The sequence below is a fragment of the Myotis lucifugus genome, unplaced genomic scaffold, assembly GCF_000147115.1.
Source record: "Myotis lucifugus unplaced genomic scaffold, Myoluc2.0 scaffold_2, whole genome shotgun sequence".
Classification (NCBI taxonomy): Eukaryota; Metazoa; Chordata; class Mammalia; order Chiroptera; family Vespertilionidae; genus Myotis; species Myotis lucifugus.
In genome coordinates, this window is record NW_005871050.1 from 5,242,707 (window position 1) to 5,314,795 (window position 72,089).

Here is a 72,089-nt window from a genome sequence, read left to right on the forward strand (position 1 = left end):
TAAATAAAGCAGCACTATGTCTCCATAAGACTCTAATATATAAATATAAGATGGATTGGGTCCTGGCCAGGTGGCTCAATTGGTTGAGCTTTGACTCATGAGAGGTCACTGGTTCAATTCCCAGTCAGGGCACATGTCTGGGTTGGGAGCTGGATAGTCAGTAGAGGGCATACAGGAGGCAGCCAATAGATGTCTTGCTCATCGATGTTTCTCTCTCTCTCTAAAAATCAGTAAAACATGTTTTTAAAAAAAGATGTCCCAGCCGGCATGGTTGTGGTTGAGTGTTGACCTATGAACCTGGAGGTCACCATTTGATTCCTGGTCAGGGCACATGCCCAGGTTGTGGGCTTGATCCCCTAGGTGGGGCGTGCAGGAGGCAGTCGATCAATGAATCTCTCATCACTGATGTTTCTATCTCTCTCTCCATCTCCCTTCCTCTCTGAAAAAATTCAAAAAATAAAAAAATTAAAATAAAAATTTGAAAAAAAATGGATTGGGGTTTTCTCTTACAAAGACGAACTGGCCATTTGCTGGCTGTAGAATTCTCTTAGGAAATTCTACCAGATTTATGCTTTGGAATGTCCTCAGCAATTGCTGATGACTGCAGCTGAAAACCAAAACAAAGCAAAACACCAAACACAACAACCCAGTTGTCAGTAGTTTAAATTAGCTAAAGAAAACCACATACACCCCTTCTCCATAATTTTATAGTGGTAATTAAAATGAAACTAAATAATGGATTTTACACACACACACACACACACACACACACGCATGCACGCACGTGTGCGCAAACCACTATTAGGTAACATTTTCAGAAAAGCACACCATCAAATAGTTCCATCATTAATCAGAACCTACTGCTTGATATTATCCCCCCTCTTGAGTAGGAAGGCAGGTTGGGAATTGTGTGTATAGAATGAGCATATTCCACTAATTAAAACTTTGATTTCTGCCTGAATATGATCACCTCGATATATGAGTACGGTACTAGAAGCAAGCTGTCCATGGTAAAGGGAGTAAATTTAAATCTATAAAGTGAAATCCCTTCATGACAAAGATACTAATCCTGTACCCTTATTACCAATCTCATTAACTATATTAGGAATTTTGGGTTATTTTCAAAATCACCTTTTAACTAAGTTGTAGAAGGTGTGATTTAGGCCATAGGTTCTAGTATCTGAATCATCCTATCTAATAAAAGACAAAAAGGGTAATTGACCGTACCTTCGCTATACTTCCCATTGGCTAATCAGGGCGATATGCAAATTAACCGCCAGTAAAGATGGCGGTTAATTTGCATACGTAGGCTCCAAGCGGTGGAGCGAAGCCAAATGTACCCGAAGCCTCAGCGGAGCCGAGGCCTCACGGCCCCGGGATCAGCGGAGCCAATCTCTTCGTGCAACAGGCCTCTAGTATAATAATAAGAGAACTAAGATGTAATGCAGTTCTATTGTATTTGAAAGATTGCTGTCTCTCCATGATAAAACCTTTTATGTTGTGAAACTTTGAACTAAACTCAAATTCAATAAAGCAAGACTAAAAGGAACACAATACTATTGCTGTTACAAATAAGCTTCATTATACCCTTTCACAAAAAAGACATACATACGAACATGAAAGTCATAACTCATTTATTGAATGAATAGTATATGCAATACCAATAAAAGGAAGCTAGTACTACAAACTACAATTTTGAAAATAAAGCCAATATAACAGGAACAAAATATACATAACAAGAGAGGAATGTTTGATTTTGACCCCTAATGCATTCCTTATCTTTACAATTAACCTAAATGTCTGTTAGAACAAAACTGTATGCCTTGGTCTAACTTGAGCGCTTTTAAAAAAAAGCAACATTCTGGAAGAACACTTTTCTTTTGCTTTGAGATATTTAAGATTCATACATTTGTTCAAGTACATAGATTCTGATTCAACAGTAGATCTATATAGCTTGTTATTCTCTTAACATCTTGAGTAGCATGTACTCCTGAGCAAGTACTATCTGAAATTCTAAAATTGCTGACTTTCGAAATAAAATGTATCAGTTGTGGGTTTTTAATAAATTGAGATGAAAGTAAAATTCACTTCCCCCCCTCACCCCAGGAACAAAGAGTTCTTATTAAAGTATAGAAACTCAAGTCTATCTTTCTACTCTAAAGAACATTTCTTACTAACATTTCTGGTAAGGCAATAAATGCCCCAGAATAATCTTCAATATACGCTTGCAAAGATTACACTGTTTAATATCAATAACAAAAACAAAACAAAAATAGGAAAAAAAGAAAAAAGGAAAAAAGAAAAGTTGCTTTAAAATTTCAAGCTAAAATATGCGTAAAACACAGTCATGGCAGTATTTTTTGAAATGATGTAAATGTCATATACTTATCAAATAATGTCATGCTTATTAAAACTACAGTTAAGGACTTAAGAGATGAACAGTAAATACACTGCTGAGGTCCATTTTTCTAAATATTCATACCACAATGTACTACCCAGAAGATGATGATGCTACTTGGGAACATAAGTACTGTACAATTTTTACATTGTAAGGCACTTTTACTCAGCATGTGACAAATATGGATAGAAAATAAAAATATCGGAGGTTTACAATCAAAGTTGATTTTTTCATGTGACTTCAATTTACATTTCAACTTTTAATGAAAGACTATTTAGCCAATCACACCACAGTGAGAAAAATAGGTAGCCAGCCACTTACCTAGCCAACCAAAAGGTAAAGTGCTATTCTGGTTGCTAGTGGCAGAGAAAGGGTTGAACAAACTCATACAAAATCATACACTGGATTACATAACAAATCCATCAACTAACAGCTATAGTATTTGAAGTTCATTACATGATTATTGACTGGCCATTATTACCCCTGGCACCTTCCATTTTTCCTAAAAACATCATTACAGTAGTTGTCCAAAAATGAAGGTGCTCTATTGTTTCATGGGTAAATCGATGGCATACAATGTAAAAAGGATCTAGACACAGTGATTCAAAGATTTAAAATAATGAGTTTCAAGCTGCTGTAAGGAAATAAAGTACAGATCCTTTGGGAAAAGTCACATAGCTTGGTAAACAAACATCTTGATCTGTCGTTGCACTTCAAGTCATGGTGAATTTTGTAAATTCATCACATACACATAAAAAAATCCAATGGCATATTTAGAGCAAGAAGAGCAAAACATATAGGGAGAGCAACCCACTACTAAAGCTAATTTCTTTCTAAAAATAATAAAAAATGGTTAAAATAAAGCAATCATTGAGTCCCTTGATTTAAGTAAATGTGTGAATACACACCTGACAAATGTGTCTTTAAGGGACTAGCAGTTAAAAAAAAATCAGTCATTAAGCACAGTGTAATTTTCCACCTGTTATATCTTAAAAATGGTTTCCCATAAGATACAAAATATCTTGATGCACAGTCATGTTAACATGATTTTTTTGTTTGCTAATTTGCTTTAATGTGGTAGGTTAACTAACCATTCAGAAATCCCTACCCTTGATAATGAGGTGTTATGGTAATATTAGGCAGATCACAACTAAAGTTTTTGGTTTTGCCATAAAGAAATATATAAATGTGCTTCAGAAGATAAATGGAAGAAAGTATCACTAGCTAGAAATGCCAGTGTGAAAATCCTTTCTAAAAGGCTGGATTCTTAGGCTTTGAGAAACAATCCTGATGATCCATAAAACAACGCCGAGCCCTACTAGAGGAAAAGTAGGGCACAAAAGCCAATTTAATAGATAAGCAAAGCACTGAATGAAAACATTAAAAAAATATTAAATAAAGTTTCTAACATAGTGGTCACAAAATTAAAAAATAAATACTGTTTTATGCAAAGACTGTTTTTTACTCTTAGAGCACATGAGACCTCCTTACATACTTTGGGCCAATATATGAAGTGTTCCACACAACACGGCACTTGAAAGGAACGGGTTTCAGACATGGTGGCTAAAGTCCTTAGTGAGTGGTAACCCTTTAAATCTTAAAGAGGTTTAATTTGCTGTTGCCAAATGTTAGTTTAAACTTGAAAGGATCCAATAATTTTGCTAGAAGCTCTTTGTATAACATGAAAAAAGAAGAGGTTTACTGTGAAGAGGATTTTGGCATAAGCACTGGAGCTCATAGCTTATAATCACCAGTTGCTTGAGTCCATGCTGGTCAGTGAGAACAACTTTACAGGAACCAAATGAAATGCTTTAGCACACTTCTTGGAAGAAATATTTAGCAGTTGCTGTCAAAGCCAAGAGAAAAAGAAAGTTCTCTTCATTTCTAGCCTTCATTACTTGAGTGTGAAAAAAAATTCACAAATTCCCATGTGTTGCGACCAGAGGTGTGTTTGCACTGTAAAGTGAAATTTGCTTATGCTTTCCCTTGAGTATGAATCCACTAAACAAACTCAGACACTCTAAACAGAACTTTGTTCAGTACAGAAATATAGCTTACTTCATTGCAATATCTGCTTTAACTGTTGACACTATACACAGGGTTAATAGTGTTTCAATTGCTTCCCAGAAACTGCAAACTACAGCTATGTAATATCAACATGTCAAACTCTGCCATCTAGTGAGGAAGGCTCATAAAACAAACAAGACGTTTTTAGGCAGTTCAATGAAGGATCTAAGAGTTGGGCAGTAAAAAGTTACAAACCCTTTTTGATTTTAGAAAACAGTGAAAAGAGAATAGTAGTTATGGATGTCTTATTCATTCCCAGTTTTCTAACTCTGTCCCATGAACCTGTTTAAAAGATGATAAAAAAATGTAAAATATGATGCTTGAGGGGAACACAATAAATATAATGTTATTGAGGAGGGAGGATATTTTACTGACTTGACATTACAATTACATTTATTGATAAAGTAGATAGCTTGTTTTTACTGTTACAAAATCTGCTAGTTTAAAAAACTATGCAAGCTCACACAATCCTCAGCATTCTAGTGACATGCTCAACTAAACATAATAGCATTAAAAAAATCATACCGCACACCATTACTTCAACATGTTTTTATCAATGTGTATTGTATTCTGACAACAGATCCGATATAATTAACTTTCATACCTAGTTTCCATTAAGTTGCTGCTGAGTTAGTCGTTGCTGATCAATTTCTAATCTTCCCCGGCTTTTACTCTCTCGTTCCTCATCTTCTTCATCTCTTTCATCATTTCCACTATGATTTTTACAATATAGTCTACAATGATGAAGGATAAAAAATCTCAAATTGTTTTTCTTCTGTTCATGATAATATATTTATGTCATTAGTGGATTAGGTTGGTACCCATTTAAAATATAAGTTTCCTCATTCACCCTTAAAAACACTTCACAATTAGTTACATACAGGTCCATTTCTATCTAAAAGATAGGAAAGTACTCTATTAATGAGATATTAAAAGTTCCTCTGAAATAAAACCTTTGGTTTAGGATAAAAGCTATCAAATAAACCCAAATATAAAGCAATTTATCATTTTCCCCAATGAAATTAAAACCAAAGTTTTTGATATAAAATAATATTGCATGCCAACTGTAATTAAAAATAAAATTTTAAAAGAGTTTTAAGGCTAAAGAAATAAAAACAAAGTTTTGGCCAACTTGAAAATATCAATTTTAAGGTATAGAGATGAACACTCAAATTCTGTAATGTTTCATATTCATTATTTAAAAGCACATTCCAGGAAATTATATATAACTAGAATCCTGGAGCATGAATTCATGCATGGGTGGGGTCTGGCTGGCCCGCCTTGATGGAGGCTGATTGGGGCCAGCCAGAGAGAGGGGCTGCGGGCAGTTGGCCGGCCAACACATCCCTGATAGGGGTAGGGGGCCCGCCAGAGGGGAGGGGCTGTGGGCGGTTGGCCAGCCGGGATGAGGGGCTGTGGGAGGTTGTTGGGGGGGGGGGCAATTGGGGCCCCCATCGGGCTGGTTGGCCGCCGCAGTGCACATCATAGCGATTGGTCATTTGGTCGCTTGGCTTTTATATATATAGATTACTTTCTGTTCAAGATCTCATGTGACAATTTTATTCAAACTCTTCAAATGCCTTTTCATTATTAGTGTCCTGGTCTTCATTAGAATAACTTTATGGATCACCTGACAGTTTTCCAGGAACTGCATTTGGCTATGTCTCTTTTAATCTAGATTGGTTCCTCTAAAAAATTTCCCCCATGATACTCTTTTGAGAAGAGTTAGATTAGATACCTTGTCAGCTATACCACATTCTGGATTTGTCTAATCGTAGTACTGTTATTTGGTTCTCCCTCACACCATATTTCCTATAAACTGGAAATAAAGCCCAAGGGCTTGGTTAGCTTTAGATTCAACTTTTTGTATGCAATCCTGCTTACTTCAGGAGGCATGTAATTTCAGAATGTTCCATTTTAGTGATGCTGTTTGATCATTTGGTTAAGGTGGTGGTGACAGCCAGAGTGATCCATTGTAAAGATAGGTTTTCCCCTTTAAAATTAGTAAATAATCTCTGAAGTGATACTTTGACATCATGTAGTTCCAACAATCTTTTATTTGGACTCAGAAGACACAGTCTACCTGAAATTCTTTGTTTTTTTTTTTTATGAAAATAGCAATGCAGGCGATTTTGGACCAGGGTTTAGGCCACTTTAATGTATATGTACCAATATTTTTTTTTATAGCTAACCAACCCTACTATAATCAAAGAATGGGCTGATCTGAGCTCAGTTTTAGGTAAATTACAATTATGTGCTGCATAACAATGTTTAGGTCTATGACAGACCACATATAGGAAGGTGCTCCCATAAGATTATAATGTAGCTGAAAAATTCCTATCGCCTAGTGACATCATAGCCACCATAACATCATAATGCAACACATTCTTCACATTTGTGGTGATACTGGTGTAAATAAACTTACTGTGCCGCCAGCTGTATAAAAATATAGCACATAATTATGTACAGTACTTAACAATTGATAATAATAAAGGACTATTCTACTGGTTTTTGTATTTACTATACTATACTTTTTATTGTTAATTTAGACTATACTCTTTCCACTTATTAAAAGAATGTTTGCTGTAAAATAGTATGTTGTATTACGCAGGCAACTGCCTCATCATACATCTCATGTTTACAGTGTCTCCTGATTGCATCATTTTCTCTTGTATTGTTTTGTAGAGAAACATGCTGTACAGGCTTGTAGCCTAGGAGCAATAGGCCATATCATATAACCCAGGTGTGTAGTAGACTATACCATCTAGGTTTGTATAAGTGCAGTCTATGATTTTTGTACAATATGAAATTGCCTAGCCACCCGTTTCTCAGAACATATTCATGTCCTTAGTGGCGCATGACTGTACACAAGATGAGAAGACAGAATAATTCTTCAAAAATGTTCAGTGGATGCCCTCTTGTGGTCAGCAATGGATAAAAGATGATCATATAGGAATTCATCAGCCACAAATGATCTAGAACTGAGTTTAACATGAGAAGTTTCTAATATGTACATAGAATAAAAGATAGGCATGGGGTTGTGGGGGAACAACAATAACAACTGACTTCTGACCTAGTTTTGTTCATTACTCCTTTATTCTCAAAATTTTTCCAAAGAACTATGGAGAATTTGTACTCTTCAAACACTGCACATTGGGAATCATGAGTTCAAATATCAAGAGTGAGGTTCCTACACACTGCAGCTATGAAGTATCTTCCCCAAAGTATAACCTGAATATAATTAAACCTCTGAACCAACTTATAGTTTATCGGAAATATGGAGGGGTAGAGAAATGAGGTAATAGCCTCATTAAAAAAGCAAATAGAGCCCAATTGACCATGGCTCAATGGCTGAGTGTTGACCTATGAACTAGGAGGTCACAGGTTGATTCCCGGTCAGGGCACATGCCCGGGTTCGATCCCCAGTGTGGGGTGTGCAGGAGGCAGCCAATCAATGATATTCCCTCTTCACTGATGTTTCTCTCTCTCTCTCTCTCTCTCTCTCCTTCTCCCTTCCTCTCTGAAATCAATAAAAAAATATTTTTTTAAAAAGCAAATAGAAAAATCTAGAATGTAAGACTTTTAGAGGACAACTTATTGAGGTTCTTCAACAAGTAGGGGCAAAAGTTGACATGGAGCAGAGATTTCTCTAAATTAAGAGAGACTTAAGTGACACATCCATCAAATGCAATGTATGTATTGAGATTTGAGCAAAGCAAATCTAAAAAGATACTTTTAAGACAATTGGAGAAATGTGATCTGAATATGAGATGATGCGAAGAACTTATTTTAAAAAGTGTGACAATGGCATAGTGATTAAGTAAGGAACACCCATATTTTAAAGAGATGCATACTGAAGTATGTAGGGATAAAATGACGAAATCTGGGATTCTGCTTTAATATACCCCAGATCAGTGGTCGCTAACCTTTTGGACTTCACGGACCACCAGTGGTCCGCAGACCACTGGTTGGCGACTGCTGCCCCAGATAATATGCTTTAATCTGGGTATATTAAATCATAGATGAAACAACTATAACAATAACTTAGTACCCCTGAGATAGGGAGTTGATGTAGGATTCTATTTTTGTATCCTTTTGAAATTTTTATAATAGAGTTTTATCTAAAAGGATAAGTCCTTTGTTATTAGAACAAATTTTAATCTTTTTATGGGATTATTTTTCACTCAAGTACTATTTCCCATGGTCCCATTACACATCCTTCACCAATTTAGACATCAAGGCCACAGCTGTCGATTGGACAAACAAGATCAATGCTGTCACAGAACTTACTTTTTTACGGTGGGAGACTGACATTTAAAAAATACTTATTTAAATAGTTTAAAAATATAATAAAGATAATAAAATAGGATTAAAAACAATCATTATATATGAGGGGAAGCATGGGACTTGGTTGGAAGTCTGTAAGGAGGATTCTTCGAAAGGTTGGAGGCCTCTAGGGGAACCTTGCTGAAGGTGGCAGACCCTGCCTTGACTTTTCCAAACAAGTCTGAGCCCCTGGGTGCTTTACTGGAATCTTTATGTTTAGACTCCAGACATCCTTGCTTAAAGGACACTGCAGATGCATGTGTTTTCTCAACAATATTTACCCTGCTGATAGCATTTAGAAGTTAATTTTAGTTCAAGCTGTGCTACAGTAAAAGCCTACAGTAAAGGTGAACGTGGCTGTCTGGTTCCTTTAGTCAGGCAGTCTCTTAGCCCTCTCTTTCACAGAAACGTGTGTCAGAGTAATCATTCATCCAATCATTCATCCATTGCTCAGGGTCTGCTGGTCAGCCCTGGCAACTATATAATCTTCTCTTGCCCTTTAAATATAAATATATTCAGGATCCAGAAAAGGCTGGTAAAACAAGCCACATAGAATGAAGCCACTTCATTCAGAAATATTTCTCCTTGTATTTCCTATTTGTCTATGCTTCTTTCCCTAAAGTACTGTATACATATGGACTATCATTTGAACTCAATGGTCTCTATGATAAAATAATCTGCAATCCACATTATAAGTAGATTTTAGAAACAAATTTAAATGTAAAAAAAAAATAAAAAGAGCCATTCAAATCATCATGGATCCCAGTGCAAATATTTTTGTTTAGAGATGGTCACTGCAACATGGTTTTCTAATAGTTAAAAAGTAAAAACTATCTAAATGTCTAAGAAAGGAGTTGATTAAACAATCTGATATACCCATGCAATGGAATATCATGCAACCATTAAAATGGTGATGTCAAACTAATGTCACAGAAAAAATGTCTTGGGGATAGTAAGTGGAGAACAGATTATAAAACAGTATAATAAAATCTTGTTTTTATAAATATGCACACATTTATGATCACACAAATGTCTGAAGAAAGTATTCCAAGATTTAAAATTGTTATTTCTATTGACAGAATTAAAGTTGACATTAAGTGTTTTTCCTTATCTATTTTTTTCCAAAATAAAAACAGATAACTCTTATAATAAAAAATACCTAAATAAAATTAAAATATACAAATTCTCCATATATTGAATTTTAGATGTTTAAAATGGGTCTGTTATTTTAAAATATTAATGGCTACTTTAAATAATGATGTATTACTCATAAAACTATCCAAATACCACAGTATAAAAGAGACTATAAAATTGCCTCTTCACCTCCATCCCTCTGCAATGAATGAGAGGTAACAACTGTTTACTGAATAAACAGAAAATTTTTCTATGTATATGAAAATATACACATATATTGTACACATCTACAACTTATCCCCACCCCCTTACTCTATCACAGAAATACCTCTTCACAACTCTATACATGGAGCTACTTCATTCCTTAACTGCTGCATAGTATTCCACTAAATGCATGAACTAAAATTTATTAAGTCTCCTGATGAACATTCTGGTTTATTTTATTTTGCTATTGAGGGTAAAAGATTAACAAAAATCTTTTCCCTTTCTGCATGAGAATTTCACCTTTGGTTAACTCTCTGGCTCTGTTCCACTGGCAACTTTGAAAAATGGGTGTGTCAACTATTTCACTAAGCTATGTTACCCTCAAATTGGTAGACTCTATCTTCATTGGGAGAATTAAAAATATTCTGATAAGAAGCCATCTTTAGTCCTCTTTATAACCTGAAAACTACCTATCCCTACATAACTTATAAGAGGCACTGGCTATGATGGGGTATGAGGCTTTTAAGCCAAGGTGGTGGATTCCATGCCCACTCCATGTGGATCAGGTCTTATTAGTCCTGAGCTATACTGCTATTCTGACTACTGCAAGGACTCCCACGGAAGTGGAATATTTGATGTTACCCTGCTGGCATGCTACAGTTCCTGTCTTGAGTAGACTGATGCCACCTATGGTAACCTGGTCAGTCCTTAGTATAGTTGATTCTAAAATGCCCTAGTGCAGTGGTTGGCAAACTCTTTAGTCAACAAAGCCAAATATCAACAGTACAACAATTGAAATTTCTTTTGAGAGCCAAATTTTTTAAACTTAAACTATATAGGTAGGTACATTGTTATTAACTTAATTAGGGTACTCCTAAGGCTTAGGAAGAGCCACACTCAAGGGGCCAAAGAGCTGCATGTGGCTCTCGAGCCGCAGTTTGCCGACCACGGCCCTAGTGGATATGGCAGCAATCATTAACAATAATACAATGACACTCTTGCACATATATCTTTGTACTATATTATCTGCTCACTTCCCTGAGATAAATCCCTACAAATAGACTAGCAGCAAATGCATTATTTCAAGGTTTGGTCTTCAATGATAAACTGCTCTCCTAAAAAGTTGTACCAATTTACATTCTACCTGAACATCCCTTGAGAATGCCTGTGTCTCTAGAACCTAGCTAACAGTAGCTAATATGAATCCTACTAATCTTTGCTCATCTGATAGGCAAAAATTGCTAAGGTCTTGTCTTAATTTGCATTTCCTTAATTACTAATAAGGTTGAACAGTTTTTCACACGCTTATAACCAACCCATGGCTATTTCTTTTACATTTCTAACTAGTTTTTATTGCAATTGTTTTTAAAAATTCACCTCATATGCATTAACCTTACTGAGCAATTAAGTTTAATAAATTCAGAGTTGATTCCTTTGGATTTTCTTGGTAGACAATGGTATCAAAAACACCAACAGCTTTTTCCCTTCACAATATTTATTATACATTTTTCTTCCTATTCTTGTTACACTGGTTTAACACTCCAGAAGAACACTAAAAACAATGTTGGTAGTTGGCACCTTGTCTTGTTCCTGATTTGAATGTAAGTATGTTAGTATAGTGGTTTTCAATTAGAGATGAACATGAGAATCACCTGGGGAGTCACAAAAATACATAGTTTGGGTCTCTGCCTACTCAATTTAAATCTCTGAGGGTGGGGTTCAGGCAAAGAACATTTCTAAAAAGGGCCCTATCCACCCCCAGGTGATTCTGAGGCTCAGCCATGAATAAGGACCATTGTCCCTTTAACACTAAATAAGCTATTTGCTGTTCTTTTCTCATAAACATTCTATTAAGACTCCTAGCTTATCAAGAGCACTCTTGTTAAGTTTAAAATTCATGGATATTAAATGGTATCAGATGTTCTTTCACTATCCACCAGGAGGTGATAGGATTTTTCTTTATTAATTATAATGGACCACATTAATATACTGCCTAATTTTGAACAGTCTTTAAATTGTTAGAATACAGCACTTGATTTTATAATATTTTATTTAGGATTTTGGTATATAGATTTATAAAATGGTCTATTGTTTTTGTTTTGTTTTAAATGTTATTTTTTGTCAATTTTGGTGCCACACTTATTATGCAAGTTTCACAAAATGAACCAAGAGGTTTTCCATCTTTCGCTTTGTGCTCGGTGGACCTCTTTAAATAACACTGGAATTATTTGTTCCTTAAAGGCTTTATAAAACTCACTTGAAAATCATCTGTGCCTTTATTATTAAAGAAGGTTTTGCAAATTTTATAATACAGCATTAGCACCTCATGCAGAAACTCAAATGACACGGTGACTGTTTATGTAAACTGTTTTGTACACAAAAGAGTAAACCCTGAGTCACTGGTTCATTGCATACTGAGAATGTGAGAGTAAGGAAGTGCTTTATAATTTGCACAGGCAAATAAAAAATTCAGGGATCCCTACCAACTTATTCTCCATTCAATTAAATACATGGAACCATTATAGATGCACATTGATAACAATAGCCCAATGCAGCACATGGAAGACCCATAAAAAAGAGGGTAGCTTATAATCTCAAACCGTCAAAGTTTATTCTTTCATCATTCTTCTATGAGTATCTTTTGACTTGTATCTTCATAACCCTATCCTATTCTAAGCTCCCAACAATTGTCACCTGGACCCTCAGCAGTAGCCTCCTAACTCACTTCCCCATTTGTACTCTTGCTTCTGCCTACAACACTTTCCCAACACCCCCACATTCATTTTCACCCTTCATATCTCAGTTCAAGCACTATGTCCTTAAGGAAATTCCTAAACACTCTCCCACTATGGACTAGGTTAGGTCCTCCTTGTCATGTGTTCTCACAGGGCTTGGTAATGTATCCTTTATAGTACTTATGTAGTTTGTAATTGTGTACTCAGTTATGTGGCCAATGAATTAATATGTCTCTCACTAGACTGTAAGCTTCATGAAGGCACAATCCATGTCTGTTTTGATCATTATTGTATGCTCAAATCCTGGTACAATGCCTGGCACATACTAAGCATAATAAATACAAGTTGAATGAATACTAATTCAGGGATGTGTAGTTAGAGGAAAATGCTATTTGCAGTACTCATTTCTTATACAGAGTCCTCAGTATTCTATACTTTGCTAAATACCACCTAAAAATAGTGATTAAGTAAACTAATGCCATCTATTTAAGGGCAGTTACTTACTGACAATGGAAAATGGACAATTGTTCTCTTACTTGTAAATTCCTCGTGACATATTTTCAATGTATTTAGCTTTGTCTTGTACTCCACAGTGGTAATGGTAAGTCTTAACACAGGCTTTTATTTCACATCCAATAGTAGCACCGGGCTGACTGCAAAGTGTACATTTCTGTTTAAGGGAAGAGAAAGAATAATCATAAGCAGTATTTCAAAGTCTATGCAATCTCATTTTTTTCTATTTTAGCCATATTTCAGCCAAACATTCCAGCTTACAAAGAAAACAGCCAATTTTCTATTAAAAAGTAATGCACTGAACTTATATAGCAATATATCAAATAATGCAGCAATTTCAACCATACTTTGATAGACTTTCTAATATTAAGTCATCCCCTGTTAGAGATATGACATATAGACATAAATTAGACACTTCTTAATACTGCCAAACACAAAAAGAATGGTATTCTATATTTTAGTGGTCGGCTTCTTTTCTTCCCTGAGATCAGTTCCTTTCCTATTATGGAATGAGAAGATAGGGAAGCAATTCCCCCAGAGAGGGATTGCTACCAAGTAGGCAAAAGGGCAGAGGGACACTGAAGGAGCTGAAATATTTTCAAGACCTCGATCTGGCCTAGATCAGCTTTGCCTTAAGAATGTTAGAGATTAAAAGGTGACTGATGACAAAAGGATGTCATAGTCAAAGAAATTTGAGAAATGTTAGTTTTAAACAGATTGTTCCATGGAAGGACTTCTCACAATGTTTTCTCCAGGAAGGAGGGTACAGTAAACAGTTCCCAAGTTTACTGAACTCCAGATACTCTTATTTTTGGAGGGCTGGGGGAGCATCTTGATGGGCTAATTTCCTTTGGAGCACACTTGGGGAAATGCTAGGTTATTGCTTGCCTTAACATTCAATAGTGCAGAGGTAAATAAGTTGGTCAAAAGAACTGAATTATTATCCCTATTTGGACTTTAGCTATATGATACAACAACATTGCTCTGTATGATATGATGAAATGGTTCCCCCTTTTTTAGTCTATACATTGTTTTAAAGAAGTTTCATTTTTAAAAGTGTAATCGAAGTATAAATAAACTGAAATGGATTTAAATGGAAGAGAGAACATCAACAGTCTTCACACCTTCAAAAGTGTGAATTAAACTTCAAAAGTGTAATTCCCCAAACAAATGGTCATTCCTAATGGATTCAGACAAAGATCATCAATGTTTGAAACCACTAGATGAAAGACTGAAGGGGAATTTCAAAATAGAGGGATCAGACTCACTGCCTGAATCCAAAGATCAGACATTATGAGTTGTCTGATGTGATAAAATATGGATGATATAGTACCACCTGTAAAGTAGTTCTTACCCCCCAAAATGCTGAAACTGAATCTAATCAAGACTTTACATCTAACTTCATTTTAAAAGAAAATCTAGCACAAGTTAAATGGCATCATGAAAAAGCAAACAGCAAACAGACAAATAAAAGCATGTGGGATAGTCTACAAGACAATTAAGTTTCTTCAACAAGTCAATGGCATACAACAAAACCAAACCAGAAACAACAAAGACAGGGAAGAGGGTGTGCCCTGGATCACTGAAGGAATGTATAAAACCACATGTAATGTATGAGCCTCCTTTGGGTTCTGATTAACGCAAATGAATTTTAAAAAGATAGTTTTGAGACAACTGGGGAAATACAAATACAAACTGGGTATTAAATGACACTGAGGACTCATTGTTAATTTATAAAGAATAATGACATTGTGGTTAGGTAAGAAAATGTCCAACTTTTAAGAGATACATACTGAAATATGTAGAGGTGAAATGATATCAAGTCTCAGCTCTGCTTTGAAATACTTCAAGCAACAAGATTAAAAGGCATAGATGAAACGAGTGCCGCAAATTCTTGATAACTGATGAGTCAAGGTGATGGATAGACGTGTGTTACTAATCTTTCTAATTTTGATATGTTTGAAAATTTTCACAATTAAAAAAATTTCAAAAATTAAAGTCATTTCTAGAGGTAATTGCTTTCTTAAAGAAAAGATTTTGCATTCCATTGATATTTTATAATATTCATAAACTGTAAAGGAATGATGAATAAAGATGCCGATATTACTTAAAGCTATTTATTAGTAATTCAGTATACTTAAAAACATGAGACTCAGGCACATTTTAAAGAAAACTTTAAGGTTTTGATAAACATTTTAAGAAACATACTATGTATGTGAACTTTAACTAAACAGAAGGCTCTGAAAAAACCTCTTCCTTTTATAAAAAAAAAAAAGAATTACAACATGGGGAGGTTCTCAATGCTCTATTGGGGTTTTGGAATTTTTCTTTAGGCAAGCTTAAACAATATTAACATTTTAAACTTAATAAGTAGCATTACATTCACATCACTTTTTATTAAAAGACTCTCAAATACCCTGAAAAATAAATCTCATTATAATTCTCTTAAGTAATGAAGTTACATAGAAAAAGGAATAAGTTTCAGTAACATCATCATCCTTTATTATATTACAAATAAGTCAAATAGATACTGTGCTTTAACTACTTTATATTAAATTTTTTGACGGCTGGATAAATTTAGAAGTGTTCTATATTTAAAGCAGAACATCAGAAGAGAAACGTTGCATAGCATAAATATAAAACCACAGACCATTCTCTTTCCTCGCTTAATCTCCTGCAGAACAGTTTTAATATCAAAATCTCCAAATTCTGCTCTTGATGTTGTTGTGAGCTGGACTGTGCCAGAAGAAAATAACTAGAGAAGAAAAAATGAAAGAACATTTAATATTCAGAATCCTTTTTAGAAAAAGACTAAACATAGTAAGAATGTATTACAGTATTTCAATGTCCTGAGAAAGAGGACTTTTCCTTAATAATCAATTACTGATTCAAATATTTTTAATATATTACTATGTCTGATTGAAATATAACCCAAAATAAAAAGAATGAAATAAAACTAATGTTGCCAGTATGGAGCCAAGATCAAATACTTTATTAAACAATGTAGATTTCAACAGTGTCACACTGTCATCTCAACTGTTACATTTAGACAAAGTTTTAAGAAATAGTTTCAATTGGCAAATTTCACCCATTGATGCAGATCAGTATTACCTGAGGATTTCTTTTCCCCAAATAAGACATGTTTGGGATCTACTCCAGAGATACATATTTTGGAAAAAACTCCCCAGGTAAATCTAATATGCATCTCAAGTTAAGAACTTCTAGTATAAATAATATATATTTTAGAACCTAATCATAAATGGGATGAGTAATTCAACACAATCTATCTAAATAATAAACATTTATGTGTATTTATATTTCAGACCTATAACTAAGGATGCAACGATAAGATATAGTTCTTATCCACAAAGAATTTAAGAGTCTATTAGGGAAGAGAGGTTCATAAATAGCTGCAATACAGTGTATGAGGTATAATAAGAAAGGCATTTACTTGGTTATAGTGGAGAATGAATATATCTTTCATAACAAGTTTATAAAGCTGAAAGTTTTACAGTTTTGAGTTAATTATAGATTATCTAGAATATGATAAGTATAATCAGAATTGATTTAAATCCTACTAAATTATAGAGGCTACATATTTTTAAAAAGCTGATTTATGAAGATGTGGGACTACAGGATATCCTATGTAATAAAACCCTAATATGCAAATTGACCAAACAGCGGAACGACCAGTCACTATGATGCGCACTGACCACCAGGGGGCCGATGCTCAATGCAGGAGCTGCCCCCTGGTGGTCAGTGCACTCCCACAGGGAAAGCGCCGCTCAGCCAGAAGCCAGGTTCACGTCAAGGAGCAGCGAGCCTGGCTTCTGGCTGGCAAGCACAGTGGCGATGGCGGGGAGCGGGCCTAAGCTGGCAGGCGGACATCCTCTGAGGGGTCCTGAACTGCAAGAGGGTGCAGGCTGGGCTGAGGGATTCCCCCCCTGCTGCCAGGGCACAAATGTCGTGCACCAGGCCTCTAGTACTATTCATAATTATAAAATACTAACGCTGGGGGGAAAGTGCCATACTTGATTACTAGCTAAATGCTTTTCAAAAAACTTGGGTTTAAAAGCACATAAAAGAAACTATGCTTACCATACACTTATAATGCGCAGCTGCCTTCTTGGCATTAAATATATGCAGCTTTCCTCTTGCTTCATTTTCTTCCTCCCCTACATGACAAAATCCACATTTAGGCCTGGTGTCACTAGGGCTGCTTCTGTGTGGAGACCTATCTCTCTGCAAATGTAAAAGAGAAAGAAACTTTTTAAAAAATCCATGAAAATATGCTATTAGTAACCTCAAGCTTAGTTAACATTTCAAATGAGGAATTTTACCTATAAACACAGTTTAAATGAAATATTCATAGTGCAACAAAAAGAATAAAGCATTTTTCTACTTACATAGGAACTACTTTCCATTTCATCTGTTCCATGGGAGGATGTGGACCTGGTATCTTCTGATAGCCCTTTAAAATTAGTTTTTCGTGGCCTTCCTTTGCGACTTTTCTTTTTACTTTTAGGTGATGAGGGCTCCAGTTCATGTTCATTAAAACTTTCTTCTAAATCAGCTGTTTAAAAATGAACAAAAACTTTACATGGACCAATCTTAAAACGAGCATTAGTTCATGAGCATTAGATCATAGGTTTCTCCTTAGAATAAAACTGCCTTTGGAAATAAGGAGAAATGGTCTGTGATATGTTCAATATAGCAACCTAAAGTTTCACATAAATGCAAAAAAATCAAACAAAAATACTTTTATTATAATAATTGAAAATTATTTCATTGAACTTATAATTCTATAAAAATGGGTTTTGTGATCTTGTCTACATAATTCAGTAAACATCTCTAAACTCTAATAAATTAATTTTTAGAATTAGCTCATTTTTTTTACCATAGGTTTCAGAGTCTTACCTCACACTGTTGGTGAAATCAGAACTTACCTAGAAAATAAACTTAGAACAACTTGGAAAACTAAATGAACATAAAGTAGGTATATCTGTGCTGTATAATATAGTAGCTACTAGCAACATGAGACTTTCTAAAATTTAAGTCATTTATAATTAAGTAGAATTAAACCTTCAGTTTCTCAATTGCCTTGACAACATGTGGCAAGGTGTGTCTCTAATGGACAACACAGGAGGCGGCTGATCGATGTTTCTCTATCATTGATGTTTCTGACTCTCTATCTCTCTCCCTTCCTCTCTGTAAAAAATCAATAAAATATATTAAAAAAAATATATATAGTAGCTACTAGCAACATGAGACTTTTTAAAATTTAAGTCATTTATAATTAAGTAGAATTAAACCTTCAGTTTCTCAATTGCCTTGACAACATGTGGCAAGGTGTGTCTCTAATGGACAACACACACAATGTTTCTATCACAGAAAAGTCTACTGGACAGTACTGCTCTAGACAGCTAGTTCTGTAAACTATCATGAAAATGAAATGATCAAATTTAACAAGGAAATCATCTACAAATGAACTAACTGAACAAGTAATTAAACAAGTATCCTATCTAATAAAGAGGTAATATGCAAATTGACCACCACTCCAGCACACAAGATGGCCACCACAAGATGGTCTGCAGGGGAGGGTAGTTGGGGGCGACCAGGCCAGCAGGGGAGGGCAGTTGGGAGGGACCAGGCCTGCAGGGGAGGGCAGTTGAGGGGAACCAGGCCTGCAGGGGAGGGCAGTTGGGGGGAACCAGGCCTGCAGGGGAGGGCAGTTGGGGGTGACTAAGGCCTACAGGGGAGGGCAGTTGGGGGGGACCAGGCCTGCAGGGAAGGGCAGTTGGGGGCAACCAGGCCTGCAGGGGAGGGCAGTTGGGGGTGACTAAGGCCTGCAGGGGAGGGCAGTTGGGGGCAACCAGGCCAGCAAGGGAGGGAAATTAGGGGTGACCAGGCCAGCAGGGGAGTAGTTAGGCGTCGATCAGGCTGGCAGGGGAGTGGTTAGGGGGTGAGTGCAGCAGCAGCGCTAAGGATGTCCAACTGCCATCAGTCAGACATCCCCGAGGGCTTCCGGACTGCAAGAGGGCACAGGCCAGGCTGAGGGACCCCACCAAGTGCACGAATTTCATGCACTGGGCCTCTAGTATGCATATATATATATAAAAGATTGTACACATGTAAGATTGTACACATATAAAAAAGGCTCTGGGAAGATATACACCAAACTGTTATTACTAGAGAATGTGATTTCTGGGTGAAGAGAGTAGCTTCTTAAACTACTTTAATTTTAACAGTACTATTTTTTTAAATTTTACTTATTTTTAAATTTATTTTTATTGCTGAGAGTATTACAGATGTTTCCTAATTTCCATTCTCCACCCAGATTTCATCCTACCCCAGGCCTTCACTGCACTGTTATCTGTGTCCTTGGGCTATGTATATATGCATAATTATTCTTTGATTAATCTAATTTTTCAAAACAATGGGAAATTTACTACCTTTGTAATTAAAAGAATTTATAATATCCAATGTGATGAAAGGAAGGGGGTAAAGTCATTCACTGCTGATGGGAATATAATCTAGCACAATCTTTCTAGAAAGCAGTATGGGAACCTTAAAAAGATTGAATCCTTTGACCCAGTGATTTTACTTTTGGGAACTTATCCTTTAAAAAAATTAATTAAAAATGCACATGAAAATGTGAGTACAAAGCTAGTCACAGAACCTTTGTTTAAATTTTTCATGGTTACTTATTGGCTTTCTTTTCCCAATTCAAACTTGTAAAAATGTTTTAACCTTTTATAAAATACTAGAGGCCCAGTGCACGAATTCGTGCACCAGTGGGGTCCCTCAGCCTGGCCTGCGGGATCAGGCCGAAACTGGCTCTCCGACATCTCCCAAGGGGTTCCAGATTGTGAGAGGGCACAGGCCAGACTGAGGGACCCTACCGGTGCACGATCGGGGCCGGGGAGAGATGCAGGAGGTTGGCCAGCTGGGGAGGGACCGCAGGAGGGTTACAGGGTGTGTCCAGCCAGTCTCGCTCAAGTCCCGATCAGCCAGACCCCAGCAGCAAGCTAACCTACCAGTGGAGTGTCTACCCCCTGGTGGTCAGTGCACACCATAGCGAGCAGTTGAGTGGCCTTAGCATATCAGTAGCATATTATGCTTTGATTGGTTGAACAGATGACCAGACACTTAGCACATTAGGCTTTTATTATATAGAATTTTTTTTCTTTCATTATAAAAGATCTGCATAAAAGAAGTAAAAAAATCTTCCTTTCCACCTTCCAATTCCACCTGTTCTGCACTCCCAGCTGACACCCTAGCTTTCTTGCTTCCCTTTCTTTTTACAAACTCTCTTCCCTCCCTCTTAAGGTAACCACTGTTACTGCTTCCTTTCTCAGTCTCAAGGGTTGAACCTGGTTTTGAATCCTGTATCTGTCATAGACTTTGTGTCCTTAGACGTGAGACCTACCTCAGAGGACTCTTGAGTTAAATGAGTTAGTAGTTCATGGAAAGTACTTAATTCAGAACAGAGCCTGGCATATAGAATGCTATCAATAAATGTCAGCTACTATTTTCTCTGTGTGTGCAAATGTGTTTTTAAAAGGATGTACAGCCCTAGCTGGTTTGTTTCAGTGGATAGAGTGTCAGACTGCAGACTGAAGGGTCTCAGGTTCGATTCCCGGTCAGGGCACATGCCCAGGTTTCGGTCCCATGCAGGAGGCAGCCGATCAATGATTCTCTCTCATCATTGATGTTTCTAGTGCGCTCTCTCGCTCTCTCTCTCTCTCTCTCTTCCTCTATGAAATCAATAGAAATATATTTTTAAAAAATTTTTAAAAAGTATGTACAGACAAATGGCATTCTAAGAATACTGTTCTGTATCTTGCCCCTTTCCACTTCAGATATGAATTGGAAATACTCAGAGTTTTGAATATACCATATATGCTATGCAGTCTGCATGCTTTATCTCATTTGAGCCTCACAACAACCCCATAAGGTTGTATCAGTCACCATACCCATCCCCCACTTTATAGATAAGGAAATAAATTCAGAAAGGTTAAATAATTTTGCCCAAGGTCACAAAGCTAGGGAATGGCAGAGCTGGGACAAATATATGTCAGTGAGTTACTACATGCTGTTAAAGTGGTAATACCCATTGTCATAGAAATACACATTTCAAGTTAGAAAAAGAATAGTTACACATGCTTAGGTATGCACAGAATTGCTCTAAAAGGATATATAAGAATCTGATAGTAGTGGCTGATTTTAGCAAAGGAATTTGGAAACTGAGATGCAAGGGCAAGGATGGGAGAAAAGCTTACTTACAGTGTACTGCTAATTTTTGTACACTGTTCCTATACCTATTCAAACAAATTAATTTGATAAAAAATAAAACCTTACCTTGCATTCACAGCTGCAAACTCTAAAAATCCAGGTTGATAAGGTAGGTGACAAAAGAATATTGTCCTCCTTCTATGCCACACCAATCCTCCCAATCTTTATGAGCACAGCCCCCAGATGTTTGTCACTTCAGAATGGCCAGGTTAGCCTTCTGATTGCCCCTATGAGGCACAGGAGTGACCAATTTACCAGGAAACCAACTCTCCTCCTAGTATTATAAAATCCTATCTGTCCCTTTACCAATTCATTTCTCCTTCCTAATCAGTATTTTGCTCATCTTCTACCTCCTTGGTTTAAGCTATATTTCCCTACCCATCCTAAATTCTCACATCAGTTAAGAGTATGAAGAAGAAGGAACCCCTGGACAGAAAGTCAGAAAACTGCCACTTACTGGGTCTTAACTTGGTAAAGTTACTTAACATTCTCAGGGCAAAGCCTTGCGGTATATCAAATGGCAATAATTATTAACATCTTCCTGAAAAGGCTGCTTTAAGACAATGTTTGTGAAAAAAATGCTTTGTAAACTATAAAATTCAATTCAACTGTTAATTTTTACTCTTCTTATATCTCAAGTAGATCGTAAGCTCCTTGTCCACGGGAACTACTTTTCTAAATTCCCTAATGTGCCCACACCTAGCAGGCACTCAATAAATGTTTGTTGGATTTTTTTAAGAGAAAAAAAACGCCAAACATTAACACCACCTCTGCTTTGAATCTTTAGGGCTCCTACAAAAGGAAGACTGAGGTCACTTGCCCTGTCTTCTCCAGTGGAAATGTTATGTGCATTTGCTCTGCATTCTCTATGTCACTAGTAAACTCTGAATTCTGCTTTTTCAGTAAAGATATCAGATAATTTTTTTCTTTTATGCATATATATATGCATATAAATACATAGCACAGTAAGGACGCTAAAATGAAATATGATGTTTGGCATTTAATTCAAAATAATACAGATGGAGGAAGTGGGTGGGGAGTATAGATGAAACAAGATTGGCCGTGAATGATGGGCTTTGTTTCAAACACACTCTTGCATATGTTTGAAACTTCTTACAATGAAAGTTTGTGAAGTGTGCTAAATCAAAGATGAGCATAAATAATGCCTGGCACAGCACTTTGCACTGTACATGGGTAGTCAATAAATCTGGTGAATCAATGAAAGAATATGGAGTCAAATCTAATAAAGAGCACAACATGAATACATTACTAAAATTTTCCAAGTTAAATCACAAATACAATTTAAATGCTATTATCTTCCAAGGAAGAACACATGAAAAAAATGATTGGCAATAAAGGTGGGTAGTTTTCAAGGAGTAATAGCATAGAACATAGTATTTACTGAGCAGTCACTATATGCCAGGAACAGTGCTCAGAACTTTATATGCATTACTTCATTTAATCCTTATAATAATCCTATGAGGTATTTTTATAATCACCACCTGAGGATATGTTTATTGAATTTTTTTAGAGAAAGGAAGACGGGAGGCAGAGAGAGTGTAAGAGGAAGGGAGTTGGAGGGAGGGAGGGAGTGGAAGGGAGAGTGAGAGAAATATCAGTGTGAGAAGGTTGCCTCCCATATGTGCCCTGACTGGGGATCGAACCCGCAACCTAGGATTGTGCCCTGACCCAGAGTCAAACCCACCACCTTTTGGTGTATCGGACAACGCTCAACCAACTGAACCACCCAGCCAGGACTGAGATGGGCTTTTTTCCCCATTTTACAGATATAGTATCTATGGTTCTAAGGGATACTAAATAACTTGCTCAAGATCATGTAAATAGTAAGTGGCAGAGAAAAGATTCAAATACAGTGGGGCCTTGACTTACGAGTGTCCCGACTAACGAGTTTTTCGAGATATGAGCAGTCTCTCGGCCAATTTTTTGCTTTGAGTTGCGAGCTAAAATTCGGGTTATGAGCCGGCTTCAGATACCCCACCGCTAGTTGGCGCAGCGAACGTCACAGTGAACACCACAACATCAGCCCAGCATCACGTGTCTCACTCGTTCACTTCTTGATTTGACATACGAGTAATTTGAGTTACGAGCTCCGTCACGGAACGAATTAAACTCGTAAGTCAAGGCCCCACTGTAGAGATCTGATTTCAAAGCCCATATTCAACCAGTGTATGAAACTGCCTTTCTAGTACTTCATAAATCTATTTAGTGCTACCTAATTTAAAAGGTTTTGAAAGACTTTGACACCACATTAAAATTTCCCCTAAACTTCCACATAGTAAAAGTAGTGAAGATTTGAAGTTGTAGCATATTCTAGAGAAAATGAACAAGGGAAAGAAAATACTAAGGAAATATTAAAGTAGGCAAAGGCTTTGAATTACACAAATGATAACATACTTTCAACATACTTCTAACAAGGTTTCTGAATTGTCTTAGGGCAGTGGTTCTCAACCTTCTGGCCCTTTAAATATAGTTCCTCATGTTGTGACCCAACCATGACATTATTTTCGTTGCTACTTCATAACTGTAATGCTGCTACTGTTATGAATCGTAATGTAAATATCTGATATGCAGGATGGTCTTAGACGACCCCTGTGAAAGGGTCGTTCGACCGCCAAAGGGGTCACGACCCACAGGTTGAGAACCGCTGTCTTAGGGCATCCACCAGGTCTCTAAAAATCAAGGCCACAGTCTCCAAGGTTAGACAGAAAAGATTCCTTTACATTCTCTCAGAACACGTGGGATTTTATGGTCACTGTAATTGTGGCACTTATCACTTACAATACCTTTTTAGGTAATTTCATACTTATTAAAATTTGTAAAAAAAATTTTCTATATATCCTTTACCCAAATGTTAATATCTTACCACATTTGCTTTAGCATTCATTCTCTCTAAAACTTCATATACTTTTTTTCTGAAAGATTTAAGAGTAAGAAGCAAATGCGATACCCCTTTACCTCTCTAAGTACTTCAATGTGTTACCACTGTAGTGTAATCAGTTGGTCACATATCTGTCACTAAATTGTGTCCACCCCATCCTCAAAAAACTGAAACCCTGTTTTATTTATTCATCTTGTTCTACTAACACTCAGTGCAAAAGAAGTTATAGGACAACCAATTATCACCCCAAATAAGTGACATGTTAAATACCGTGCTTAGATTTAAGCCAAAGAAAATAAAGAGGTTACAAACATTTCTTGAACACTCATCCCATGCAAAACATTCTATATTAGGTAATTAAAAAAAAAGAATAAAGCACAAGTTTGGCTCTTTACAATTTCAAGAACCTACACTGAGCTTAGGTTACATTTGTGACCATGATAAATCCTATAAGTAGGTCCTCGGGTTACGTCGGAGATCCATTTCTACGGCGCAACATATTCGCCATAAGTCAGAACCCAACTACATAAGCACCTACGTAACTCACCTGGAGCACATACAGAGCAGTAATGAAGTGAAACAGTAAAAAAAATTTAAAAGAAAGATAACAATTCCTGACCTTCACTTGTGGTAAATTAATAATAAAAAACATAAAGCACATATGTACATATGTCAAAATGACGGAAGTTTTTTTTAATAAATAAATGGGAGATGGCGACGTAACCACGAAACGATGTACGTAGAGTCCTCCGTAACACAAGGACTGCCTGTACATTATTACTGTGAATGACTAACACTCAGCATCTATTCTAGATACCACTTTCTATCTCAGCACAGATTACTTTGCTCAATATAAATTATTAAAGACAAAGGCCTTAACCCCTTAATGAAAATGTTTTTAAAAGAACCACTATTCAGCCCTGGCTCAGTTGGTTGGGAGCCATCCCATGCACTGAAATGTTACTGGTTTTATTCCCGATTCCTGGGTTAGGGCACATGCCCCGGGTGTAGGCTTGATCCCTGGTGGTGGGGTGACAGGGTGGCGGGGTTGGGGAGGGGGGTGGACTGCAGGAGGCAGCAGATCAATGTTGCACTTTTCACATCAAGGTTTCTATCTCTCCCTTTCCCTTCCTCTCTCTCTCTGAAAATCAATAAACTATTCTTTAAAAGAAAGAAAAAAACTATTATTCATGTCATCACAGTTTCTTGTAGGAACTCAAATACTTAGTGATGACAAGCTATCATATTAAAACACTTCTATAAAACAGACACTAGCATCAGTTACAAGCTAGAGCTATTTGCTATTATCAATGTTTGACATTTTTGAAATATTGCTTTAAAAAAGGCAAAGAATATACCTATTATCTAAACACAGGACAACAAAAGAAAAACATAAGGTGTAGGATTTAATTCTGGTTATTCCTGTCCATTTTAATTTTGGCTATTCCTGGTCCACAGACTATGCTATCTTCTTCCCCTTCTTGTTGCTAACAATTACCAACTCCCAGTCATTCTGCCTCACCAATCAGACTTACTTTCTTTTTAAAAAAATATATTTTTATTGATTTCAGAGAGTAAAGGAGAGGGAGTGAGAAACAGAAACATCAATGATGTGAGAGAGAATTACTGATTGGCTGCCTCAAAACCCAGGCATGTGTCCTGACGGGGAATCAAACCATGACCTCTTGGTTCATAGGTTGACACTCAACCAACTGAACCACACTGGCCCGGTGCCATTTTGTTTTAATTTCCTCAGGTCAATGTTAGTTAAATTTCCCAAGACCTCTCCATTCTTCCTTCAAAATGCATCTGTCAAGTCCCGTTTTTTTCTATCACCATTGCTACTGCCTGGAGTCAGGGTCATATTTCCTCATATCTGTATCAGGGCAACATCTTTCTAAATGATTTCCTCTCCCTGCCATACCGGCAGTGCACCAATCAAACTTTCTTTAGCACACAATTCACAGCCCTTTTCTCCATCTCAACCCCTGTCATCATCCCGGTTGATTTCAACTGTCCAAATGGACAACCCCAGCAACACCTAACCAGTCAATTCTTTGATCTTCAATAATGTCCATTAACCTCCCAATCCATATAATCATACCTTATAATCATCCAAAACAATTCTGCCTCTGAAATAACTCTATCACACACTGGGACCATAAAAGCTTGCTTTCCCAAGTACTTTCATTCTCATTGCTCTTCAACTTTGTCAGACCTCCAGGCTATAATTCCTTCCTGTTTTTCTTCTTTTCTTGCCTTCACATCCCTATCTTAGATTTCTCTCTTGCAAATACCCTAAATTCCCTCACCTCTTTATTTCTTTGTTGAGCCCACTAAGCAAAATCAGGATTCTAAATTAAACAAATAGCCACTTTCTCTATGCTACACCCAGGATCCTGAATTGCTGGAGGAAAGCCACACAAACTGACTGATGATATCACTACGTAAAGTCATGGTTACCAACCTCAAATGGGCCTTCAACAGTCTAGAAACCTTACATTTCTCTAGGCAAACTTCCTCTCCCGGTCTTCACAACTATTCTTTCAAAGCTTTCTCCTTGGGGGGATAAGGACAAATGTAATACCTTAATCAATAAAGAAAAAAATAAACAAACAAACCAACAAAAAAACCTTTTCCTTCAACTTCCAAACATCATTCTTCTTTCTACATTCTCCCTCAGAGTGAAAATAGACTGGTAGGAACTGCCTATCCTCTTCCTTAATTCCTATTACAATGTAAATATCCTCCTATTATAGGACAATTGATCTGCTTACACAATGAATCCTCCTTCCTGTACCTCCAATCTCTTCTTGTCTATAGGATCTTTTCTCATAAGTATTTATGTATCAATTAACCACCCCCTCTCAAAAAGGCCAATTAAATGAAAGAATCCAATCTGAAAAGGCTATATACTGTACGATTCTAACTATATCACTTTCTGGAAAAGTAAAAACTATGGGAAGAATAATGAGATTCTTAAATTTAATATTTCAAAACACAGTTCATGTTATGTCAAACTAACATGATAGACTGAATTATAGAGTATTTATCATTTTAAGTATAGTGGGGCCTTGATTTACGAGTTTAATTCGTTCCGTGATGGAGCTCGTAACTCAAATTACTCGTATGTCAAATCAAGAAGTGAACGAGTGAGACACGTGATGCTGGGCTGATGTTGTGGGGTTCACTGTGACGTTCGCTGCGCCAACTAGCGGTGGGGTATCTGAAGCTGGCTCGTAACCCGAATTTTAGCTCGCAACTCAAAGCAAAAAATTGGCCAAGAGACGGCTCGTATCTCGAAAAACTTGTTAGTTGGGACACTCGTATGTCAAGGCCCCACTGTATTAGCAAAGTAGGTATTGAGCCACAGATGGCAAATGATGAAAATGCCACAGGTACCAATTCCTCTTTGCTGTACAGACTAGTACAGTACAATTTTCAAACAAAGACAGTCCCTAAAATTCAATCTTATAAACCCCCATCATAAATTACAATCATAAATTAGAACACGTTTCCCATTAGAACAATGAAATAATGGGAAGTTCTGCTTTTGACAAAAAGCAAATAAATATAATAACACTAGAGGCCCGGTGCACAAAAATTTGTGCACTCGGGGGTAGGGGAAGTCCCTCAGCCCGGCCTGTGCCCTCTCGCAGTCTGGGACCCCTCAGGGGATGACCACCAGCTGGCTTAGGCCTGCTCCCCAGGCGAATGGGCCTAAGCTGGCAGTCAGACATCCCTCTGGCAGCCCGGGAGCCCTCAGGGGATGTCCACTTGCCAGCGGGGAGCAGGCCTAAGCTGCAAACATCCTTAGCGCTGCTGAAGAGGCGGGAGAGGCTCCCACCACCACTGCTGTACTGGCAGCCTTCAGCCTGGCTTGTGGCTGAGCAGAGCTCCCCCTGTGGGAGTGCACTGACCACCAGGGGACAGCTCCTGCATTAAGCATCTGCCCCCTGGTGGTCAGTGTGTGTCATAGTGACCAGTCATTCCCAGTCTTTCTGCTGTTAGGGTCAATTTGCATATTACCCTTTTATTATATAGGATAGAGGCCTGATGCATGGGTGGGGGCCAGCTGGTTTGCCCTGAAGAATGTCCCGGATCAGGGTAGGGGTCCCACTGGGGTGCCTGGCCAACCTGGGTGAGGGGCTGATGGCCGTTTTTAGGCTGGCCACACCCCCTTTAGGTGGGGGGTCCTGCTGGGGTGCCTGGCCAGTCTGGGTGAGGGGCTGATGGCTGTTTGCAGGCTGGCCACAGCCCCCATTGGGGACCCTCACCCCATGAGGGTGTGGCCATCCTAGGTGAGGGGCTGATGGCTGTTTGCAGGCTGGCCATGGCCCCCAGCTACCCAAGCTCCCAGTGGAGGCTGGCTGGAAGCAGGTATCTGGGATTTATTTAGCTTATATAATTGAAACTTTGTTGCCTTTTGCAGAGGCCACAGCCAGCCAGAGCAGGCGGGAAGCTTGGCTTCCTCCATCGCCAGGGCAACCAAGCCTCCTGCTTGCTCCAGCTCCATGGCTGCCGGCTGCCATCTTGGTTGGGTTAATTTGCATATAGTCGCTCTGATTGGCTGGTGGGCATGGCTTGGGGTGTAGTGAAGGTACGGTCAATTTGCATGTTTCTCTTTTATTAGATATTCAACATAGATGAATGTTATAAAAATCAAAGTTCAATAAATATGAACTCTGTAATGCTTTACTTTTTTTAGTGTGCTTGCTTTTTTTGTTGTTGTTAATCTGAAAAGGAAAACGGCAGGGGCAGTGGTCTTGCAACCTAGTTCAGTATCTGGTTAAAACTGTAGTTTTAACTTCCCCACTCTGACTGACTTGGGCGGAGCTGCAGAACCTAACCCCAATCCCCCACCAAGACTGACTTGGGCCAAGCTGTGAGTTGCGGGGACCCCCAGGGGCCTGCCACAGGAGGAGATAGGTCAGAGCCTCCCCACAAGTTCAGTTCAGGCTTTGGATCCGGAATTCCCCTGGACTAGCAGATCTGTGAAATAAAGGTTAAACTTTCCTCTCCCAGAGTGCTGGCTGAGCATTCTCCCATGCATTCTGCAACAACAAATCCTCACCTGAGGATATTTTTCCATTGGTTTTTAGAAGTATTGGAAGGGAGGGGGAGAGACACAGAAAGAGAAACATCCATGTGAGAGAGACACATTGGTTGGTTGCCTCCTGCAGGAGCTCTGACTGGGACCAGGGATTGAGCCTGCAACTGAAGTACATACCCTTGACCAGAATCAAACCCGAGACCCTTAAGTCTGCAGGCCAATGCTCTATCCACTGAGTGAAGCTGGCTAGGGCTGTAATACTTTTAAATTGTAAAATTATGCTTCAAGTTCTACAATTTGAGTATAAACACAATGTGTATAAAAGTACACAAAACTCAAAAATCGAATCAATTGTATCAAAAATTTGAATTGTAGTAACCTTGCCAGTTACATTAAAAGAAAATTTATCTTGAAAAGTATGTATTTAGATAGTTCTCATTAATATGTTTCTCAAAGCATAAAGTGGTCAAAATTATTCAACTTTACATAGTCTGCAGTGACTTTCCTTCACCACTAGATGGTACTATCAGCTTCAGAAATCTAAAGAATAAAAGGGGAGATGTCTAAATCTTTTGCTGCCATCCTCAAATTTCCTGCCTCAGTATGCTCATATACTTGTGTTCATCAGGTCATAAGTCTCAATCCTTGGCTTGCCATATATGGTCACTACAATCTTAAAGGGAATCAAATAAATACACTGTTAAAATCTGAAGTAGAAGGTGGGAAAGCTTACTCTTAACTTTTCACAAAAGGTTTTCAATTCAATTCTAGAATTAAGTAAGGAAGAAACTGAAGAAAAGCACTATAAAAGTTGCCCTTGCTGGTTTGGTTCAGTGAACAGGACATCAGCCTATGGATTGAAGGGTCCTGGATTCGATTCCGATCAAGGGCACTTGCCCAGGTTGCAGGCTCGATCCCCAATAGGGGAAGTGCAGGAGGCAGGCAATCAGTGATTCTCATCATTGATGTTTTTTTCTCTCTCTTCCTCTCCCTTCCTCTCAGAAATCAATAAAAATATATTTAAAAACAAAACAAAACACTATAAAGGTTTATCAGTTGCACTTTAGCACTTAAAAAACTTTGCTATTGTTTTTCTAATCTGTTTATCTTAAAAACAAGTTTTTGCTAACGACTGTATTTTTAACCAGCACTTTTATTTTTTAAAAATATTTTTAATTATTTCAGAGAGGAAGGGAGAGGGAGAAAGAGAAAAACATCAGTGATGAGAGAATCATTGACCAGCTGCCTCCTGCACACCCCCTATTGGGGATCGAGCCCACAACCCGGGCATGTACCCTTGACCGGAATCGAACCCAGGACCTTTCAGTCCACAGGCCAATGCTCTATCCATGGAGCCAAACTGGCGAGGGCTAACCAGCACTTTTAAAGTATTTGGACTAATCTGGAGTCCAGAATAGAAGTAATACCAGTTTGTATTATAAAATCAAGTTTTAAGAGATCAAAAAAGACCACAAATATCCTAACACTGATAATTAGGTAATTCTTTTCTTTAAAAAATATGTTTTATTGATTTCAGAGAGGAAGGGAGAGGGAGGAAGAGAGAGATAGAAACATCAATGATGAGAGAGAATCATTGGTTGGCTGCCTCCTGCTCGCCTCACACAGGGGATCAAGCTTGCAACCCAGGCATGTGCCCTGACCAGGAATTGAACCTGTGACCTCTTGGTTCATATGTTGTGTGCTCAACCACTGAGCCATGCCAGCTGGGCTGGGTAATTCTTTATAAAGAAACAACTTCCTAAAACAACAGGCTCAAACTATTCTAATTCTAAGCAACACATTCTAGGAAACTTAAAAAAAAAAAACACTTTAAAGATCATTAATCTAAATGGAAGGATAGAACAATATGAGATGAAATTTAAGCCTTTTTATATTACACTAGAGGCCTGGTGCATGAATTCATGCATGGGTAGGGTCCGGCCGGCCCACCGTGATTAGGGCAGATCGGCTGGGCGGGCCGGGGGGAGGGGACATGGGAGGTTGGCTGGCCGGCCCCACCCCCTGGTCGAACTCCTGGTCGAGGAGACAATTTGCATATTAGCCTTTTATTATATAGGATGTAAAAGTGTCAAAATCACCTGTTTGAAAAGTTTAAAACAAGTGAGAATTCAATATGAGAACTTTCCTATACCTTTTAAAAACCAAGTATAACTTGGCTAACTTTACATAAAAATAATTAACCCGGTCCTGCATAAATTTAAATAAAAAGAAACTATAAAGTAATTTTAGGTTTATATTTAAAACTTAATTACTTCTTATGAACATGTCTGTATTAAAAAAAAAAAAAGTACTACAATGTAAATAAAAATTTAACAGAAAGCCCGGTGATGACAAAATGTACTAGTATCCTCAGTTCACATTTCTATATTAGACAGTAGGCCAATTATTAACTCTATAATCCACTAAAACATTTATATAAACACAGAAATCCCTAACCATTAGCATCATTTGATTAACTCTTTACAAAAACTTTGAGATAAAGTTTTTAAAAAAATTCAGATCTTTTTCACTATTGTACATTAGTTTATCCTAATGCTTTTCTTAATTCTTCAAAATGTATTCAATATTGAGGTACATCCAATGGTAAAAGTTAATATAGTATAATTTACTCATATTTTACTCAAATTTCTTCTTGAAATTGACAATTGACTGAATGACGTACCTTCAGAGTTATGTGCAGTTTTCTTGTGTTTCCTGCAATAAACCCTATAAAAATGAAGAAATTAAAAATTATCAAGTAAACAAACTAAACCCATTTTTCAAATTTAAAAAATGAGGAATACACTTTACCCCAATTACAAGCTAGATTCCCAAAACCTTACTATTAAACTTTATATGCCATTTCACTAAGCATTAAATTATTTACCGAAAACACTCTTTACGATGATGAAATATTTTGAAATGGGGAAATTTTTTTAAAAAGCTTAAAGAAAGTATGACTGTTAAAAAAATTTAAAGAGAAGTTGAATAATTACATGTAAATTCCTTGTGAAGGTTTTTCTCGTATTTGAGCTTTATCATGCAATGCACAGTGGTAGTGGTACGTCCTGTGACATGTTTTCACATCACAACCAATTGTTGCTCCAGGACAATGGCACAAAGAACACATCTACAGCAAAACAATAAAATATTATTAGTGTGTGATTTTGCTAAGGCAGTGATATCAGGTTAGAGGCATATTAATCTCTGTCAAGGAAAACAAATTGGTTAATGAAAAGTTGTGTAACTTAATGCTATTTTTCTTGGGTTCATGCCAAGAAGTAATTCGAATACAATTCTACCAGGGGTGCTTTTTTCCCATGTTAAACAATAACAAAATTAATGGAATATTAATGTCTATTGTTTCACTGCGGTCAAGAGAAAATTTGAAATGTTGCAGATAAGGGATGTAAACTGTATAGAATTAAGAACTATTCACAATCCAGATCTTCCTAGAAATGTAAATTATAACTGGTGAAAATGCCTCATACCAGAAAAAATTTTCCTTTATATTTCCACATAATCAATGAGAATCTTTGGGAAAAAACAACCTTCACATACTATTTGGGAACCTGGTAGAATCAATTTTAAGTGAGGGAAGGAAAGAAAACAAAAAGAATTAGGTAGATTCTAAATACCTTAAACTCTAAAAATATTTTGTGATGTAATTTGTTACTTACCTCTTGCATTATGAATTCAGACAAATAGATAAAAGAACAGACTCTTTCAACATATTTTAATATACCTTACCTTATGACTTTATTGAATAACTAATATTATTTAACTAGCTCATGATCTAAAATTAGGAAAAATTATTTTTAAAAAGTAGCATAACAATTATGTAACAATGATTGTTAGTGGTTTGATTAACATATCACAATATATTGTGCAGAGTGGTCTTTTAATAAGGCTATCTTCTAAGCCATAAATGCCATGCCAAAATAAACTCATAATAAGGTAAATCTTAAAAACTGCTCATTTGTTTTTAAATTGCTAGATACCTCATTAAAAACTGTTCTTATTCTTCTTTATTCACTTTAACATAAATAACATTTACCATCCTAATTTTAGATTACTTGGCCCAAAGCAATTTGATTTACCAAGAGGCTAATATAGATTCCAATAAATTTTCTTGTATTGCTCTAAGCAAGTCAAACACTCAAAATATTTTTCAAGCTATCATTCAAAAAATACTCATATAAGTCAGAAACAGAAACATTCTCAATACAGGTACTTCCAAGAAAACATCAGGGCCAGTGTCAATTATTAATACTAGTGAAATACTCCACTTCCTTAAATATAGAAACTTTTAGTAAATTACATTTCCTTTTTTAAAATATATTTTTATTGATCTCAGGAAAGGAGAGGGAGAGTTAGATAGGAACATCAATGATGACAGAGAATCATTGATGGGCTGCCTCCTGCATGCCCCCCACTGGGAGTCGAGCCTGCAACCCAGGCATGTGCCTTGACCAGGAATCAAACTGTGACCTCCTGATTTATAGATCAGTGCTCAAACACTGAGCCATGCCAGTGGGGCAAGTAAATTACATTGCTAATCAAAACACATAGACTTATTATAGAAATTTTGGAAAACACAAAAGAGCACACACAAAAATTTAAAAATCACTCATACCAATCAAGCAGAGATGCTCTTTAAGTGTTGAATGCTTATGTGAAAGTATTTTCCATGTAATTTTGTATGTACCATTTTGCGACCTGTTTTTTTTTCCTTTTTTTTTCAACCTGTTTGTTTTTAACTTAATAAATCGAACATTACCCCATTTCATTAAAAACTCTACTGCAAACAGTTCATCTTGAAATTACATCTAAAATGAGTTTGCATAAGTACATTTTGAAAAAATGTATTAAATTCAATTAGCAGGCAAAAATGAAAGGGGAGATATTATTAAAACCTAGAGGCCCAATGCACAAAATTAGTGCAAGGAGCTCAGCCCCAGCCATCGAGGCAGCTGCCTTTGCCTCAACCCCCACTGTCGTGGCTTCATCTGGAAGGTCATCCAGAAGGATGTCCGGTCTAATTAGCATATAACACTTTTATTATCATAGATAGTACTAGGGGCCCGGTGCACAAAATTCGTGCACTGGAGGGGGGGGGGGCCCTCAGCCCAGCCTGCCCCCTCTCACATTCTGGGAGCCCTCAGGGGATGGCACCAGCCCCATCACCCCGCTGCTGCAGCCACTGCCAGTCACCGCAGCCACCAAGGTGTTTTTATCAACACGGACTCCAGTCCCTTTGCTATGAAAAAATGACAACTTTCTTTAGGCATTTTCAAGATGTGTCTTTCATAGGATATGACATTTCTTTCTTTATTATTTTTTTTATCCTCACCTGAGGATATGTTTCCATTGATTTTTAGAGAATGTGGAAGAAAAAGGGAAAGACAGAGAGAAACATCAAAGTGAGAGGAACACTTTGATTGGTTGCCTCCTGCATGAGCTCTGACCTGGGCCCCAGCCAGAGAGAAGCCTGCAACCTAGGTACATGCCCTTGGTCAGAATTGAACCCAGACCTTGCGGTTGGCAGGCAGAGGCATTATCCACTGAGCCAAACCAGCTAGGGCAGGATATGACATTTTCAAGATGTGTCTTTCATAGGATATGACATTCCAGCAGCGGACCTTCATTTTTTTCTCCAGAAGTGTGGTGGAAAGACCCTAGATCACCTTTTTGGATTCTTATTACCCAAGTTACTAAGAATATTACCGGTGGCATACAGGGAGCTTAGCCAATGAGCTGTCAGAAAAGGTGTTTCCTCTGTAGTTCACTCTGATCGCCGACTCCACCCCTGCCCAGGTCTACAGCCTCTGGCTGAGGCTTCAGGCCTGGGCAGGGGACCCCCAGCTCCCTCTGATCGTGGGCTCTGCCCCTGCCCAGGCCTAACGCCTCTGGCTGAAGCGTTAGGCCTGGGCAGGGGACCCTCAGCTCCCTCCGATCGCCGGCTCTGCCCCTGCCCAAGCCTAAGGCCTCTGGCGGAGGCGTTAGGCCTGGGCAGGGGCCCCCTCGGCTCTGATCGCAGGCTCAGGCCCTGCCCAGGAGCCCCCTGGCTCAGGCCCTTCCTAGGCTGCTCAGGGCCCACACGTGGCCTACCTCGGAGTGACCTGGGTGCCCGATGATGTTCCCAGGACCCAGGCCGCTGGGCGCCTATGTATGCAAATTAACTGCCATCTTTGTTGGGCTAATTTGCATACTCTCCTGATTGGCTGGTAAGCATAGTGGAGGGACAGTCAATTTACATGTTTGTCTATTATTATAGACTAGAGGCCCGTTGCACGAAGAGATTTGTGCAATAGGCCTTCCCTTCCCCTAGCTGCAAGCTCCAGCCGGAGCCTTCAGTCTTTGCTGCTCCAGCCGGAGCCTTCAGTCTTCGCTCCGCCGCTTTGCGCCTACGTATGCAAATTAACCGCCATCTTTGTTGGGTTAATTTGCACACTCTCCTGATTGGCTGGTGAGCGTAGTGGAGGGACGGTCAATTTACATGTTTGTCTATTATTAGGTAAGACAGTATACTGTGATCTGGATTAAAAATGGTGGCAAAGTAGAAGGATGCTGCAGGGACATGCTCCCAGGAACAAGCTGGAATTACAACTGAAATACGGAAAGGCTTCCTGATTAATCAATGGAAAACTCACAGGAGAGAACCCTGATACCCAAGGACTGAAGGTGGAGACCACATAGAGACTGGTAGGAGGGGCGGAGGCGCGAAAGGGCTGGCTGGGCACCCACAGACAGCAACTGAAGTCCTGGAGAGTTATCTCAGTTGTGGGGGTTGCCACTGAGATCTAATCCCTAAGCTGGGTTCCTCAGTAGAGAGCACCAAGCTGAGGAGGGTACTCACATAACATCTAGCTGTGAAAAGCTGTGGAGTGCTGTCTGCCAGGGAGTGGCAGCTGAAAGTTTGGGCACCCTCTTAAAGGGCCAATGCACAAAAATTCCCAGTGGAGGCACCCACCTTGTGCTCTGGCAGAGGGAGGGTGAAGTGGACTGGAGCTGTGAGGGCAGAACCCAGGACTGGGAACTCGGAGGATAGAGCTCAGAAGGCAGATACCCCAAGATTCCTGGGCCGAGTCATTCCCTCACACAGTGGAGGACATCTTTCCCACAAAGACATCTGCCTTGCCTGGGGGAAGGGCAGTCAATACACCCTATTGGAAAACACCTTGTCCTGAGGCCACTTAACAGAGTAAAAGTAACAATTAGCCTCCAGGCAGAAGCAACTGCCCCACCCTGTTGAAAAACCTCTTGCCACACCTGGGGACTACTGCCTGGGGGCAATTCAAGTCAGAATCCTATTAGTCTGTAGGCAGAGGAGATCTCTGGAGGCTGAGTCTTAGCCTGATCCAATTAGTCAGAAACAGCCTTTAACACTGTCCTGCACTAGAGATTGAGAGGTGTAGAGGAACTACCTAAAACATAGTCACAAACCCAAACAGACAACCAAAATGAGGAAACAAAGAAACAACCCCCAAATGAAAGAACTAGAGAATTCTCCAGAAGAAGAGATAAATGAAGCAGAGATAAGAAATTTATCTGAAACAGAGTTCAGAGTAATGATCTTAAAAATGCTGAACAGTATGAAAAAAGATATAGTAACTATAAAAAAGAACAGTCTGCGATAAAGAATGACATAACACAAATAAAGAACACATTGGAAGGAATACACAGCAGATTAGGGGAAGCTGAGGATCAAATCAGTGAATTAGAAGACAGAGTTGAAAATATCACTCAATTAGAGAACCAAAAAGAAAAAAACAATTAAAAAACAGAGGACAGCTTAAGGGAGCTGTGGGACAATGTGAAACATAACAATATTAGAATAGTAGGTGTGCCAGAAGAGGCAGAAAGGGAGAAAGGAATAGAGAAGGTGTTTGAAGAAATAATGGTAGGAAACTTCCCTAACCTGGTAAAGGAAAAAGTCACACAATTTCAGGAGGCACAGAGAACCCCAAACAAGAAGAACTTAAACAGACTCATGCCCAGACACATAATAATTAAAATGACAAAAATTAAAGACAAAGAGAGAATCTTAAAGGCAGCAAGAGAAAAGAAAACTGTTACCTACAAAGGAGTTCCCATAAGGCTGAAACCTGATTTCTCATCACAAACTCTACAGGCCAGAAGGGAATGGCATGAAGTACTCAAGGTAATGGAAAGCAAGGATCTGAGACCAAGATTACAATATCCAGCAAGGCTATCATTCAAAATAGACAGTCAAATAAAGAGCTTCCCAGTTAAAAAAAAAAGGCTAAAGGAGTTCATCTGCCCAAAGTATAACCAGTTAACTACAGCAACTTAGGAATGATACTTTTTTATTTTATTTATTTTATTTTTTTACAGAGAGGAAGGAAGAGAGAGAGAGAGTTAGAAACATCGATGAGAGAGAAACATCGATCAGCTGCCTCCTGCACATCTCCTACTGGGGAGGTGCCCGCAACCCAGGTACATGCCCTTGACCGGAATCGAACCTGGGACCTTTCAGTCCGCAGGCCGACGCTCTATCCACTGAGCCAAACCGGTTTCGGCGGAATGATACTTTTTTTAACTGAGAAGAAGATTGCCACTTTTGTCAGTTTCTCTCAAGGAAGAAAAGAGGAAGACATACCAATAAAAATGTTTTCAAAGAGTGAAAATTCTTTTCAAGTTTAGGAGCAGGAATTTTTCTCAATTAGAATTTATAGGATCTATTTTATACAACATTCATAAATAAATACCTTCTTGCATATGAAATTCTGGCAAGGTACTAACAAAATAGCAAAAAGTATCCACAATAAAACTAAATATAAATTTTAAATCTGCTTGTGTACCTATGAATACAAAATGGGAACATAATTATTACCTATAAGTCTACTATGTTATATTCCAACCCCTGAAATAATTTTTCCCCCAAACTCCTATGGGACTTAAGATACAGTATTCATTTTGGCTCTTATCATTTTACTTCCACATATAGCTTATTATCTTTATAAATATATAGATTTCTTCCATTAATTGTGTCTAGACTGAATTTTTTGGAAGACTAACACTGTACCTTACAAAATAGTTAATTTTAAGCTTACTCTGTTATTGAAGATTTTAATACCTTAAGGCAAATCTTTTCTCATTCACATTTCTAATACCTGCAGATTTGGCATAATTAATTATCTTCAGGTATGCCTGCAAATATTTAAACAGTCTGATCTAGGATTTGGAGAAGAACAATCAGTTGAAGCAGCAGAGAATGAGTAGAGGCAAGAATATTTGGAGGGAAAGATTAGCTCTGTTAATAAACAAGGTCAAGAATAAGGAAGAGATAAAGATGTTGGGAAACCAGATATGTGGAACATTATGGAAAATACAAAAAAAGGACTTCATTTGAATAATAGGAAAACGGGACCCTCCACCACAGCAAGGCAGCAGTTGGTGGGACCTGAGTAATGTTATCCTGTATTCCACTTTACATAAAACATTTGCCCTCCAATTTGTCACAGTCCCTGCTGAGCCCTCAGCAGAATGACTGTTGGTTGCCATTTAATGTCATGCTTGCACTTTACCCATGGCTCTCTCAAATGTGGAAAAAGGAAAGTTAACCTGACAGAAACATGTTTTTCAAAAACAATGGTGGACCCTTTCCTTCCTGAGAAAAGGTCTGTCCCACATACCTAATATTTGCTGAGGGCTAATTTCCTGTCCCCAATATAGGTATGTCAATTCTTAGCTTATCCTGCTTGTATCCTCAATTTTAAGTTCTTGATTTAAATAGAGGTAAAAATTTCTTTGTTGATAATTTGTTTTACTCCTCTATTCAGTTTGCTATCTAGTAGACCTAGTAAATCTCAGTAATCAATTACCTCTTCCAACATGGGGAGAGTGTAAGAAAAGGTCCCATTCTATTTCAGATGTTTGAATGTCATCTTTATATTATGGTTAGAAGCTATACTATCTTTATTTTTAAATAAAATTATATATATTTAAGGTATACAACATGATGTTCTTTTTGGGTGCTTTAGTTTGGTTAATCCTCATCTGAGGATATTTTTCCATTGATTTTTAGAGAGAGTGGAAGGGAGGGGAAGAGACACAGAGAGAGAAGCATAGATGTGAGAGGCACATCAATTGGTTGCCTCCCACATGTGCCTGGAACCAGGGCAGGGTTTGAGCCTACAACCAAGGTACGTGCATGCTCTTGACCAGAATCAAACCCAGGACCCTTTAGTCCAAGGGCTGACACTCTATCCACTGATCCAAACAGGCTAGGGCACAACATGATGTTTTACTATACATATACATAGTTGAAATGATTATTACAGCCGAGCTAATTAATGTCCATTTCTTTATATAGCTACCATTTCTTGGTGCATGTGGTGAAAGCACCAGAAAATCTACTCTCAGCAAATTTCCAGTATATAATATAGTATTATTAACTACTGTCATCATGCTCTACATCAGTGGTTCCCAAACTTATTTGGCCTACCGCCCCCTTTCCAGAAAAAATATTACTCAGCCCCTGGAAATTAATTTTTTTTAAATTTTAATAGCAGTTACTCATCGCCCCCAAATGCACCTGTGGCCATCACCACCCCCCTGGATCACTGCAGCGCCCACCGGGGGGCGGTAGCGCCCACTTTGGGAATCACTGCTCTACATGAAACCTCTAGACTTATTCATCCTACATAATAGCAACTTTATAGCCCTTGACCAACATCTCCCTAGGTTCCTCATCTCCCCACCCCTGGTAAACACTGTTCTGATGTCTGAGAAGCTGTACTATGTTAAGATTAGGTTATGCCACATAACCAGAGTCTTAACCCTACCAGACCGCTGTACCGATTTTTCGGTAATTTCCACACAAACGTGGAATATTGGCGCTAGATGAAAGGTAGACCTATTTTCTACAATGTCTTCAAGTTCCATCTTATTCTAACCACTTGTTTGCATGTAACTAACATTTTTCTATATCATGTTGATTTTTTCTCTTTAATGCTCAGGAGCCCAGGTATAGGGGACAGTTAGGTTCAGGGCCTCAGGTCTGGTAGGATTAAGGAGCTGAGCCACTCATGAAAGAGGAACCAAGTCACGCATGAGAGGAGATAACAGAAACTGAAAGGACCATGACTTAGCTAAAAGTCCCACAGGGGCCAAAGGCTGGGACATACCTGCTCCTCAGTCAATTGAACCAGGCCAGAATTGAAATTCAGTTTGCAAAAGGAAGAAGTCTTAAGGAATAAAAGGAAAAATACTGCTTTCTCAGTAGCTAAGGAAAACTCATCTAAGACTACAGATAGATATAAATAAAGTAAAACTAAAATAAGATCAATATCTTCTAGAATAGGGGAAAAGAGAAGGCTCTTGGGGAAAAGCCGAAATCTGATGGCTAGATAGAGTCCAGGGAGAGAGGGCTCTCTAAGATTTAGATTTGCCCTGTTTAACTGCTGTATATCTATGATATACATCAGTAACTGACCACAGTGTATAGATATAAATTCTCATAGCTAAGTAGTTACTGCTCTCAAGACACCTGCGCCAAGAAAATGGCTACAAATGTTCAGAGAATGTTCTTGAATCTGAAGGCAAAAAAAAAATACCAAAAGTGCTTGGAGTTGGAAACAGGGTACATAGGATATTTTTATAGGAAACGAGACAAAAAGTGAGAGCAGTTAACCTTACACTGGTGTTTGTTTTTAATAAAAGCAGCACAGTGTAGTTGGGGCAAGTTTTCAGAGCTGCCTAAAAATGCTCTTAACTCCGGGTTTATTGCTTTATTTATAGTAACACCTCACATATCCAACACAGAAAACAGAGTAAGTTCTGAATTATCTAGTTAACTGACAGTTATCCCATTTATTTGTTAAAATTTTCTAAAAGTAATACCATTTCATGGGAGGGTAGAACATGATCTTATAACCATTTCTGGTTTATCATTATAGCTACAATACTATCTAATAATAGACAAACATGGTAATTGACCGTACCTTCACTACGCCTCCCATGGGCTAATCAGCGTGATATGCAAATTAACCACCAACAAAGATGGCGGCTAATTTGCATACTGCAGGCAGGGCGGGACAGCGCCATCCCGCCTGCCCTGCCGCCATCTGGGCCTGCTATCTGCGACCCGGGGCAGCGGGCATCCCGTGTGCGACCCGACCCGGGGAGGCTGGGCGGGGCAGCGAAGGCTTGAAGGCGGCTCCGGCTGGAGTAAAACTGGTGCCGGCAGCCAGGGGAAGGGAAGGCCTATTGCACGAATCTTTTCGTGCAACAGGCCTCTAGTATATAATAATTAAGTCTAAATATAAAGCTAGAAAGCAAAAATAAAATCTGAAAGCTGTCAAAGTCATTGAAAAATGAAAAACCTGATAGGTTAGGACCTTAAATTCCAAGTGCTTCTAAAATAGAGAACTTCTAAAAATTACTTATTTTACTAGAGTAACAGACTAAATCCAAGCAGTTACTGAATAAATCTTTTCAAAAGTCTTTTGGAAATTGGAGGGTAATGAACTAAGTCTATCAAGTTCTTACTTAAACTAGTCTCCTGACCTTGCTCTGAATATCACATACTCCTATTCCATCCATATTTATGAATCATCATTGACAAGAAGTAAATTCCCTTATTGGAGCTTTTCAAGATTCTTTTTTCATCTGAAAGATCAGACAGACTTTTTCTGAGCTCAGATCATTAGGTTTAGGTTCTTTCTAAGGTGTAAGTCTTTCATGCTAAAATGTACGCTAAACTGTGATGCTGTTGCTATACTTCATTTGTGAAGAACCCCAAATATTCATTCATGCTTAAGTACCGAGTCACCCCCCCAAAACCAGACATGGACTATTTTTTATTATTGGTTTGCATTCTCCTCCATTAGCACAAATAAATAAGAAGTAATTATATAATGAAATAAATTGACAGTATTCCAAATTACAAAGAAGTATTAAATGAAGGCAAAGAAAAAAATGTTTGAGTTAAAAAAAAAATTTAGCTGATTCAGTAATAGTTGAAGACCTGATTTTCTCCATCATTAGACTTGAAGTTTCTCTTTGGACTTCATTCATTCTCAATTACTTCCAAAGTAAAGCAAAATTGATTTTAATATAAACAATGTAAAATACCTGCACACATTAAGTTAATCTGCATGTCATAATGAGAGCTTTTTTAAAAAATTCATATTTATATGAATACATTCATGATTCATGTACACTTAGTTACATAGAAAATTTACCTGTTTCCTTGCAAAATACCTCAAGGTGGAGTCCTGCAAACCCAATCCAGACCACCACCTGTTTTTATAAAGTTTTATCAGAACACAGACATGCTCATTTTTTTGTGTATTGTCTGTGCCTATGACTGAGACCATATGGCTGGCAAAGCCTTAAATATTTATCTGGTCCTTTACACAAAGTTTGCCAACCCCTGTCCCAAGGCAATGGTCCATGCCCAAGAGTGTTCATTAAAAGTCACTTGGGAACCTTTTGCAAAAGATACCTGTCTGTAATCCCCTATCTCCCCTTTCTGATTTCATAGTTGGCTAGGTACCACTGTTGGTTAGTAACACTATTATTCACCTTCTGCTCCTTTGTATGCAGTTAGCAGTGCTAGCATTTTTACACTGTGGGTGCTCCATTTTGTCCTTCATTAATGCTAAATGAGCCACACACTGTAAATAGCACTGCCATTCAATACTTACTTAATACTTTAACCACCTCCTCCTCCTTGAAACTCTTCTCCCTTTGACTTCTACAGCATCACTTTCTCAGTGGAACACATTTCAAATGTCACTTTTTATGAAGCCTCTGCCTTCTCAGGTAGAATTAATAATGGCCCTCTTTCCCAACTCTCCTGTGGCATTCTTCAGATACTCCTAAAGCTAAACTATATTCATTCACGGTTGCACCCAAAGTGTTTCCATTTGTGCACAGTACAAAGTAGACACTCAATGAAGTATCTAACAAATGAACAGATACATGAATTCTAGACTTTAGATGCAGGTCTTGACAAATAATATAATTCCTATGTAAACAAAAATAACACCATACTGGATGAGTGAAAGCTGAAGAAACAAACAAACAAAACTCCTGTTTGAAGCATACACTGCTCTCTACCATCCTGAACAAATAACCAACCTGATTTTTCCCTCTAGATTTCTCTCCTTCCTTTTCAAACTGCTGGAGCTGCAAACAACACTAAAACACAGATTAACCAAAACAGGAATTTTAGGCTATACCATTACTTCCCTGGTCAATTTACACCTAGCTCATTATTAAGGCTTCACACTATTATCCAATTGAAGCTCTCTCTTTCAAATTCAACCAACAATTAATAAGTGGCCATTATTTATTAGAACACTATTGAGCACAACTGAGATTTCAAGCACTGTGCTAAGTGTTTTCCATGCATTATCCTCACTTAATCCTATGCTAAGCAAGCAGAATAGTTTCTATTCCCCCAGAGTTCACAGAAGAGTGGGGAAGAAAGGCTTGAGAACGTGTAACAGATACAGTGCATAGTGTTAAACTTTATGACAGAGGTAAAGGCTCAGTAGGACTCAAAAACAGATAAAACTGATCGAGGAGATGAGTAACATCAGCACATATGCAGCAGTAGAGACAAGCAGAGGATGATTGGGAAACTGAGAGGAAAGGGAATGAGTTAAGGAATGGAAAAGGTGACTTAAGATATGACTTCTGAAGGGTACGGTGAGGCCTCTGGATATTGTTTTCTATACAGTAAGGAATCAGGAAGATTTTTACTCAGAGAGTGACATTAGGTTTTAAAAGTAGAGATCAAATAATTACCAGTAGTATGTTGGAAGGGTGGGAAGAGGAAGACTGCATTTAGGAGGCCATTAAAAAAGAAAAGAAGGCAGAGACAACCCAGAAATAGAACCAAGTGACCGATGTGGAAGTATAAAGAGTTGAAGGTAAAGAATTTGGAAAGAGAATCAGGTTTCAGGGTGGGGAGTTAACGAATATTGGTTTAGACAGGTTGAGTTTAAGATGCCTGCATGACAACTATGTATACCAGACAAATATGCAGCCATTATCTTTCATTCTCCACAGTGACTACTGTATATCACTTATATCCTGAAAAATAATGCATTGTCCTTCCCCATCCCCTCCAATCCAGCTGAAATTCCTTTTTAATATTTAAAGACCCTGCCCTAGCCAGTTTGGCTTAGTGGATAGAGCATCAGCCTGCGGATTGAAGGGTACCAGGTTTGATTCTGGTCAAGGGCACATATCTTGGTTGCAGACTCCTCCCTGGCCCCGGCCCTGGTCGGGGCTCGTGCAGGAGGCAATCAATCGATGTGTTTCTCTCACATTGATGTTTCTCTCTGTCTTTGCCTCTCTCTTCCACTGTCTCTTAAAATCAATGGAAAAATCCTCAGGTGGGGATTAAAAAAAATTTAAAGACCCTGCAATCATCCCACATTACTCAATTCCAATCCACTACTGCCAGTCTCAATGACCCATTCTAATATACCTAATCTGTTTCCTGGACTTATCCCTTTTTCTTAACCTTACTATCTCTAGGAAGCAGTTTTAACTACCTAAATAGGCAAGAATCCTCACCCACAGGAAAATTTAAAAAGTGTATACTATAAATTGTCATATATGCAGATTCATGACATGCCCAATATCTAGATCATAAACTCTTGAAAATCATACATACTTTTTCTCTGAGGTGCAAAGCACTCCATTGGTACTGAATAAATAACAAAGTAGTGGGAGTGCAGGAGGCAACTGAAAGTTTCTCTCTCATCAATGTTTTTCTCTCTATTTGGCTTTTTATTTTCAGGGGCTACAAAAAATATCTTGAGTGTAACACAGAATCAGAATATTCTTATACAGTATGTGTATACAGGATTTTTGCCCTAAAAACAGTAAGTTAATGCTAATAACAGAATATATTAATATGAATCTGATTATGTCCTAAATGAGGTACTATGTCCATCTCTGTTAGAAAACTACTAAGCTCTAATCATGACATTTTTAAATGTGATTTTTTGTTAGGTAGCTTAAAATGCAGGCTAGTATAATCTAATGATTAAGAATTCTGACTTTGTAGTTAACTGGCCCTGGATTCAAATTCCAGCTCTGCCACTTACTAGCTATATAACCACTGTCAAGTTACTTAATTTCTCGAAGCCTCAGTTTCCTCATCTGTAAAGTGAGAATGAATACCTTCCTATCTCACTGTATGATTATGGGATTAAATAGGATCATATATTTAAAGTACTTATCTCAGTCCTTAACACATTTAGTGTTCAATAAATGTTAGCTGTTTCTACTATTGAAAAAAGCAGGAGAATATTCAGAGGATTTCTTAATACATGTGAGTAAAATTTAGTTTGAAAAGGGGAAAGTTTAGGAGTGACCTGAGGATAGTCATGAGATACATGAGGAATTTTTCATTAAAAAAAAATGTTTTTATTGATTTTTTAGAGAGACAGAGAGGGAAGGAGAGGGAGAGATAGAAACATTGATGAGAGAGAAACATAGATCAGTTGCCTCCTGCACTCCCACTACTGGGGACGGAACCTGCAACCTGGGCATGGGCCCTGACCGGGAATCAAACCAGTAACCTCTTGGTGTGTGGGACAACATTCAACCAACTGAGCCACACTGACTGGGCGAGAATTTTTTATCCTATATAATAATCCTCTATAATAAAGAGGTAATATGCAAATTGGCCATCACACCCTCACACAAGACGGCTGCCCCCCATGTGGGCACAAGATGGCCGCCAAAAGATGGCCTACAGGGGAGGGCAGTTAGGAGCGACCAGGCCAGCAGGGGAGGGCAGTTGGGGGGGGATCATGCCTGCAGGGGAGGGCAGTTGGGGGCAACCAGGCCTGCAGGGGAGGACAGTTGGGGGCGACCAGGCATGCAGGGGAGGGCAGTTAGGGGTGACCAGGCCGGCAGAGGAGCAGTTAGGTGTCAATCAGGCTGGGAGGGGAGTGGTTAGGGGTGATCAGGCTGGCAGGCAGAAGTGGTTAGGGGCAATCAGGCAGGCAGGCAGGCGAGTGGTTGGGAGCCAGCAGTCCTGGATTGTGAGAGGGATGCCCAACTGCCCTTGAGGGGTCCCAGATTGGAGAGGGTGCAGGCTGGGCTGAGGGACACACACCCCAGTGCACAAATTTCATGCAGCGGGCCTGTAGTTTTTAATAATAAAAAAACAAATAGTTCCTTGATTGGAAAAGGATATAGCGTAAATGGCTTTAAATTAAGCAAGATGGCCCAGCTGAAGTGGCTCAGTGGTTGAGCATCGACCTATGACCAGGAGGTCACAGTTTGATTCCAGTTAGGGCACATGCCTGGTTGTGGGCTTGATGCCCAGTACGGGGCCTGCAGAAGGCAGCTGATCAATGATTCTCTCTCATTACTGATGTTTCTATCTCTCTCTCCCTCTCCTTTAATCTCTGAAATCAATAAAAATATATTTTTTTAAAAAATAAGCAAGATACTTGAGTTATACAGAAGGATGAATTTCTCAACTCTGAAATGTGTTATATAATACTGCTCCTGTTTCAGATTGTTTGGGTAGAATTACAATTTCTTGATATATTTAAGAATAGGACAAAAATCTTATGTTGGATGGCTTCTAGCAGTCTTGCCTAGGAGTAAGGAAGGAGAATGAAATGGCCTTTTGAACTCCTTTTGTTCCTAGAGACTGTGACATATCTGACCCAGGTACTAATTAGAACAGTAACTATCTGATGTAGATACTGTTTTTTTAAAAATATATATTTTATTGATTTTTTACAGAGAGGAAAGGAGAGGGATAGAGTTAGAAACATCGATCAGCTGCCTCCTGCACACCCCCCACTAGGGATGTGCCCGCAACCAAGGTACATGCCCTTGACCGGAATCGAACCTGGGACCCTTCAGTCCGCAGGCCGACGCTCTATCTATGGAGCCAAACTGATCAGGGCTGATGTAGATACTCTTAATGATCTCACCACCAACTTCATCCAGAAAGAGTACATTCTTCAAATATACTGCTTTCAAGTGTCTCCTTAAACAAAATGAAAATAGTGGTAACTCATAATTTTATTTGGAAATTTGCATTTCTTGGCTAGATGGTTGGAGAATAAGAGTAGGTGGTACAGATGTGGTGTCTCCATAAGGCTTCAACAGGAACTGGAAACCATTCTGGAAAAATATATATCTGTCTTAACTGCAAAAACAGAGTCTCAAATTATAAAAACCTCAGTACTCTGCCAAATTTCTCCTGGTCCACCTTGGGGCTATATAGTTAAAGGTGATGTAAAAAGAGATGAATACGTTCTGTGGAATGGTTTTTCCTCCCCTGATCCTTGTGGCAAACATGAAAACCTTGGAAATTTGCCTTTGGCAGCATGAACATAGAAACCACACAACCATACCTCCCGCTCTACTGCAACCTCCCATCCTCTCAAGACTGACCCATCTGGCCACCTATATACACTTTCACATCAAGCCCTAACCGCTTCTCTCTCTACTTTTCTTTGGGGCAAGTGAACAACTCTGGAGCCAATACCAAATATAGACTAGAACCTGCCTTGAAAGCACCCAGGGACCAGCACTCCTGTTTTCGATTATTTTCAATGAGTATTCATGACCTACTTTTCACCTAGAAATCTAGATAAACAGGAGCCAGGACAAACAGGCTCACAGGATAAAATGCTTTAAAAACTCAATTAGGGACGCTGATTATCTAGTTTATATGTAGCTTATCTACCTACATGAAGTTCTTCAGTTTCTCTCCCTTCCTATTTGATTTATGGTCCTTTTATTACTTAGACAAATTTACAAAGGAAAAAGTAAAGATAAAAACTAAAATTTGATATTTTGGTTACTTGATAATACTTCATATAAAATGATATAATGGAAGGAGCAAAACTAAAGGCTAAAAGGAGACTTCAAAATAATTTCAATGTTAAACATATAAATGCTACTCTAAGTCCGGTCCCCTATGTAAGTTATTTAAATTTTGACATTTTGGGAGGAGGAAAAGGAGCAAAATTACATACTCAGGCTCCAAAGTTCTCTCCTTCTGCCATTATTCTTCAATGCCAGATGCCCACAGCCTCAACATGGCTTCAAAACACCTAAGGAAACTCTGTATATTTTATAGCACTTTTTGTTATGCAACATCACTCTTTAGTAAGCAGTGATACAGCATTATCTGTTTACCATGGGTGAAAAAATAAGTTAATGACTTATCTAAAGTTACATAATGTATCAGTGGCAGAGTTATTTAAAAAATAGGCTCCATGACTTCCCAGCCCAGCATGCCCTTCATTAGCCTATGATAATATTAGCTGGACCTTATTATTTAAAATTAATACCTAGAATGGTGGCTATTATTTATTAAGTCCTAACCACATGCCAGGCACCATGCTTAGTCATGTATAGGCTCTCTCTTAATTCTCACATTATCCCTGTGAGAAAAGTACAAGGACTGTTGTTATCTTCTTTTGGCAGGTGATGAAAACATGGCGTAGAGAAGTAAATAATTTGCCCAGGGTCAACCAGCTAGTAAGTGACAAAGCTGGGATTCAAATATAAAACTTTTACTATAGTTTGTGGTCTTTATCTCCAATATTGTTCCACTCCCTAGATCAAGGAATAAGTTATGTATAACTCACTACACTTGAGGAGGGGGGAATCAACTCCATACACTATACCATTAAAAATTAATCAAAACAACTTATAATAGTGAAACCTGCACAAAGTTCTGATGCTTTCTTCACACACAGTCCAAATAGATTAAATCTCCATTGAATTTACCAATACTGCCAGATGTATGCTGCTGCTTCATGTAAAACTAGGTTATAAAGCCTAAGTGACCATTATGACCAAACGACCAGCTGGTAGCTATGACGTGCACTGACCACCAGGGGGCAGACGCTCAATGCAAGAGCTGCCCCTTGGTGGTCAGTGCGCTCCCACAGCCAACCTCCCATGGTTCCTCCCCCTGGCAGGCCGGCCCTGATTGGCCCTGATCGCCGGCCAGGCTAAGGGACCCCACCCGTGCATGAATTCGTGCACCGGGCCTCTATTTTGTTACTAATATTGTAACAGTAGGGACCAAACTGTTCCAGCTCTAACTAGACAAAAAAATTGTAACAAGTCAGGATGTGGAAGCATTTTCCAGGCATTTCATAGTGCCAAGGAATAAATAATGGGCTGATAAGGCTTACAGTACACCCACCATCAAGTAAATAGTATTCTTTCTGTGTATCTGATTTTGTTTTTAAGGATGAGGAAATAAAAACATGCTGTTCTGGTTCTCAGGTCAGTAAGCCACAGTAACATGAAATCTAAAGCCACATTTAAACAAATAAAAATCACATTAAAATGGAGCATTCTATTGGTATCTACAGTTTTGGGGGTGGGGAAGATAAACATTTTCAGTTAAGATCTCATTACAACAAAAACAGTCTGACTTCTAAATTTCCATTTGTGCCAGTACTGATTCTAGGATTTAAGACTATTCATCTTAAAGCAAATCTCAAATGTTGTCCTTGAACTTCTTCATATTATTTTTTCTAATACTAAAAGATTGACTACTTTTCAAAATAATTCCTGATCATCAAAATGATAGCTTCCACTTCCCATCAGATTCTTTGTGAAATGAGATTACTTAGTTCCCAAGAGCAGAGATATATGTTCTGTCAAACCCATCTTTAAAATAATGAAACACTTCATAGTGAAGCTACTGGAGGTACATTTACAGATGCAATTTCACTAAGGAGTTCAAAGGAGAAAAATAATCAAATGAAAAGAAACTGTTTTAATGCAAACCATAATGTATCATAAATATATCAACTGAAATGACACTACTTTTCCAATAGAACAATATAGTATCTTGCCAATCTGGTTACTGGTAGTGAAGACAGCTATAGGAACATTACTCTAGCATAGCTTCAGAAAAACTGTAAAACTCACCAAAAGTTATCAAAAGTCATAAATGCTGGGTTATATACCTGAATCACAGTTCAATACTTTGTTCAGCAACTGCTGACATTTTTCTGTTGAAAGATTACTGTCATCTTCATTTGTAATGACAATTACTTTATGATAGATGAAAACACATCAAAATTTAATTGTGAAAATATACTTAAATGAAAACTTTAACACATGATACATTCAAATTAAGCAAACTGCTTGTTTTCTAAGTCAATACAGCCTCCAAGAAGATTTTAATTATTTTTTAAAAGAACAAAAATGAATATTGATTCACTTCTTTTTTTACATTTACTATTTTTAAATAAATTTATTGGGGTGACACTGTTTAATAACATTATATAATTTCAAGTGATCCACTCCTTTTGTTAATTGGTAAGTTAAATCCAGCCTTGAAATTTGATGGTTTGGGGAGAAAAAAAGACTGCAATTTAAAATTAAATTCAGTTAATAAGGTAATACACTTTAAAATAAGCAATTTCTTTACTAATGAGCTTAAAATAAATTTTATTTGCAAGAAGCAGAAATACCAACTTACCAGCTTCGTGCCTCTTTTAATTTCCTTTTGGACATCTTCAATAGAAAATCCACCAAGACTCTCATTATCAGAGTGTGATGATACCAAAGCAGATGAAAAGAGCTATAAATTACATTTAAAAAAAATTAAGGTTCATATATAAAGAAATTACAGTGAAACAGCAAATAAGATGTTAAACTTAAAAGGAAATATTCTTAAAATTTAACTGAGTTTTTCTTCTTCATTGTTTTTAGAATTCAGGACTATTCATTGTTAATATTCTTATGGTTTCAAGTCTCTCAGTTGCTGCTGGTATACTTACCATGCACTTATGGTGTGCTGCCACCTTCTGGTTTTCAGATATTAGTAACTGTCCACATTCCTTGTCTCTATTTGACTTACAAAAGCCACATTTGCGCTGTCTTGTAGGCCCCTTTTTCTGTTCAACTGAACTTGACATGATTTTTAAGTTGCCTTTAGAATGCCACTTTATAAGCCCCAAGAAATGCTACAGAGAATAAGAAGAGCAACAAAATGGTTAATTTCATTTAAAATCAGTGTACACATAGTCAGGTAAGTTGTTTAATATCGTAATTAAGTTCTAATATATGCATTTTAAATGGCTTTTTAGTGATTTTAGACAAATCACTATTAAAACTTAAGATGCCTCCATAATGAAAAAAATATGTATTTATGTATAATCTAGAAGAACAAAAACTACAACTACACAATGCCCAGAATGAGCAGAATTCTATAATTCCTTAAAGTTTACATATTGGTAAACAAGAAAGAAAGAAATGTACTTAATGATGACTTGGGAACACTTATTTTTAAACTTGAATTATTTTCAAGTTAAAAAATCATGTATATGTCTTTAATAAGTTAATTTTTGCTATTGTATTCCTTTTTTAAGTAAAGAAAAAAATTAGGCTTATAACAGTCTATTCAAAAATGTAAACTTTAGAAATTAATTGTTTATAAAAATAACTATATTATCTGACTCAGATTTACTCCAAAAGTCTGCTTATTAAAGTTGTAAACTAAAAGTAGCATTCTAAATACAATAACTTTCACATTTACTTAGTAATATTGTATAAAGGTAGGAACATATTTCTGAATGAGTCTTAAATTCAGTCAAACTATAATTATAGGTAGGATAGTCAAACAAAAAAGGGAAGAAAAGCTCTAACATAATAAGGTTTCAGATTTAGATCATCAAGCTCAACACAGATTCTTCAGAAGTATTAAACAAATGTAAAATCAGTTACTTGATTTGTGTAGTTTTTCCAAATCAGCAGAACTAAGCAGTTCAGGAACCAGGTTGCCACAAAATAAATCACAATGAATAAAATCTCAAATTTTTGTCTTAAAATTTACTATATTTTTCAATTTTTGATATATTTTAATATTTTCATAATACCATGTTGAAAAAATAGACTCACTAACACAATATTGTAGCTTTCTGAGATGCACTTACCAAGAACAGTAACACTGGATGTCAGCAAGGTAGTAGGTACAAACCATTTAGCACTTGATAATATAAAAATGCAGATACTTAATCATAAAGTGAAGCCACAAAGAGTTCTTATCAATTTATATCTAGATTTTTCTTTTTAACAAAACTTCAAAGGCCCTGAAGGTCTCTGTGTAGATGGGTTTAACAAACTTTTAATGCCAATTTTAAATACCTGTCTTCCAAATGGCATAAAATGGTACTGTATTCACAGCACTGGTTATAAACTGTGAAACTGATTGAAAATAGGCAGCAAATACTTTTAAGATTAAAGGAGAAAAAAGAACATAACAAAGAAACAAAAGAAACAAAAGAGGAAGTGTGTTTGCATTTGATCAGGCAAATATGTGTTCAGTTGCTTTATCAAGAATATAGCTGCCAAAATCTTTAGAATTAACTATGCAAAACACCAAATTAATAAATAGCATCAAAATTTGCTATTTGTGTTCTAAATTAGGTTTTTTTTTCTACTATGCAATAGCAGGCACTATGAAACCATTGTAATACATTCAGCGTTTCTCCCGCTCATCCTTGGCGAGTTGAAAGGATGGCACATTGTGAATCTAATTTGTACAGGCATCATTAATGTGTAATTTCTATACAATGGTAGCTATCATAGAATATAAAATCAGCTTAAGATAAAGAAAATTCCTAAAGTAGAAAATCACTTTTTATTCTTGAAATTAATTCTGAAAATGGTACCCTCAAAATTTTATCCATATTGAATTCTGCCTCTTTCAGTTTATAAACAGGTAAATTTCTCATCCTAATTTTGAGAACCTGCTTTTCTGGCTATCAAAGATCCCAAAATCCAAGAGAAGAAAGGTACATTTTATTTTGCATTCAAAGATATTTTAGTGTATTTTTTCTGTAATCAGTATAAATATAATTTGTAAAATGAACAGAAACACACAAAAGTGCACAAAACCAATAAAAAACTTTCCCCAATGTGCAATGACTGAATGGATTTTTCCACTAAAATTCAAATAATGCATCTGTGCATATCTTGCTAATTTTTTTTCAGCCTCCTTATAAAACATGAAGTGGCGATCATCATGGAAACAATGAGTCCTAGCAAAAATGTCTTTATCATAAAAATATAGATTTTTATCTAATGCTGTCACATTTGTGGTCTTCTAGTTAAGGAGAATAAGGGCATTCCAAGGACCAATATTAAGGGGTTCATAATAATCCACACAGCTACTTAGCATTTTAATTTTAGTTTAAAATGTTTTTCAGGGCATGCAAAGATCAAAGTTTGATGCCTTCACCCAACAATGAAACCTTTTCCATAAAAGAAACATCACATTATATGCAATGTTATAAAGCAGAAATAAAGAGGCAAAGATAATAGCGGTGAAAAGCAATTTAAATGTCTGAAAAATATAAAAGCACGATTAGTTAAGCTGAAATAACCAATGCATTTCTGATTTTCCAAGATGCTGTGAAACACCAAGGTAGAAATAAACTGAAACATCAAGGAGAGCATTCAAGAGCTAACTCGAGAGCACATTCAATGCCTGGTATCTGAAAGACCATTTTCACAGAAAAACACACAAACAAAAACTGCAGTACCAGAAGATCAAACAATTCTACACGCAAGCCAGTTGAAATATACAGATCAAAATATATAAATGTGATCCCCACAAAAGCAGTATTTATGTCAGGAAAGTTACAGTGGAGAGAAATAAACGAATAAGAAATGAACCGGAAGGGCACCTGAATTTGGTTGCACGATATTACATGCTTCGCACTGCTTCTTGCGGTTATTCAAAAGGAAACTGAAGGAATTTTCCAGTTGTTTCAAACCAAGGGTAGAGAAAGAATTTGATCTGTATGAATAAGACCTGATATTAAGTCCATAAGCCGATGAAAAGAAAGGGTTTTTCAATTACTAGAGGATTTTTCAACTTCCACACAGAATATCGAAACGAACAAATTTCAAAAGAACGCCGTGCTATTAGTGCATATAATAAAGGACAGTACCCATAACGTACCGGATCCTCCCCGTTATTTATTCAATACACACTAGACTCCAAGATCTCCCTCTAATCTAGCGCTAGATAAACTCGCAAAACTATCTTCCTCTAAAGCACTTTAGCAGGTTCCTTTCTGTCGTAAAGTCAGGGTCCCCTAACTGTCCTTTTCCAATCCACCAGAATCCAGGAAAATATCATCCTACCACTTTCCTTAACCCTCCTCCCCTAGGAGTTCGCCCTCTAAGTCTTGGTTTCGTATCTGTTTCACCCCTAATCCCCCCCACCCCGGAGTTTTTCCTCTTTCTGTAAGGCTAACCTTCTTGCCATCCTAACAATTCTTCCTCTTACTCTTCCCAAACTGGGAGTCTCCCTCCTTCCCAAATATGTACTAAGCAACGGCAAAGACTAGAAATACCCAGTATTTTTCCTCCCTAAATGTTGCGCCCCCTCCCCCGAAGTCTAGACTTAAGCCTAACCTCTCCCTTATCTCCTCTAAATTACTTTTCTCAGCAGCCTCCAAGCCAAGTGCCTTCAATGAGCGGCGCTTCTGGGGTCCCCGACAATAAAGCGAGACCACCAAGATTCCCCCTTAACAACGGGCAGGGGCGGCGGCCTGGCTACCGCCATCCTCCTTGTCTTCTCCCGCCAGGCATAGAATGGGGGGCCCCAGGGTACTGTGGGGACTCACCGGCGGGGCCCAGAGGCGAACGGCAGGGGAGAAGCGCCAATGAGGGGAAAGAGAAAGAAGTCGGTCTCGGTTCTCCAGCAGCGCCTCAGAGCGGGGCTCTGTCGCCGGAGGTTGTTTCCTTTCATTCGAGGAGACGAGCTCGCGGAGTGCCCTTACGTCGCTCCCCCCAGCACGCAACGACTCAAAGGGCGTTATACGCCTGAACGCGCCGCGGGTTCTGATTGGCTGTAGTGAAGGGACAACTGAAGCCGCAGAACCACAGCGCATGTGCACCCACCGCCCCCAGTTAGGAGCTGGGCAACAGGCCCCGCCTCCTGCTCGCGCGCGCGTACCTTCTATTCTCCGGTCCATCGCTCAGCCAAGTGTTTGGGGCAGGATCCGACGAGATACAGAAAGAGATTCAAAGCTGTGGGTTGGGTGAAGAAGCAGCAGGGTTAGGACCAGAAACCATTGGGTAGGGACCCTGGGTGACCAGTTTTCAACAGTGATTCATATGGGTAGGCCTTATCCCTTGCACTTGTTCACCGAGGCCTTTTCACATCCATTATTTCATTGTACTCTCATGGCATCACTTTGAGATCCTCCGTCCTCTCATTTTACTGCCAGGAAAGACTGAGAAGCTCGTAGCGGAGTCTGTCTCAAATTCAATCCTTGGGCGAATCATTTTAATCTCTGTACCTTAATTTTCTGTCTTTAAAATGGGGATTAAAAAAGTAGTATCTAATGGGTTTATTGTGAGGAAGAAATGAAATAATGCAAGTGTGTATTAGCGTCCCTGGCATATAATAGGCCCTCTATAAATGCTGACATTATAATCAGAAAAGATAAGTGATTTTTTTTTTTACAACTCACACAGGTAAACCAGACATTTAAACGAAACACTTACCTCTTTGACGTATGAAGCAAGGATGCTTGGGTTTGAATCCCAGCTCCCCCACTCTAGCTCTATGACCTTGATCACGGTGCATTTCTTCTCTCTCCCTCAATTTCAACAAGTCCAAATCTCCTAGGGTTGTAATGAGAAATTAGAGAAATGAGTTAATATATGTAAATTACATAGAATAATACTATGTAATAATATTATTACATAGAATAATATAGTATGCTCTATATAAGGGTCGGCTTTTATTATTTTCTACTTGGCTCACTAGTGCAAGCCTGTGGTTTAAGAGAGGGGAAAAAAAGCCCTAACAATCAAATGAAAATTTAAAGATGCCCTTTAAGTAGCTACTTTTCCTGACAGAAGGGGAGACAGTGGCTTTCCATTGCTTTGATACAATGTTGTTTCATTCTTCATATTTTCCCCTGCAATGTCAGCCTTAAATTTTAATCCTCAAGGAAACAGTAAAGACATTGGGGTAACATTGTATCCCGTATAAGCAGGTACTCATAGTAGCAATCATTTAACTGCATGGTACTCTTACCCCTTTCACCCAGGCCCTGTACCATGAAAGGGAGTGGCTTGAGATTTACCAAGACCCAGAATGTATATTCAAACATTTACAGTGTATTTGAAAACAGGTCCCTGAGTATAATTTTCCACCAGCTTTACACACTTATTGATGTCAAAATGAGACTGATGATTGTGTCAGTAACAAAATGTAGTGCCTATCCACTGTTTTTTTTTAGATTTTTCCCAACACTCCCACATTTTGCTATCTTTTATTCATTCTATCATCCATGCATTCATTTCAACAAAATTTGATTCAATAAACATCTGCAAAACTAATTTCCAAACACAAGAGAGACATAGATTGACTCCTGACCTTGAGCTCATGGTCTATAAAGGCGGACAGAAAAACAAACAAATACACAGTATGATATGATAAATGTTACATTAAAGGTGTGTGCCTGATGTAGACATCCTCTGCCTATTACGTACAAAGCACTATGCTAAGGTACAACACAACAGTGAATAAGACACAGACTTTGTCCTCACCTCTTTACAGTCTAACAAGAAAAAGACAAATAGCTACCATAGGAGAGGGACTGTGGTAAGTGCCTTAAAAGTTGGAAACCCCAACGTTTTTTAGTTTCAGACCCCAAGCCTGGTAGCCAGTTCCAATTAGCACAACTGATAGATGCAGCCTGTTATTTCAAGGGCTACAGAAAGGAGTCAGATTGTGATAACAGGCTCTTAACAATGCCTGAGGATATAGCATAGGATCTTTTAATCTCTTATTGATCTATCACTACACTCCCACCAACACTCTTCCTGCCTTTTTCTTCAAGCTCTAGATATCACTTACTGTACCTCATTCCCAGCAAAGGCCTAACTTCCTGACTGAGTAGGGCCATCTGAGCTAAGCAGTATCTTCTACACCCATCCTTTTTTGCTTCCTTCAAGACTCACAGAAAGAATTGTCCTTCTGATTTTTAAAGCTAAAGCTGTGGTTTTAATCACATCTCTTCTGTGCTCTGGAAGGACTGATTTCCTACTTGTTCCCTGCTCCAGCAGCATCAATTGCCTGGCTCTTGTTTGCTTTTAAACACATAGGATTCCTCTACCTTCACTGCCAGACTGTGTTCTTTGCTTCCAATTGCTCTCTGATCACTCATTCAGCAGGCATTTGCAGATATTTTTTGTATGCCAGGTATTATGCCAGACATTGGGGATTTGAAAAGGAATAAGACAGTTCCTGCCTTCAAGGAAATCTCAGTCTGAGGAAGAAAATCAGGTATTTATAATGAGGAAGAAAACAGAATTTCAGTACAATAGGTAAAATGCTATAATAGAATTGATGAACTTGGTCCAGAGGAGGAGGAAATACATCCCTAGAGAGGAAATGCTTTGAGTTGGGTCTTGCAGGACAGGGTCAGGTTCCACAAAATCTGGATTTCATCTCTACCTTTACACAACATTTCTCTACCTTCATTCCTTTTTTTTCTTTCTTTTCTACCTTCATTCTTGACATCTCTGTTACACTGAACACTTTTTAGCTATGTCCTTGCTCTTAAACTTTCACTTACCTCAGTTCCTAACAAGTACTCTAACCCTGGCTCTCTGGTTACTATTTTAGTCTCTTGGAGGTTTCCCTTCTCACTTTATAATACTGGCTTTGCCCTAGAAGAGTCTTAGACCTTCTGGTGGTCTATTGTTATTCCACCCCAGGGGTTCTTAAACTGTGGAAGTGAGAATTACTTGAGGAGCTTGTTAAACATACAGATTTTTGCATTCCCCTCCCCCAGTTTGAAGGTCTAGGTGCACGAATCTGCCTTCTCAAACTGCCCAGCTATTCTGATTTAGACTGTTGAGGACCACACATTAAGAAACTGCCCTCCATTCTTTTTTTTGTGGTGTGTGTGTAGAGATTTATCAATTATACAATCTCTTGACTTCACTGTAACCTGTAGACAACTGCTTAGCAACTGCATCTGCTCTGCTTAGATCAGCCTGTCCTTGAACTTCAATCACTAAGACCAGTACAAGCAAATTCATTCTCTCCAGCAACTAAAAAGTAATTCCTTTTCCCATCTTCAGTGTTTCCATGTAAAATGCCGCTGGCATTTCTGCTTCTGCTTAAAGCAAAGGCTAAACCTACCCACATGCCTATGACCTCCCTTCTGGCTGTAATCAACAACAGTGGATCATTCATTCATTCAAGTACATTTTGATCACTTATTATGTGATAGATAAAAATGGACATGGTCCAACTTGATGTAGCAGCAGAGACAGACCTTAATCAAGTAATCACATCAACAAATATAAAATTACAACAGTGACTAGCGCAAAAACAAATACTGTAAATGGCATTTAAATGGAACCAAAGTTTATTTGCATTTTATATACTGGGCACATTAAAAATAAAGAATAAGCCGAAACCGGTTTGGCTCAGTGGATAGAGCGTCGGCCTGCGGACTGAAGGGTCCCAGGTTCAATTCCGGTCAAGGGCATGTACCTGGGTTGCGGGCACATCCCCAGTAGGAGATGTGCAGGAGGCAGCTGATCGATGTTTCTCTCTCATCGATGTTTCTAACTCTCTATCCCTCTCCCTTGCTCTCTGTAAAAAATCAATAAAATATATTTTTTTAAAAATAAAGAATAAGAAATATTAAATGTGGATGGATTAAGCATTTTAAATGTTTCTGTGAAAAATAAAATAAAATTGTCCTCGCTGGTTTGGCTCAGTGGATGGAGCGTCAGCCTGCGGACTGAAGGGTCCTGGGTTCAATTCCAGTCAAAGGCACATGCCCAGGTTGCAGGCTCAATCCCCAATAGGGGTCATGCAGGAGGCAGCTGATCAATGATTCTCATCATTGCTGTTTCTATCTCTCTCTCCCTCTCCCAAATCAATAAAAATATATTAAAATAAATTAAAAAATAAAATTCTATCTATTTGTGAGATGCTGCATAAGAGTCTGAAGACCTAGGCTTGTGACTCACTGGCCTTCCACCAACTAGCAGAGTGACCTTGGGCTATTCATTTGAATTCTTTGAGCCTTCGTTTACATATCAGTCAAATGAGATTAATATTCCTAGCAAATTTATTTGGGGCACAAGAACAGAGAATGACATATGCGAATGTTCTTGCCCCACTAACTATGAAGAACAGATTATTTTTTCATATATCTTAACTGCCATATCATTTGATAGATCTACCTCATAATGTTGGCTCTCAGCAGTTGGTCCCTATGCTCTTCTACTTAGTTTTCATGGTTGTTGTTTATTTTTTAACTTCCACTTATTGTATTAGTGAGGTTTCATAAAATTCTTAACTCTGTCCAGCCTATGGAGCTACTCAGATAGCTAATTGAGGAGCTGGGAGCCTTGATGGACTTTGTTGTTGATGTCTCTTCCTGTTTCAGCAATTTGAAACTGGGTATGATACAGGAACTGCCCAGGAAACACAACTGTGGTAGGGGAAATGCCTTAGAGACACAAGAATATCTCTAAATTGTTGTTTGTTGAATGTTGAATAAACAAAGAAACTGAACTCAACATCAATGGCAATATTGGCAAAATAAACTTTATAATGCTGATGCTTGCAAAATAATAAGAGTTAACTGACTTTGGACAATGTACCAGGCACCCTGCTAAATACATTATGTGCATTATCTTATTCAATCTGTACAACAGCCCTGAGCAGGGACTATTATTAGTCCAGTTTTTACAGACAAGACTCTTGAACAATTAAGTAACTTGCCCAAGGTCACACAGCTAGGAAGAGGAAGAACCTTGTGTCAAATCTACATTTGTTTTGACCCCATTAGTCAAGCTCTTTATCACTGTGCCCCTTATTCATTTGCTTATGTGTTTATTATCTCTCTTCATCAGGGCTTTGTTTTGTCTTTTTCACTGCTGTATACCCAGCCCACAGAACTCTGTACCTGGCCTATAGTAGGGACTCAATAAATATTAAAAGGCCTTGGAGAATGGGGAAGAGAATGTAATGAAGAATAGGAGAAGTGGAATTGGAATGGAATGAAATCATTTCATGAATTTGTTAATAATACAGCAACCCAAGCCCTACCACAGTAATTCTGGCATACATGTGATACGGGGCCCAGCAACTATATTTTTAATAAGCTCCCCAGGTAAGACTGTGACATACAAAACATGTTTGAGAACCACTAACCTGCAGCCATCAGGTTGAAAACAAGAAAAAACTTATCAATTGTGCATTTTATGTTACATCTGAGTGCTTGAGAGACTTCATTCTGATCAATGCCATTCTTAGACGTATATTTTAATGAGGGCATTTGCTTATAACTGGCTTTGCCATTGGGTAATCTTGATCATCTTTGTTCCTTTTGTCTGTTAGTTAAATAACATGATCATACAGATCTACACTAATCATAAATGTTATGATAATAAGTCTAAAAACTAGAGGAATTAAATATAGATTTGTTGGGTGCAAATATTCACAATGAGATATAATCTATACTGGAAGGCAAAAACCAAATGGCCTAGATGCAAATCCTAAAAATCCTGGTTTCAGGTTAACTTCTCAGTGCTTTAATTTCCTCATCTGTAAACTGAGGATGATGGAAATACCTTTTCAAGGATTTTTTGTTGTCATTGTTCTTTTATTTTTCTTCTTCTTGCCCCAGATTCTGAGTTCCTCAAGGGAAGAAATTGTATTTTTTTCATTTATTTTAATATAGTTAACAAACAATATTGTACTAATTTTAGGTATACATGTGATTTGACATTTATTCCACTTAAGAGTAGCTATTGCCGTAGCTGGTTTGGCTCAGTGGCTAAAGCGTTGGCCTGCGGACTGGAGGGTCCCAGGTTCAATTCCGGTTAAGGGCACATGCCCAGGTTGCGGGCTCAATCCCCAGTAGGGGGCATGCAGGAGGCAGCCGATCAATGATTCTCATCATTGATGTTTCTCTCTTTCCCTCTCCCTTCCTCTTTGAAACCAATAATACAAAAAAAAGAGTAGCTATTAATTGTTTCCAGTTTTTCTGAAATATGAGATAGGGACAGAAGGTCTTTGTTTCTTTATTCATGCTGTTCTTATTTCCTAAAACTCCTTTTACAACTCTTTTTGAACTAGCTAGGATATAGTGGCCTTCAAGATTCAGTCCAGGTGTCAGTCCTTATTCTCAAAAGCTTTACTTGTCCTTTCTTTCCTTTTTTAAAATCCTCACCTGAAGATATGTTTATTGATTTTGGGAGAGAGAGAGAGAGATCAGTTGCCTCCTGTATGTGCCCAACTGCAGATCAAACCTGCAACCCAGGCATGTGCCCCAACTGGGAATTGAACCCACAACCTTTTGGTGAATGGGACAATGCTCCAACCAACTGAGCCACACATCCAGGGCTTAATTGCCCTTTCATTGGGTGAAGCTCCCCTCTGCTTTCATACACTCTAGCCAGACCTCTCTCATCATTTACCACCATTATATTGAAATTATATGCACTTCTGTCTCTCTCAATGGACAGTGATCTTTGGGGGAGAAGAGACCATGTTTTATTATTTTTTATACCACAGGCACCTAGCACAGTGCCTACCCAATAAATGTTTGCTGAACTTACTCAAAGAACATGTCAGGGAGCCAATGGTTACTACTATGGGAAGACTTTTTCTTCTCTAAGATTGCTGTCTTGTACTCTGGGCCTTGGCTCCTGTACCTCTCTATTGCACTTAGTCACACAGTACAATTTAGTACTTAATTATATACTGTATATTATTCTCTAATTGCTTCACATGTTAATCTACCTCTTGTTTCCTCTCCCCTCAGGCACAAAGAGAAGAAATTATTATAAATTGAAAGTGGATGGTCCAGATGTAAGCCACACCCAGTTGTCAGTCAACTCTGCTTATTGAATGCTGCGAGGATTGTGAATCTATTACTATTACTCTCCAGAGGCAAATGCAGATGAAAAAGTTGCAAGATTTACCATAAATGACCAAAACAGTTCCTTCGCATAGTAGGCCCTCAGTTAAAATTTGTTGAATGAATAAATAACTTAGTGAAAAAGTAATGTGGCTAGAAACCAGGACCTCTGCTTTCTAAAATGAGATCTCTATCTCTTCATTTTAAACTTAAAAAGTCACTTTATCATCCTGGGACATACTTTTATGTTCTGAAAAACATGACGGAATCAGACTAGATGATCTTCCAATTTTAATATGCAATTATTCCTCCCAATATTTTGAAACTTTCACAAGAGTAAGCACAGTAAATATCTCTTACCTTCTCCACAGCACCTAGCACAGTGCTCAGTATGCAGGAGGACTTGATAAATACTTATAAAGTCAGAACCATGATCCTCCATAGTCACTCTAAACCAATTTTTTTTAAAGCACAACCAATGGATACCAAACTCTTCCATGAGACATACCTCATCTCTAAAAATGTGAAGTGAAAGAAAAGTAGGAGAAAACCTGAAAACCTTTTGGAATTGTTTCATTTCAAAATCTTTAAAACATTATGATTTGAAATCCTAGTCTCCAGTTGACAATCAAGTAATTTAATTAATACAAATAAAAACTTGAGGGCATGAACAGTATAATTGCAGCTCTATCTTAGGCCCTGTTCTCTCTCTTCCTTGATAATCATCCACCTATTGGGATTGATAACACTAATTTTTGTCTCTAGACAGCATATCTCCTCTGAATTCCAGGACCATGTATCCAACTGCCTATTTGAAATTGCTTAGTCGTCTCAAAGGAATCTCAAACTTACTATGTCTTTATTTTTAATATATATTTTTTATTGATTTCAGAGAGGGAGAGAGAGAATCATTGATTGGCTGCCTCCTGCATACTCCTTACTGGGGATTGAGTCTGCAACCCAGGCATGTGCCCTTGACCAGAATCAAACTTGGGACACTTCAGTCCCCGGGATGCTCTATCCACTGAGCCAAACAGGTTATGGCAAATTTACTGTCTTAAACAGAACTTAGGGTCCTCTCCCTATTAACCTGGCCCTGGCCCATTGTTTGCTAACTGACTGAATGGCACCTCTAACCACCCAGTTCTGCAGGCCAGAGATCAAGGAGTCAACCTTGACACCACCCTCCATTTCACTTTCCCCAATCATCTTCACTCTACCATTAATCGTGGCAATTTTGCCGCCTAATTATTTCTAAAATCAGTCCACTTTTCATTATCTCCACCATCTCTATCATCTCTAACCTGGACCCTCTACTAGCTTACTGACTTGCCTATCTGATTAAATTTTTCCCTCCTCCAATCTAGACTCTACACTCCTGCAAATGTCATCAATTCATTTATTCATCAAAAATATTTATCAAGCCGAAACCGGTTTGGCTCAGTGGATAGAGCGTCGGCCTGCGGACTGAAGGGTCCCAGGTTCAATTCCGGTCAAGGGCATGGCATGTACCTGGGTTGCGGGCACATCCCCAGTGGGAGATGTGCGGGAGGCAGCTGATTGATGTTTCTCTCTCATCGATGTTTCTAACTCTCTATCTCTCTCCCTTCCTCTCTGTAAAAAATCAATAAAATATATTTAAAAAAATATTTATCGAGTGCCTATAATGTGCCAAGCATAGAGGATACAGCAGTGAAGAAAACAAACAAAAATCCCGATTTCTTGAAGTTTACAGTTTAGTAAGAGAAACACACTAAAAATAATATGTAAAATAATAGTATGGGAGATTTACTTCCAGCATGATGAATTAAGGAGGTTAACAAATCTTCTCCCCCAAAAGCAGCTGTAAAACTGGACAAAATTGTCAAAAACAAACCTTCCAGCGCTCTGAGGGTGACCAATTATCCTTATTTCCTTGGTACTGTCCCAGTGTTATTACTGGAAACTCTGCATCTCAGGAAACTCCTTTCATGTTTGGAAAAAAAAGTACAAAACCCATAATATGGCTCCAAAAATAGGGGCTGAATGCAATGCTGTTTTTAGTGTCCAATAGATATGACATTATCCATTGCTGTTAATCCTGATCACTTATGTTGAAAACCATGATTTGCAATTCACGATAATAGATCACCTATTGTTGCATCACGTGGTGGGGGGCTACTTTAAGTTTGCAGCTTAAGTGCATTGCAATCATGATTTGTAACATTCTATCTCTAACTTTGCCTATGGATTAATTGTTGTGATTTGTATGGAGATAGTGCTACATTAATTTTTAGCATTATGAATATTGTGAGTATGTGTTCTAAGTGTTCAGATAAAGAAAATGAAAATGATTACAATACCAACCATAGCCTGACCCAGAAATCACACACAAAAAAAGAAAGCTAAATGACCTTGTTATTTTGATGACAGATGGAAGGACACATATAACTGGATTAGGGAAGTAAGCAACCAAAACAGAACATACTGAACAGTAAACTGAAAAGAATTTGGAATTGGGCCTGGCAGAGAAGGGGATGTGAAAGCACATATGGAGACTGACTCTCACAAGGCCAGGATGAGACAGATAAGTGCTTGTAAATGAATAAAAAGCTTTTGGTCTTCCAAAAGACAAGAATGTTCAGATGGATTTGGTAGCCACTCATTTAGTCTAGACATATCTCATGAACAAGCATGCATTATTGTATGATTCTCTTGAATGCCCTTTGAAAAAGTTGCATTTCCTGATTCAGACTTTGCAACTGAAATGTTCTGTTGGTGAACAAAAGGGGAAATTTTGTTTGAAGATGTGTTGGTCTTTACAGTGTATAGCTGATTCTATAAGATCTTACCAAGGGTCATGCTTTCTACAGTAATATCAAGTGATATGTCAAATCACAGCAACTGAAAACTGTTCCTCCTAGCTTTTAGGTACTTTGATTTGAAAAGTAGAATTTCAAATCATCTTCTCCATTTCAATGAATATTATAATGAAACCGTAAAAAATAAAAAAGTTTGTTGAAATTTAGTCTAACTTTGCTATCTGCATATTCATCAGACAGTACCAATGCAAATTTTGGAAATCAGACAGCTTTAGAACTCAAAATAAAATGTCACCAGAAAAGGCAGTCAATTAAATATGACTTTCTCAAATTCTTATGAAGACTCTAACTTATTTGGAATTCAATTTTGATTTCACAATTTCAAGTTACCTCTGTGCTTGAACCATTTTCCCTGAGAAAAAGTGGGTTAACATGACGGCATCCAATATACTTCAGGATGTTTAAAAATGATGGACATTTTATGTATGTATGTATTTATTTATTTAAATCCTCACCCAAGGATTTACCCAAGGACATGTTCATTGATTTTTTTAGAGAGAGGGGGAAGGATAGGAGGGAGGGAGGGAGGGAGAGAGAGAGAGAGAGAGAGAGAGAGATTTGAGAGAAAAACATTGATTAGTTGCCTCCCAAACTCGCCCCAACCGAGGGATTGAACCCGAAACCTAGGTATGTGCCCTGACCAGGAATCTAACCTGTGACCTTTTGGTGTATGGGATGATGCTCCTACCAAATGAGCCACAATAGCAAGGGAAAAATTATGAACATTTTAGACATGGATAAGTCTACATGATGAATTTATAGGTTCAAACAACGTGATTAGTAAACAGCTCATTTCCCAAAAGTAGCTTGATGATTCAAAGTGAATGTACATTTTTGGAGAGCTAGAAACTACTTCCTACAACTCTGAAAAACTTATGTTTTTATTTAGTAAAATCTAGGTATTCTATGTCCAACACTTTTGTTGAGAGGATATTTTAGATCTTAGATTTAAGTTTTGGTCAATTTTTGGCTAATTTTTGTATATGGTGGAAGGTAGGATTTCAACTTTTTTCTTTTGCATGTGGATATCTATTTGTCCTAACACCATTTGTTGAAAACACATTCTTTCCCCATTCTTGGTGCCCTTGTTGAAAATCAATTGACTGTAAATGTGAGATGTTATTTCTGGACTCTCAATACTTTTCCATTGATCAGTATGTTTATCACTATGTCAATACCACACTGTTTTGATTATTATAGCTTTGTATTAAGTTTTGAAATTAGCAAATGTGAATCTTTAAAGTTTGTTCTTTTGCAAGGTTGTTTTGGTTATTCTGGGTCCTTTGAATTTACAGATAAAAATTAGGATCAGCTTGTCAAATTTGGCAACAAAGCCAGCTGGAAGTTTGATAAAGGATTGTGTTGAATCTGTAGATCAATTTGGGGAGTATTGTCATCTTAACAATATTAATTTTTCTGATCTATAAATATGAGATGATTTTTAATATTTCAGGTCTTTAATTTTTCAACAATATTCTGTAGTTTTCAGTGTACACGCCAGCATTTCTTTTGTTAAATTTATTTCTAAGTGTTTTATTCTTCTTGATGCTATTATTAATAGAATAATTTTCTTAATTTTATTTTTGACTTGTTCATTGCTAGTATGTAGAAATACAAGTAATTTTTATTATATTGGTCCTGTGTCTATAACCTTACTGAACTCATTTATTAATTCTAGTAGATTATTAGTGTATTCCTTAGGATTTTCCATATACAAGATCATGTTAACTGCAAATAAAGATAGTTTCATATACCTCTTCATTTCCAATTTGAATCCCTCCACCCCTTTTTTTCTTGCCGAAGTCCTGGTTAGAACTGCCAGTACAATGTTGAAGAGATATTGTTTGAAGACACAAACTTGCAACTGGTAGATAAATAAGTCCTGGAGCTCTAATGCAGAGTACAGTGAATACAAACAATAATTTTGTATTGTAATTGTCTAACTTGCTAAAAGACTAAAACTTAATTATTCCCACCACAAAAAATGATAATTATGTGATGTGATAGAAGTGCTAACTATTACTTACAATAGCAATCATATTATAATATATAAATGTATCAAATCAACATGCTACACACCTTAAATTTACACAATGTTATATGTTAATATATTTCAATTTTTAAAAATGTTGAGTTGAAGTGATAAGAGCAGACAACCATGTTACATTCCTGATCTTAGGGGTAAAGCTTTTAATCTTTCACCATTAAATATAATGTTAATTGTGGGTTTTGCAAAGCTTGTCCTTCATCAGGTTGAGAAAGTTTCCATCAATTGTTAGTTTGTTGAATGTTTTTATCTTTAAGGGATGAGTGAATTTTGTCAAAAACTTTTTCTGTATCTAATGAGATCATCATGTGAGTTTTGTCCTTTATTGATATAGTGTATTACATTAATTGATTCAGGGATGTTAAAACAATCTTGTGATTCTGGGATGAACCCCCTTTGGTTGTGGAGTATAATCCATTTTATATGTTGCTGGATGTGGTTTGTCAGTATTTGGTTGGAGATTTTTGTTTCTGTTTACATAAGAGACATTGATCTTTAGTTTTCTTTACTTGCTATGTTTTTGTCTGATTTTGGTGTCAGAGTAATACTGGCCTCATATAATGACTTAGAAAGTGTTCCTTCCACTTCTATTTTTTGGAAGAGTTTGTGAAAAATTGCTATTAACTCTTTTAAAAATATTTGATAGAATCCACCAGTGAAGCCTTCTGGTCCTGAGTTTTCTTTGTGTGTAGTTTTAACATTATTAATTCAGTCTCTTTCCTTATCATAGGTCTATTAAGATTTTTCTATTTTTCTCTTCTGTCAGGTATGGTAGTTTTTGTCTTTCTAGTAATTTGTCCATTTTATCTAAGTTACCTAATTTGTTGGTATATAGTTGTTCACTGTATACACTTGTAATCTTTTTTTATCTCTGCAAAGTTTGTAGTAATGTCCTCTCTTTCATTCTTGTTTTTAGTAAATTGAGCCTTCTTTCTTTTTCCTTGGTCAGTCTAGTTAAATGTTTTTCAATTTTCTTGACGTTTACAAAAAAATACCTTTAAAAAAATATAAAGACAAATTAAAAAAAGAAAGAAAGAAAACAAAGAACACCTTTGGTTTCATTGATTTTTCTCTATTCTCTTTGTATTCTCTACTACATTAATTTCCATTCTAATCTTAATTATTTCTAATTGCTTTCAGTTTAATTTTTTCATCTTTTCTAGTTTCTAAAGGTGAAAGTTTAGGTTATTGATTTGAATCTTTTTTAATGTAGGTATTTACAGTTATAAATTTTCCTCTAAACACTACTTTATCTGCATCCCATCCATTTTGGTTTGCTATGTCTACATTTTCATTTATCTCAAAATATTCTATAGTTTCCTTTGTGATTTCTTCTTTGGCCCATTGATTATTTAGGGAGATGGGGTTTAATTTCCACATATTTATGAATTTACCAATTTATTTATGTTATTAATTTCTAATTTCACTTCATTGTGATCACATAACATAATTTGTGTGGTTTCAATTCTCTTAAATGTATTGAGTTTGTTTTATTGCCTATCATATGGTCTATCCTAGAGAGCATTTCATGTGCACTTGAGAAGAATATATACTTTTGCTTTGTGGAATGTCTCCCTTCCCTTCCCTTCCCTTCCCTTCCCTTCCCTTCCCTTCCCTTCCCTTCCCCCTTCCCTTCCCCCTTCCCTTCCCTTCCCTTTCCTTCCCTTCCCCTCCCCTCCCCTCCCCTCCTTCCTATCGTCTATCTATCTCCTTTTGATCATCTGCATAGTTTTTATTCATTATCAAAAGTGAGACATTGAAGTCTTCAACTATCATTGTTGAATTGTTTTATATCTCCCTTCACTTATGTCAGTTTTTGCTTCATGTATTTTGGGGCTCTGTTGTAGATGTGTATATCTTTATAATTGGTACTAGAGGCCCAGTGCACAAAATTCGTGCATGGGGGGGGGGTGTCCTCAGCCCAGCCTGCACCCTCTCCAATCTGGGACCCCTCGAAGGATGTCCGACTGCACAATCCAGGACTACTGGCTCCCAACCGCTCACCTGCCTACCTGCCTGATTGCCTCTAACCACTTCTGCCTGCCAGCCTGATCAACCCCTAACCACTCCCCTGACAGCCTGATCGACACCTAACTGTTCCCCTCCCAGCCCGATTGCCCCAACAGCCCTCCCCTGAAAGCCTGGTCCCCCTCCCCAACTGCCCTCCCCTGCCAGCCCAATTGCCCCCAACTGCCCTCCCCTGCAGGCCTGGTTCCCTCCAACTGCCCTCCACTGCTGGCCTGGTCCCCCCTAACTGCCCTCCCCTGCAGGCCTGGTCCCCCTTAAGTGCCCTCCTCTGTTGGCCCAGTCACCCCAACTGCCCTCCCTTGCCAGCCTGGTCGCCCCTAACTTCCCTCCCCTGCCAGCCTGGTCCCCCCCCCCAACTGCGCCCCCTGCTGGCCATCTTGTGGTGGCCATCTTTGACCACATGGGGGTGGCCATCTTGTGTGTTGGAGTGATGGTCAATTTGCATATTACCTCTTTATTAGATAGGATTTGTCTTGGTGGATTGACTCTTGTCAATATATAATGTCCTTCCTTGTGTCTATAATGTAGCTTTTTCCATCTTTTGGATTTTACCTATTTGTGTCTTTGAATCTAAAGTGTGACTTCTCCAGTAGATAGCATATACAATAGTCTCCCGTATCCATGGTTTCACTTTCCACAGTTTCAGTTACCCTTGGTCAACTGTGGTCCAAAAATATTAAATGGAAAAATCTAGAGATGAAAAATTCTTAAGTTTTAAATTGCATGCCATTCTGAATAGGGTCCCACCCTGGACATGAATTATCTCTTTGACCAGTGTATTCACACTGTATACACTACCTGTCCTTTAGTCACTTAATAGCTATCTTGGTTATCAGATAGACTGTTGTGGTATTGAAACTATTGCTCTAGCCAGTTTGGCTCAGTGGATAGAGCGTGGGCCTGTGGACCAAAGAGTCCTGGGTTCAATTCCAGTCAAGGGCATGTACCTAGGTTGCAGGCTCCTCCCCAGCCCGGGCCCTGGTTGGGCACGTCCAGGAGGCAACCAATCGATGTGTTTCTCTCACATTGATATTTCTCTCTTTCTCTCTCTCTCTTCCACTCTTTCTAAAAATCAATAGAAAAATATCCTTGGGTGAGAATTAAAAAAAACAACAAAAAACTTAAGAAATTGGATAGAAATGAAATTTTCTCAGACCAGACCATAACATAATTAAAATAGAAATCATTTCCAGAAAGATAACAACAACAAAACTGTCACAGCTCTTACAAATTCAGCAACAGATTTCCATATAATCCATGGGTCAAAACAGAAACCAGAAAGTAAATTAGAAAATATTTTGAATAAGTTAAAATGAAAATATATCAAAATCTGTGAGATGTAGCTAAAGCGGTGGTAAAAGGGGAAAATGCCTGCTTGTCTTTCCCCAATTTTTCTATAGAGTTGTATGTCTTTTTCTTAATTATTTGTAGGAATTCTGTATATATTTTGGACAAAAGCAGGCCCTTTGTCAGTTATATTATACACAAATATCATTTCCCACTGTGCCTTGCTTTTTGCTTTCTTAATAGTGTCTCCTAAGAGGCAGAATTTCCTAAATGTAGTGCAGTCCAGTTTGTCAACTTTTGTTTTCATGGTTAGGGCCCTTTGATCTTTTAAAAGAAATCACTGCCTTTGCCAAGGTCAGAAAGATATTTAATCATTTGCCTCCTTGTGGAAGTTTAGTTGATCTACTAATCTCATTTAGATCCATAATACATCTCGGTTATTTTTGACTCTTTACATTTTCATATAAATGTTGTAATCAGTGTGTCAAATTCTTTTTTTGTTTGTTTTGTTAATTCTCACCAGAGGATATTTTTCCATTGATTTTTAGAGAGAGTGGAAGGAAGGAAGAGAGACACAGAGAGAGAAATATCAATGTGAGAGAAACACATCAATTGGTTGCCTCCTGCACACGCCCAGACTTGGGGTTGAGGATTGAGCCTACAACTGAGGTATGTGCCCTTGACTGGAATTGAACCTGGGACCCTTTGGTCTGCGAGCCAACACTCTATCCACTGAGCCAAACCAGCTAGGGCAGTGATGGTGAACCTTTTGAGCTCGGCGTGTCAGTATTTTGAAAAACCCTAACTTAACTCTGGTGCCGTGTCACATATAGAAATTTTTTGATATTTGCAACCATAGTAAAACAAAGACTTATATTTTTGATATTTATTTTATATATTTAAATGCCATTTAACAAAGAAAAATCAACCAAAAAAATGAGTTCGCGTGTCAGAGGTGTCATAGGTTCGCCATCACTGAGCTAGGGCAATGTGTCAAATTCTTAATGTAATAAAACAATTTATTGGGATTTTGATTGCTATTGCATTGACTTTATGGATCAATTTGGGGAGAACAGACATTGTTACCATATTAAGTATAGTAATCCTCAAACATGGTATATCCTATTTCTATATCTTTTTAAAAAAAATATTTTCTAGTTTTCGGTATACAACTCTTGGACATCTTTTGATAGATTTATTTCAAATTATTTGATGTTATTTAAAACTATTGCAGCCGAACCGGTTTGGCTCAGTGGATAGAGCATTGGCCTGCAGATTCAAGGGTCCCGGGTTCAATTCTGGTCAAGGGCATGTA

The 72,089-nt window shown here is 37.9% G+C and overlaps 1 protein-coding gene across 3 annotated transcripts; it reads right to left on the minus strand.

Annotated features, from left to right (window-relative positions):
• Positions 1 to 1,616: 1,616 nt before the first annotated feature.
• On the minus strand, positions 1,617 to 55,424 carry PHF6 (PHD finger protein 6). Of its 3 annotated transcripts, none has more exons than XM_014458373.2 (11): positions 55,265 to 55,424; positions 51,407 to 51,592; positions 51,106 to 51,207; positions 32,621 to 32,754; positions 32,308 to 32,351; positions 17,784 to 17,950; positions 17,476 to 17,619; positions 16,028 to 16,132; positions 13,401 to 13,534; positions 5,070 to 5,199; positions 1,617 to 4,747 (listed from the first exon to the last, which is right to left on the minus strand). In XM_014458373.2, exons 2-10 carry the CDS (start codon positions 51,542 to 51,544, stop codon positions 5,070 to 5,072), a joined length of 1,098 nt encoding a protein of 365 aa, XP_014313859.1. In that variant the 5' UTR covers positions 51,545 to 51,592; positions 55,265 to 55,424; the 3' UTR covers positions 1,617 to 4,747. The 3 variants fall into 3 exon arrangements, with proteins under 3 accessions (XP_014313859.1, XP_023613630.1, XP_014313869.1); XM_023757862.1 differs by having other exon boundaries at positions 1,618 to 2,239; XM_014458383.2 differs by having other exon boundaries at positions 1,618 to 4,244.
• Positions 55,425 to 72,089: the final 16,665 nt, after the last annotated feature.

Coding starts and splice junctions, on each gene's coding strand:
- PHF6 (XM_014458373.2), bottom strand. CDS start 51,544: ATGTCAAGTTCAGTTGAACAGAAAAAGGGGCCTACAAGACAGCGCAAA. Junction 51,208..51,406: donor CAGCACACCATAAGTGCATG/GTAAGTATACCA, acceptor TGTAATTTATAG/CTCTTTTCATCTGCTTTGGT. Junction 32,352..32,620: donor CCTTCACAAGGAATTTACAT/GTAATTATTCAA, acceptor TCATTTTTATAG/GGTTTATTGCAGGAAACACA.